We start from the raw sequence: 72,089 nt of genomic DNA on the forward strand, positions 1-72,089 counted from the left end.
CTTAGACCATTCAGAATCGCTGCGGGTACGATGCTTCGTGGCCAGATCGGTAGCACGAGCCATCTAGTTTTGCTGTTCTTCAGTTCGAGTGTCGAAACTGAGAACTTTTTAAATATATTTTTCTTTTCTTTTTTTACATTTTTTTGAGATATTTTTATCCTTTATTCCCACACTTACTACGAACTTTTCCAAATCTTATACTACTAAAATAAAATTTTATGTCAAAATATTTCTATATTCAAGAGAAATTTTAGGAGTCGAGTTCACGCACATGCGCAGAATTCATTCCTATTCAAAACATTGTGCTTTTAGACCAGAATGACACCACGTTAACACTTTTAGTGGATAATCATAATGATAGTTTTAGACCATTCAGACGCACTGCGGGTACGAAGCGTCGTGGCCAGATAGGCAGCACGGGCCATCTAGTTTTTCTGGTCTTCAGTTCGAGTCTCGAAACTGAGAACTTTTTCAATATATTTTTCTTTTCTTTTTTTTAAGTTTTATTTTAGATATTTTTATCCTTTATTCCCACACTTACTACGAACTTTTCCAAATCTTATACTACTAAAATAAGATTTTATGTCAAAATATTTCTATATTCAAGAGAAATTTTAGGAGTCGAGTTCACGCACATGCGCAGAATTCATTCCTATTCAAAACATTGTGCTTTTAGACCAGAATGACAACATGTTAAAACTTTTAATGGAAAATCATAATGGAAGTCTTAGACCATTCAGACGCTCTGTGTGTAAGAAGCATCGTGGCCAGATCGGAAGCACGAGCCACATAGTTTTGCTGGTCTTCAGTTCGAGTCTCGAAACTGAGAACTTTTTTAATTTATTTTTCTTTTCTTTTTTTTTACATTTTTTTTAGATATTTTTATCCTTCATTCCCACACTTACTACGAACTTTTCCAAATCTTATACTACTAAAATAATATTTATTGTCAAAATATTTCTATATTCAAGAGAAATTTTATGTGTCAACTTCACGCCTATTCAAAACATTGTGCTTTTAGAAACGGATGACACCATGTTAAATATTTTTAGTGGATAATCATAATGAGATTCTTAGACCATTCTGACGCTATACGTGTACGAAGCTTCGGTGCCAGATCGGCAGCACGAGCCACCTAGTTTTGCTGGTCTTCAGTTCGAGTCTCGAAACTGAGAACTTTTTCAATATATTTTTCTGTTCTTTTTTTAAAAATTTATTTTAGATATTTTTATCCTTTATTCCCACACTTACTACGAACTTTTCAAAATCTTATACTACTAAAATAAAATTTATTGTCAAAATATTTCTATATTCTGGAAAAATTTTAGGAGTCGAGTTCACGCACATGCGCAGAATTCATTCCTATTCAAAACATTGTGCTTTTAGACCAGATTGACACCGTGTAAAAACTTTTAGTGGAAAATCATAATGGGAATCTTAGACCATTCAGACGCTCCGAGTGTAAGAAGCTTCGTGGCCAGATCGGCAGAACGAGACAGCTAGTTTTGCTGGTCTTGAGTTCGAGTCTCGAAACTGAGAATTTTTATATATATATATATTTTTCTTTTTTTTAACATTTATTTTAGATATTTTTATCCTTTATTCCCACACTTACTACGAACTTTTCCAAATCTTATACTACTAAAAGAATATTTTATGTCAAAATATTTCTATATTCAAGAGCAATTTTAGAAGTCGAGTTCAACGCACATGCGCAGAATTCATTCCTATTCAAAACATTGTGCTTTTAGACAAGATTGTCACCATGTTAAAACTTTTAGTGGAAAATCATAATTGGAATCTTAGACCATTCAGACGCTCCGAGTGTAAGAAGCTTCGTGGCCAGATCGGCAGCACGAGACAACTAGTTTTGAAGGTCATAAGTTCGTGTCGCGAAACTGAGAACTTTTTAAATATATTTTTCTTTTCTTTTTTTTAAATTTTATTTTAGATATTTTTATCCTTTATTCCCACACTTACTACGAAATTTACAAATTTTGTACTACTAAAATAAAATTTATTGACAAAATATTTCTATATTCTAGAGAAATTTTAGGAGTCGAGTTCACGCACATGCGCAGAATTCATTCCTATTCAAAACATTGTGCTTTTAGACCAGATTGACACCATGTTAAAACTTTTAGAGGAAAATCATAATGGGACTCTTAGACCATTTAGTCGCTCTGTGTGTAAGAAGCTTCGTAGCTAGATCGGAAGAAAGAGACACATAGTTTTGCTGGTCTTCAGTTCGAGTCTCGAAACTGAGAACTTTTTTAATATATTTTTCTTTCCTTTTTTTTACATTTAATTTAGATATTCTTATCCTTTATTCCCACACTTACTACGAACTTTTCCAAACCTTATACTACTAAAATAAAATTTTATGTCAAAATATTTCTATATCCAAGAGAAATTTTACGAGTCGAGTTCACGCACATGCGCAGAATTCATTCCTATTCAAAACACTGTGGTTTTAGACCAGATTGACAACATGTTAAAACTTTTAATGGAAAATCATAATGGAAGTCTTTTACCATTCAGACGCTCTGTGTGTAAGAAGCATCGTGGCCAGATCGGAAGCACGAGCGACCTAGTTTTGCTGGTCTTCAGTTCGAGTCTCGAAACTGAGAACTTTTTCAATATATTTTACTTTTCTTTTTTCAAAAATTTATTTTAGATATTTTTATACTTTATTCAAACACTTACTACGAACTTTTCCATATCTTGTACTACTAAAATAAAATTTATTGTTAAAATATTTCTATATTCAAGAGAAATTTTTTGTGTCACTTCACGCCTATTCAAAACATTGTGCTTTTAGACCAGATTGACACCATGTTAAAACATTTAGTTTAAAATCATAATGGGAGTCTTAGACCATTCATACGCGCTGCGGGTGCGAAGCTTCGTGGCTAGATCGGTAGCACGAACCAAATAGTTTTGCTGGTCTTCAGTTCGAGTCTCGAAACTGAGAACTTTTTCAATATATTTTTCTTTTCTTTTTTTAAAAATTTATTTTAGATATTTTTATCCATTATTCCCACACTTACTACGAACTTTTCCAAATCTTATACTACTAAAATAAAATTTATTGTCAAAATATTTCTATATTTTAGAGAAATTTAAGGAGTCCAGTTCACGCACATGTGCAGAATGCATTCCTATTCAAAGCATTGTGCTTTTAGACCAGATTGACACCATGTTAAAACTTTTAGTGGAAAATCATAATAAGAGTCTTAGACCATTCAGACGCTGTGCTAGTACGAAGCTTCGTGGTCAGATCGGCAGCACGAGCCACATAGTTTTGCTGGTCTTCAATTCGAGTCTCGAAACTGAGAACTTTTTAAATATTTTTTTCTTTTCTTTTCTTTTTTTTTTAAATTTATTTTAGATATTTTTATCCATTATTCCCACACTTACTACGAACTTTTCCAAATCTTATACTATTAAAAAAAATTTTTATTGACAAAATATTTCTATATTCAAGAGAAATTTTAGGAGTCAAGTTCACGCACATGCGCAGAATTCATTCCTATTCAAAACATTGTGCTTTTAGACCAGAATGACACCACGTTAAAAGTTTTAGTATATAATCATAATGAGAGTCTTAGACCATTCAGACGCTCTATGGGTACGAAGCTTCGTTGCCAGATCAGCAGAACGAGCCACTTAGTTTTGCTGGCCTTCAGTTTGAGTCTCGAAAATGAGAACTTTTTAAATATATTTTTCTTTTCTTTTTTTTAAAATTTATTTTAGTAATTTTTGTCCATTAATCCCACACTTACTATGAACTATTCCAAATATTATACTTCTAAAATAAAATTAAAGCATAAATTTACGGAAAATACAGAAATGTTGTAACCGAAAAATGTTAACCTAGCCTCATTAGAGTGGGGGAAAAAACTTGGCGACCAACCGGTTCACCAATATTAATGCTCGTTAAAATTTTAATAGTTAAATATTTTATGTAACTCGTATTTTAATAGTTTCTTCATGGATATATTTTAAAGTTACAAATTTTGATAGTCATATAATTCATTCATAATATTATAAATGCCTTCAACTATAACGTAATATGTATCTCCCTAATTTTCTTTTAGCCCCCGTAGAATTTATGCTTTAAATTAAAGTGGAAATGGTTAAATTGCAATTTAAATCAGGAAATTTTTTACTGAAACTATGAATTTTTTTTCTTTTAAAATATGAGTACTAAAAACACAGTCGCTTTGCATTTAAGCTAAACCTTATGCAAAATTAAGAATATCTTTCTTAATTTATGTAATATCTTAAGAAGTTTTCTACAAAATTTTCTCAGATTCATCATGAACAGATCGATTAATTAACATTGTTTAGTTTTAAATGCATCAAACACTAAGAAAATAAACACAATCCTTTGAAATAATCTGTCGAAAACATATTAAACCTTCAAAACGAAGATCGTATCCATTGTCGACAATCAGAACACAATACGCATGCGTGAATTTTCAACGCCAATTATGGTAACGCAAATGCTTGAATTTTCTACGCCAGTTGGGGTAACGCTATGCCGATTAGAAATTTTTAATTTCCTTTAATCTGAGTTATTTTAATTCAAAAGTACTTCAGAATGAATCTGAAAGATCGATTAATTAATAATCTTTAATTTTAAATGCATAAAACATTAAGAAAATGAATAGAATCGTTTGAATTAATCGGCAGGAAAATGTTACGCCTAAGCCTCATTGCTGTTGGGAAAAAATGTTGAAGCCTTACTCATTTGGCGGTGGGGAAAGAAATAATTTGTTTGGCGGGAAAGTTAGTTTTTAATTAAAAGTTAAAATTCTAATTAAAAATTCAAAAAAAGGAACCCCAGGTGCACATTCCCGACCTCCAAGGTATACATGTACCAAATTTGGTAGGTGTAGGTGAAATGGTCTGGCCTGTAGAGCTCAAAATTTTTTCTCAACAATTTTTTCTCAACAAACAACAAACAACTCAAAATTTTTTACGCATCTAAAGCAGAAAGTTTATGCTAATTAGTTTATTACTACGAACCTACTGTCAATGCGAGCATGAAATGTTTTAAAATATAATTATTTCTAAATCTGAAATGAATTTCATCATAATATAACTTTTTAAAAAAATTATATGTGATCCATTTTTAAAAGAACTCGTAGAAAGAAAAGAAGGGGAAAAAAAAAAAATTGAAATCTGCTATCGCAAATTTCAAGTAATCATATGATAACATTATTTGTTTTAAATAAAGTGGTATCGATCCGATAGAAAAACATGTTCTCACATGACTCATATCTCGCAATCACCAACATTTAGGAAAGCGATGGTTTTTGACCATCTTAAAATCAATAAATAAATCTTAAAATCAATAAAATTTTTTCGCGAGGCCAGATTTTTTTCTTGCAAAGCCAGTTTAAACCGGTTTTAAAAAATTACGTAACTATCAGATTACGCATATACGTCGATATTTAGAAAACGACTTTTTTTAATTCTCAAAATCGTTCGAGCTCCAAAAATTTTTGCTAGCCAGAAAAATTGAAAACTAAGAAAAAAAACAAACATATATTATATAGCTTTCGATACTTCTCTCACTGTTCCGCGTTCATTTCACTTTTCTTCTATGCGCTTTTCCGGACGATAACTTCCAACGTCCCTCCCCTTTATTGGCCAGACCGGAGAATCGGGTACATGGCAAACATTCGTGCCATTTTATACCTTTTGTTGGCTATAAGTCACCAAATGTGACAATCATCATTATCATTTTCTAACAACCCTAAAAGCAAAAAACTGGTGCCTCAAAAGCGATAAATCGCCGATTTTCTGCCCGTGCATTTCGAGGCTTCAAACACCCCAAACCAAAACAACATAATTTTCTCACAAGATAAAATGCTAAGTGATAAATTGAAAGTGATAGAAAGACATTGAGTGATAGTGAAAATAATCATGCTGAGTGATAAAAAAACTCTAGATACTTTTTTCTAGATATTAATTTATAAAGGAAAAAAGTTACAAGGATGCAACAGTGCATGTCATTAACATTGATGTCTGAGATGTGGATGCGTTATACCCCAACTTTCAACTAACGGAAGTATCATCTCAACAATCTAATATATCGCGTTCTGTGCTTAGTTCCGTCTCGTAAAGAAAAGAATCGAGCACTTCTTTTGCAAGTCAACTTCCAGTAGAGCAATTAGATTCTTTAATTTATACAGATTTGCAAGTTTGATCGCAAATTAGCTTAAAGCATTTATAAATTTTCGAATTCACATACGAGCAAACGGATACACCAACAAGCATTTCATTCTTTGATAGATTTAATCTAAAAAAAGGGATATAGATTTGTGATTATGATAATAAAACCATAAATCAAATTTCAGTCCAGATTTTTGGGATTTTGAATTCTGTTTAAATGCAATTGGAAAGATAGAGAATAGATATTAGACAATGATTACGAAAGAGCATGCGATTTTTGGCGATTAATCGCCAGGATTTGGTTAGTACAAAGTACCAGAAAATCGAATGTATATACTTTTTTCCCGTCCAATTAAAAATGAAATTTGACATAAAACTTCAATGATAGTTTCAAAATCACATATCATATTTAAAATCTTTTAGTCATCACGTTAAAGTGTAGAAAAAAGTAAAGAAAAGCTTGTGAAAGATGGTTAAGCCCTGCACGGATTTGGTTCTAAATTAAATGCAGGTCTACACTTTAAATTTTAAATTTGGGTACCAAATTTTATCCATCCAGCTTTTTTGTTTGATATTTATCGTGTTAAGATATACTGGAACAATTGAAGGGACAGACCTTCGTTTGAAATGATCTTGTTCAAACTTTGACAGAAATCTTCAAATTTGTTGTAAAAACCATACAACAAATTTCGCTCGGCTAGCTCAAACCATTTTTTAGTTATCGTGTTCACAGACAGACAAGTATACTTCCAGAAACGTGTTTTTCGGATTCAGGCAGTTCTGAAACGTTGAGTTTCAACGAAATCTCGACTTGCAATTTTTTGACGTGTATAATATTTTCTCTTTCTATACTTCGTGTGTAGGAAGTTAAACTAAGTTAAAGGAGGAAAAACCTACTAAAATCCTCGGGCAGTTGATCCTGGCAGACATTTTCAAAGAGTAGAAAACTAGTAAAAGTCCATATCCTAGCAACAAAGTAAACCAAAGGAAAAAGTTCCAGAAGTTTGAGGTTCTTCTTCGAGTCATAAAAATGAATATAACTGAAAAAAAATATTGGATTTTTATTAATAGTTTGGTGCAAATTTAAAAAAAAAATTAAGATCGAGACAGTTACAAAAGAATACAAAAATTGGAAAAATTTGAATAAATTAAAACTAGATATTTATGTAACTTTGATTTAGATATAACATGCCAAAATTTAATAAATTATGATTATTCATATAATAAGGGTTAAAAGAGAGGCTAAATCATTCTTATGCCTATAAAAAAGAGTATTTAATAATATGAGCTTAAATAAAGCATACTGGAGCTAATATTTCTTAAATAGTAAAGCAATGTATCGGTTGATTATAATTAAAATTGCACTTTCAAAAGGCTGTTAATAAAGAACTACTGGTCAGAATGACACAATATTTCATATTGAAAAATTCGTTTTATGAATGAAAAAATTCAAAAGTTTACCGATATATGGGGCTGTATTCTTCACAGTATGTTGAAATCTGTTGCTTTAAAAGATGTGTTAATTTAAAGGTGCAAATTCAGAGACATGATATGCGCAGCTCACATTATTCTTGTGATAAAAATAAGGAACAAGCAGTTTCTGCGTTTCAGAAGATAGTCGTGTCTCTACTATGAATATTTTTACAAGAATGGTGACTATGCGAAAATTACCTTCAAGTAATCCCGGACGTTACGGGATTTTAGAAGCGGTTCCGGTAAAATAACAGCATTCGGTCTGAAGAAGATGATTGATAAAGCTGAAGAGACGGGCTCATTTGAAGTGAAATGTGGCATAGAGAGGAAAGCAATTGCTTCGACATCAGGGGAGGATGTGGCTACACCACTATAGAAAGTGCCAAGTACTGCTCTGGTAATGCGCAGTATATAGGGAATTTTCCAGACTTCAGACATATGTGTGTGCATGATTCGTAAAAATTTGCCAATCTTGCAATACTACCCATTCAAAATTACACATTTTCAGGAGTTACTTCCTATTGATCTGTCAAAACGAGGAGCTATTACTGAAGCCGGTTCTTTTTTTTTTTTTTTGCTTCAAAGGAAATGGACAATGCATAGCCATAAATCATTTTGTAGACAAAAAAGCCCATTTAATTCTCCAAAGTTCTGTCGACATTCACAATTCCAAAACACTGGTAAGAGAGAATATGTTCCAAATGCAACCATCACCTCTTCATTTTCAAAAGGGCACCGTGTGGTGAGAGCTTACGGCAGGCTTTATTATTGATTGCTTAATTTTTGAACAGATTGATATTTTGAATCCTATAACCGGTACAGTCAATAGGATACGTTATGAATCTCTTTTGCGCAACAACTCATTTCAACACTGCAACAGAGTGGATGTGGACATCACAATTTTTATGCTGGGTAGCACTCCCCAGGACATTTCAACACAGCAAAGCAGCTCTTGATTCTTCACTTTGGAAATGACAAAATTATCAGTCGCCATTTTCCAACAGCTTGGCCGTTACGATCAACATACTTGAACCCTGTGGAGTTACCTATAAATGTTGTGTACAGACGTCCGAATGCGGTCTTAGGTGAATTGCAAACATGCATTATGCAACACATTTATATTATCACCACTGAAACACTCCGATATGTTGTGAAACATGCAGTTTTTGCGCTTTCAGCTGGCAGGAGGAAACGGTGGACAGTATACTGAAAATTTCTCAAGCAAATCATCCCCAAACTTCCTTTTCTTGAAGGTTTTACCAGTTTTGATTTAGAAACAGTTAAAAATCGATTTCATTTTTGCTTTTTTTTTTTTTTTTTACAGTTTCTGGTTAGATACAGTTAAAAACAGATTTCAATTTTTTTTTAGCATAGGGACTATTAAAAACCGATTTCATTTTTCTTTTTTACGGTTTTTAGTCTAAAGACAGCTAAAAATCGATTTTTCCCACCTTATCGGGAAGGTGCCACAACGGATAAGGAACAAAGAGTACCTCGACAACATGTCAGGATTTTTAATTAGCACTTTATGACGAATAGAGGGCCTTTCAGGGCCGAATCAGTCAACTTTTGAACTTTATTTTTTATTTTTCAAAGTCAATTTTTATTGTCCTACTTATACTCAGATCTCACTGTAAAAATATCCCAAATTTTATATAGGAAATCTTTATTATAAATTTCCACTCCAAAGGAAAAAAGAAGTTTAATCCATATCTGTTATTATTCGATATGATATAAATGTTATTTTTCAATTTAATATTTCTACTGAATTTAGATAATTTAATATATTTATTGACAAAGTTTAATGTTCAGTATTAATGTTTTTTAATTTAAATTAATTAAAATACTTTCAACTTTTATATTGATATTTTAAAATCCATTTTGAGGAATCCCAAAATAATTTCACTTATAAACGGTTTAAATAAGGCGTATTCAAAAGTATTCAATTCTACAAAAAAAAGCATTCTTAGTTTTGTTAAAACATGCCAAAGCAGTTTTAAATACTTGTATTAGCTTTATTTGATTCCTTCTATAAACGTGAAATTTATAATCACTTTTATACTCAGTTATACTGAAAAATCGATTTTATACTTAGTTTTGACTCCATATGCATGGCTCAATTTATATATTGAATCTTCAAGAAAAAAGGATTTTCAGATTTCATAATATTTACAATAGCTAATTACAAAATATTTATTAAAAGGTTAATTAAAAAATTTCTAAATACGCTTTTATTAGTTTGTTGAAAATTTGAAAATAATTTTAAAATGTGAAGGTGAAAACAAAATCGTGTAATCATGAAGTAGTGAAAACAATACTATAAAGAAACAGAAGCAAAATTAATATTAAAAGAAAAAGAAATTGCAAATTAAAATGAAGAAAGTTTCTGGGTATTCATTACAGATTTAAAAAATTATGTATATGACATATAATCGGTTACGGTTATTATATCTTGTATTCTGATGTTCCTATAAAAAAACAGTACACAGATATAAACGTGCTTTAAATATGTTTTTATTTAGAATAATAAAAAAGTAATTCATAAAAGGATACTTACTACCAGCTATGTAAAATAATGTGAATAAAGGAGGGAATATAAATCTGAGAGAAACGGCTACGATATATTCATGAACAATTGCAGATAGCAGAAAAACTGACAACATAGCAACAGTTCTGCTTTTCAAAATCTAAACAAAAGATAAACGGCGATAAATAATCAAATACCTTTAAAAAGCTAAATATTCTGATGCTTTTAAAAAAGATTTAATACAATTAATTAGATTATATTAAAGATTTAATACAATCTAGAAATTATACAGCGTTATATTTTATGTAGAAAGAAATTAATATTTACTATTGTTTCTTCACTAAATTTTTTTATTAATAGGCTTTTTTTTAATTATGAATTTGGAAACAAATATCCACTTCAATTCTTTTTCAACTTATAATATCTAAGATTTTTGTTAAGTTTATATATAGAATAATATATGTGAATTTCAGCTTAGAACTTATTACTGAATTCTTAAAACGCTTATTAAAGATTTCTTTTCTTTTCTTTGATATAAATATTTAAATACCATCAGTGTCGTGCAGATTAATTCTAGAGGAATTTTTGCCACAAAATACAAACACAAACGTATCATTCAGCTTGTCTTCCAAATGAACTAACGCTGTTCTCGAAACAGAGAACTTATTACATTTATGCATTATGTGGTTCATTTAAATATGCAAATAAATTTGTTACTTACAGCGTACATATCACAATATATGTAGAAGTACAGCCAATCATGTACAAGTATATTCCAAGATCGGTAAAATTTTGTATAGGAAGTACAGTTCCACCAATCCTTTAAATAAAAATACACGAGGTATCATCTTTTCTGGGTACAAGTAACTTTCAGAAATACATTATTTCGTCAGTTCTTTCAGTTATTAGTAGCAGAGTAAAATAGATAAAGACAAGCATCAAAGAAAACAAAATTTAATTTGAAAAAGCAAGGGATGTTCTTTTTCACAGGCATACACGCTTGTAGTTTACTGCCTCAATAAGAAACGTTCTCCTAAAGCAAACGTGCATTCATAAGATTTAACTTCATAGAAATGTTCCGAGCCAAACTTTGAAGATATCACTTTCAATTCCAGGAAAAATGGCACAATACTAAATAGAATCTAGATTTCAAACAGTGTAGTTTTAATAGTCTTACATAAGTTATGTTCATCATGTATAAGAACCTTTTTAATGGAATTCAGCTCCATGACGTCAGAGCTCTATTATGTCCAGTTCATTCATCTTCTAAATGACGCGATTTTCATTTTTTATTCGTCTATAAACTACTCAGCTATTAATTAAAATCCTTCTTCTCAAGCATGAAACAATGAAAGAAAATCATGCGATTACGTACTGGAAGAAACAATGAAACCGATTTCCGTTTCATTCACAGCAATGGAAATATTATTGTCAAATATTCTCCAAAATAGATTTAAAGCCTAATTATATACATATAGATCTAAAAATCTTACAGGAATTAAATTCTGAATCATTGAAAAGATAAAAAAGATAATTGTCTGGACATTAAAACGATGCAAAACAAATATTTTTTTCAGAAGTTACCTCAAAAATCTAAATTATTTTAATTAATTTAAATTTAAATTAAAATTTCATAGAAATCACTCTGAAATGCCCATTCATACTTCTCAAAATCTGAGCAAAATTTAGTAACTCGAGGTCATTTAGAGCGCGCCCACATTCATCCATATCAATAGTAGAGATGGGATTCACATGAGGAATAAACCGAAATGACTAGGATATCACTGTGAAATACGATGTACATTAGAAGGTCCATTACACTAACAGCTCTGTTTTCAGCGAGGAAGCCTTGAGACTTTATTAGAAAATTTCACTTATACAACATACAAAAAACCTTGGAGGGGTATTAAAGAAAGCTTTAATATCTCTAACAATTTGAAGTTAACAAATTATTTTTGAGAAAATCATAAATATAATTATTATAAGATATTTAATTGAAGTTAAATACAACCAACATACTGAACGAAACATCTAATCGCCGAAGGCGGCTAATTGTCAATTAAATGAACACTCCAATCTATTATAATTTTAAAAATTGTAAACATTTATTGTAAATATATCAAAAAAATATTGGAAAAGAAAAGATATCTACATATAACAATTATAAATGAAATTATAAAATTGGTATATATAAAAATAGTCCTTGCAATTAAATTTAATAAAAAAATTCGCTTAAATTTAATAAAGTAAGCTTATTTTTCCAAAGTTCTAACCACCACAACAAAAAATGGAGTTTAATATTTAAGGAAATCAATCAAGTTATTCAGAATTTTATGGGAAAGAAATATACAATAAATATCTGTATTGGATTTCTAGCAATGAAAATTTTAAATTGTTCGCTAATATTAGGATGTATCCATAGAAAACGGTATTTAATCTTATAAAATATCGATGTTTAAAACTAGGACAGCTAATGTAAGTAGGAGTTTTTTTGTTCATCCTCAAAAATTGTATGAAGCTTCCAGAAAGATGGTTCTTTTTTTTTGTTTGTTTATTTCATTTACTGCATTGGAATAAACTCAAAAAGGAAGCAAGTAACTAATTGTTGTCAGCTATATTACTTTTTTGGTGGTGAATCATAGACTAATTACTCCGACCCGTTCGAAGGCATACGGAAAAAAGAATGATTGGACTGCCGTGATAGCAACACTGTCGGGAACTGGGGTTGTTTCCTAAGGGCCATCACCGGCTACGGTACAACCCTTCCCTAAGAAGCCCTTCCCGTCATCGATAGGAAGTAGCCACCCCCACATTTTCGTATACCTACAAGGGTGGCGAGAACCAACCACCATGCCAAACGCTTCTCACTTTCAATTACGAGGTGCTCCCACGTGGGATTTCCTGGTTGTGAAAGCGGGAAATCTCGTTACATTAACAAAACTAATCATGATAAAACTGAATACTGAAATTCAAACAAAGTCATGAGAAATACCTGACTCATCTAACAAGTGAGATTGATTTTTTTTAAAGAATTTTGAAAATTACATTTATCACTCACATAAAACAAACAAAAAAAAACCGTGTTTAAAATCTGCTTAAGAAAAAATCTTAAAAGAAGTCACTCCATCAGCAGTTATTATGAACATTTATAAACATATGAAATCAGCACGCAACTAGAAAGATACTTACTTCATAAAACAATCTGTCGCCAAACCTCAGCATTTCAGCAAAAGCATTCGGCAAACAGTGTAATATGGGATAAAACGTTACGAACGAGATCATACTACCTGCGAAGATTGCAATAGCCATCAAACACACAAAATGAGTGATGGGTATGGGTTCAATGCCCGCCTTGTTGAAGCTATTCGCTAAGAAACAAATGTAGACAATATAGTCACCCAATACAATAAGAAATAATTGCAAAAGATTCCAGGCAACGAAACCCCAGCGAATACCAGATGTTCTGAAAATAAAAGAAAAAGTGAAACACTTTTATAAACTTTTATTTAAACGTGACTTTTCCCTATTTTTAACCAGAGGGAGTAGTCTTTCAAAAATTTTCACTCACAGTCCCTAATAAAGCTGTTAACCCAGAGAGCACCCTGCATGGTATTGACCTATTTTAATTATGATCTATTCAACTTTGTCGTGAATTTACCATTTTTACTGAATGCATCGTGTCATTCTTGGCGAGTTTTTTTGGCGACAAATCTCTGACTTGTGTTAAAAGTATCCGAAAATCGAATTTGTATTTTTGACACGTTTTTCTCAACCGATTCAAACAGAAATTTGCTAAAAACTGCTTTTTGTAGTTACAAATCCCATGCTAAATTAGATATTTTTAAGTCACTGCGTTTATTTGTTTCTGAAAATACAAGCCAACAAGTAGTCAACCTCTTGTTGAATTTCTCTCCAAACTAGATACGTAATTACAATACAGTTGCTAAATTTATGTACTGAGTTTTATACATCTCTCTTCGTTTTGTAGTTATTGTGTTAGCTTGTCCTCAAACAGCCGTACATACAGACTTCCTCAGAACGGACTTTACTGAAAAGTTGACAGATGGCCAGATATTTTTTAATTGTATTAGTAATTTAGAATTTTTCGAACGTATTTTGAAAAAAAATCCGTTCGAAAAAATACACAAATTTTGTGCAAACACTATATACTAAATTTCAACCCTTTAGCTCAAAGCTTATTTGAGTTATATTTGTCACAGACAGACGTAATGCCAAAAATGTGTTTTACAAACTCAGGAAGTTTTCAGTTTAACATATATTCATTTAAATCTCGAGTAAAATTTTTTTTTAACGATTACAATACTTTTTCTACGTGAGGAAATAAAAATGGAACTTTATAATCAATTTTGAACGCATTATAGAGTTTTCAAATTAAGTATACTTATAAATTAGTAAATTATGCAATATTTAATTATTTCAGAATATAATTATCATCTGATGCATTTTTTTTTGCTATAGTATCACTATCTGATAGTGAATTTGAGAAAAAAATTTGTCTCAAAATTCTCTGATGTTTGTGTTAATGAATTATAAAATAAATAAAATTAGAAAATTCATTTTTAGTACATTCATACAAGATCACTTCCGAAATAATTTTTTTACTTAAATTTAGTTTAAATCAAAGTTTTTTTTTTTTTTTAAAAAAAGAAATCAATTTACATCGATGCTTCATAAAAGAACTATTCGCCACTGATGAGATTGAGTAAATAGTTAAAGTTTTAACATCTCATTTGATATGCAGATGAATTTTATTTCAATATCGAATGAATTTATGAATAATTACAATATTTAGAATTTTAAAACATTTATCAAATTAAGGAAATGATTTCTTAATACTATTTCTACTACGATTTCGTGTATTTTTATTTCTTATATTGAATAAATGAAAATGAATGAATGTGTTCATGCTATTTTAAAATCTCATCTATGCAACAGAAAAATTCGCACAAATGGATATATTGTTTGTAAACAACATACCGTTGCATAGCAAGCAATATCGTCCTTTATTTCTGTTTTCCAAATATTAAAACTGGAGGAAATAATTGAATTTTTTGCAATCAGTAGCGAATATGGTATGATTTTTATTACATAGACATAGCATGTAGGTCTCATGTTCATACTAAATATAAAAAAGAAAAAAAAAAATCCCCCACAATCATTCATGCTTGCAAAAAAAAAAAAAAAAAAAAAAAATCAGTTTTTTTTTATTTCATGATGAAATTTGGAAAACAGAGGTATGTGGTTATTATCTTGTCAGTCGCAGTACATTGCACGTAAATTAACGAATGTAATTTTTTTCTATTATAGAGATGATATTTTAAAGCGACAGAAATATGTTAAAGCATTTTTCAAGAATTTGTCTAATTTTATTGATGATATATATATAAACATATGCATAACTGACTTGCAAAATTCGTAAAATATCATAAATGAAAGAATGAATGCAAGGATTTTTCCTTTTTGTACCTTGGATAGCTATCTCTGTAAATTAATGTAGGTGCAAATAAAAAATATATCAGTTTTCCTACTTCTAGACAAGGAGGTGAGTTTGATTCCTCATCATCATCTGAAAAAAAATCGTAAACAGAGATTTTTAATTTTTCAATATGGAAAAAAAAAAGCAGTACATATTTTATAAAAAGTACAGAAAAAAATAGAGATCATTAAGAGCTACCAAAATTATGAAATTTCTTTAGTAATTACTTTCATGCAGGCTTATTTTAACTTCTTAACGTATATAAAATATTAAAAAATGATGAAATTCAAAAAACTGGAATGCATTTTTAACATTTGTCATAATTGCTTGTTACGATTCATCCACGGTACTAAGGATTTTATTACTTTTAACATGATAATCATTGTTGGTTGGAATATTGCCTGCATATTATTTGGTGCAACATGCAAATTTAAAAATTATTCAAAATTTTCATGATCAGGCAAATTATTTCACCCTGAACAATCAGATCTAATATGTTTTTCAGTAGTAAGTTCTCTGAAAGGGATTTATCAAACTTTTAATTCTATTTTTAAATAAAAATTCATTAATAAATCTATTTTTTTCCCAGGCAGCTTTGGCGTATGATAATGCAATAAACTTTTGCAATGCTTTAAATTTCAAAAAGTTGATTTTTCAGTAATACCAATTTTAATTAATGATGCAATTGCGTAAAGTAAAGATGCTTAAAGTATTATCACAATACCAATGTTCGATTCTAGATTTATTTATTGTTTATTAATGGAAGGCTATTTAATAAATCACTATCAATATTTTAAATAAGTCAAAAAATTTTTTAAAAAATTGTCATATTCATAATGCGCACGATTACAGCGGATTTATTCTAGTGAAGCTTTAACGTTTAGTTTAAGTTGAATTTATTTTTGTAGGTGTTTTAAATAAATGCTTTTTCCAGATTTTAACTATGAAAAGAATGTTATGCACAATGACTACACTGAGAAAGGATCTCATTGTTTTGAATCGTAATTAGATGATTAGGAAAACATCAGAGCCACACCCCACACTTTAACACCACACACATTTGAGAATGTCTTGAATATCGACGGCAAGTTTCACATAAATGCTAGCCAACACCCACAGTGAATATTCAGAAAAATCGAGTCTCATATTTCTAATCCTTTCTTCTCAAAGCTGAGATATCACAATAGGATTAACAGTCTTGGGAATTCTTATAATCATCTTATTTGTAGTATTAAAATTTTCAGTGGGACACATTTTTGCTACTGAAATACTAAATAGTGTAATATTCGAACGCAATTAAGATTTGCGCACTGGGAAAGCAACTGAATGAATCATCGTCATCCTTGTAACCTGTAGTAAGTGAAATATTTTATCAAGATTTGACATTAAATATCAGCTAATGGTGTTTCAAATTTGATGTTGTTTGGGAGAATTCTACACTTAGATCGTGTTCTGTATTATATTAGGTAAAGATTCTAAGCTATCTGACAAAAATGTAAAAACGAGTAGATGAAATTAAACTAAGCAGATTTTTATCGAAAAACGCAGGTAGAAATGTGTAGCTAGTGTTACACATACACAAAGTAGAAATGACTGATTAAAAAGTGAAATCAAAAGAGACATTGGTAATTCAATTCTTAATGATAGGTACTGTTAAAAGCAAGCATCAACAATATCAGAAGATTTATATTGCTTTGAATGAATTGATTCTACTAGAGATCTTGAGCATTTCAAGTATACTTCCGGCAGCAACTGACATATTAGAAACTGGATTATCAATCTTGGATTAGACTGCGGTAGCCTGAGGAAAGGTTTAAGATCTGGATTCGTGGCAAGGAATTCCAGATTCTGTGCAAGTGGACTTAGTCACGTTGAATATGACATCGAGAACCGAACATCCTCTGAATAATATGGTGACATTTAGAGCAGGTAAGTACCAAATCTTTCAAGTATTCTGCATCCCAAATAACCCACGTGATGCTCCTGTCAATACTCCTTCGTACAGTGGTTGGCAGGGTGGCCGGCCTTGTACACAAGAGGACCTCGTGATGCATTTAAAGAAAAAGTCAATATAACTTATTCAAACTAAATATAACCAAACCTTATGTTATAAAAACTGAAATTTGAATTAATATTGCGAGAGCTATAGATTAGGAGAGGGCCACATTTTTTGCCAGTCTGTGCTTTATTCTGATTTTCTTTTAAATCTTTTGATGTTAATGATGGTTGCACACGATAATTTATACATAAATTACAGTTGTATAGCTATTTTTTTATATCGTATATGCAATCTAACTTTATTAAAATTGTCATTCTAACGATAAACACCAGAAACAAAAATTTTCTTAATTTTTAACGGCATTGTATAATTTTATGGCTTTATCAGGATTGAATCACGAAAAATACGAATCAATTGAGATTTCACAATACCTTGATGGAGCTTATACTTTAAAACTCTGTTAATGTTTTCTCGAACAAATGCATAACTCTTCATAAAAAGTCTAAACTGAAATGGAAGAAATACAAAACATATGTCAATATAGATATAAAGCGAAATAAAATATATATAAGTAAAAATTGATACAAAAAATGCTAATATTTTTCCTTTACAATTTAATATCAATGACAATGAATGAAACGATGAAAATGAAATTTGCAGTTAAAATATAAAAAAGATATTTCAAGACTATGAAAGATTGAATAATTTGAAAATCATAATTGTCTTAACTATATTTTTACTTGCCAAAATGCTTTATATCCAGGCATCAGTATGTTATACTAAGCAATAGATTTGTCTTATCAATCAATATCTGCTATCAACGCTGTAGTCTATGTTGCTCTGTATTTTACGTTGTCATTATTGGCTTATCTTCATCAGATAGTTCCAAAATGTTGAATATTTCTTACTATACATCAAAGGATATAAACCATTTTTAATTGGACGTCAATAAATATTATGAGAATTAAAAATTTAGAGAGCATAAGGAAAATAAAGTTCGTTTTCTTTAGATGTATAAAACATTTTTAAATGAATAAATGCATTATAAAAATGCAGATGATATTATTAGCTTGTATTAAAAAACTGTGATGACTACGAATAATCTATCACTATATGTTCCAAAAAGACTTGTTTTGGATTAATTTGCATAACTTATCCGCTCTATTTCCAATTTTTTTTTTTCGTCGTTCATGATTCTGCAAATTTTTTATCTAATTCGATTGCACAGACTTTCTCTTTTATTGAGCTAACGAAAATGAGAATTCGTTTTAAATTAAGAAAATATAAAACATTTTTCAACTCACTGGAATATAATTCCTTTCATCAAATGCTCTGTTTTGAAAACTATCTCTGCCAAAAGCATCTATTGTATTTCCAATACAATCTTTATTTTTATAAGACTTAGCATTCTTTTATAAATCTATGCTTTGTCGTATATCATGTGCTGCCTAACCACAGAATTTAGACCAATAAAAATGAAATGCCAACTGCTTTTACTTTCATTTTTCAACAGCTAAACAATACTGATGAAATCTTATATTTTTTCTTTTGGTTAAATTATTCTTTGCTTGTAGGCGAGAATTGGCCTTTGTCAAAAGTTTTGGCTCTATAATTTGCTTCCCACATAGAAAACATAACTTTAAATCAAAGTCTTTGAAAAGCACTTTTTTGATAGATATTACAGCTTGCATGCATTTGACTCATATTGTTTCTTCTTCTATAACTTCTTACTTATGAAAGCATTTCCTTATTGAGTCTGTGCATTTTCAATCTTTTTTTATCTATCAATTGATAATCTATTAATAAAGTCATTAATACCTTGTTTATCAGGAGGTACATATTCACAGACACTAAGGAAATACTGATAATCTGGAAGCAAATCATCGAAAACTTCAGTGATGAGCATATGGTCACGTATATTTCCCGTAGATTGCTTTAGTTTTACGTTCTAATTTCATTTAAACTGGGAATACATTCCGTCATTTGTTTTCCATCGCAAGTAGCATTAAAAATCTTTTTGTAACATACACATCTTTTGTAACATACACATCTTTTTGTAACATAACATCTTTTTGTAACATAACATCTTTTTGTAACATACATCAGCACAAATCCAAAGTGAGTATTCACTTTGGATTTGTGCTGATACAAAAAACATATTACTTTAGCAATATTACAGGTCCATTTTCATTCCAGCTAGCTGTGATATCTTATGAATTTAAATAACTTTTCTTGCATTCAGTTAGCTGTTTTATGTCTTCCTCTAAATCGTCATTTATTGCTGGAGCAATTTTTTTAAATATTCTAAAATAGTTCTTCGCTCTGTAAAATTACTTTTACTTGGAATTTCCATAAATTTCAGTTCTGAGCTCCTTTGGAAAGCAATAATTCAGTACTATTACTTGATTCAATCTCAATATTGTTGTTTCAATCTTTAGTTCAATTATCTACTAAACCTAACGTTTTATTCCTCTGTTTAATTTCAACAAATTTATTTATAACTATAGCAGATATATGGTACCTGAAACCATTATCTGTTAAACGTTTAACCATTTTACTAGATAAGCGATTTTTACTGGATTTCAGATTTGTAAAAAAAAACTACTTTCTTATAACCATAAATAATTAACTTGAAAAAGAAATTTATAATCTACAAACTATATACATAAATGTTTTTTTTTCTGATCTTGATATTTAAACTGGTCCCATGTAATAATTAATGACCCTTAGAATTGAATATTGAACACTTGTAGTTTAGTTACCACATTATATTGCCTATTATGTATACTATCAGCGAAATAAAAATAAATAATGCCTCCGAAGGCATAATTCAATTACTATCAAGTATCATATCAAGATACCACTGAGCTAAATAATACAGAAGCGAAAAAAAGTATTCTTTAAAACCACATAAAAATATGAAAAGAACTCGTATGCAATAATAATTCATTTACTCTCAATTGTTATTTTTATTGAATGGCAACACGTGGAACTCAAATATTGCGCGAAATGCTAATGCATAAGCCTGGTGTTTAATTAATAATTAAGTCCCGTAGGTCAACTTGGAAAAAAAGTTTATTCAGTAAAATAAATAAATAGAAAACACACTAAAATTAGAAAAGTTGCACAGATCAATTTTCAGTTACAAACTTCAAGTTACGATAATTAGAAATGTACTGAACTCTAGAATGATACAAAAATTATAGCTCTCCAATTGCAAACAAAATTATGATGATTCCTAAAATTTCCCAACTATTAATTCTAATTTATCATTTAGAATCAAGTTAATAAAAATTAATTCGAATTTTAAAATAGCTTTAAAAAAATTTCCATTTGGGATAATCCATCTGTGACCCATATTTCATCTCGATATATAAAACGATCCAAGAGTGTAAAGTGACGATTAAAACGAGCAGAAAGATAAACCAGATCTTTTATATATTTAGAATATCATCCCTAAATGGTTTTGCAATTTATTAATTAATAGATTTCTGATGTTTCACCGAATGAGAGAAGTATTAATTATAACATAACGTAAATGTAAGAGAAATAAAGACAACATTAAATTCTTATTTAACTCTTAACTTGTATACTCTATTAACTCATATTTATGTATACTTGGTTTATAAAAAAAGAATACAATACTGACCTGTTCCATTACTAACGCGCAAGATGATGCGGGTGGTATATTGCAGTCTATGATTATTTTTGGTGGAATTATCAGCAAAGCCGCTTCATACAAAACGAATAAAGTGCAAAACATCAAATCATAAAGGCCTATAAAGAGATTAAAATATACATTAATTTCATATCTATTCATACTAATCCATTGTTTTTGCTTTATACGAAATGAATAAAGTTCAAAATATCAAATCATAAAGGCCTATAAAGAGATTAATGTATCCATTACTTTCATATCCATTCATACTTATCCATTGCTTTTGCTTTATACGAAATGAATAAAGTGCAAAGCATCAAATCATAAAGGCCTATAAAAAGATTCAAATATCCATTACTTTCATATCTACTCATGTTTATCCATTGTTTTTGTTTCATACGAAATGAATAAAGTGCAAAATATTGAATCACAAAATCTATAAAGAGATTAAAGTATCCATCGTTATACATACAGAGTTCTAAATATTGAGCGATCATAAATTCTTTAATTCAGAAACGTTCTTTAATTTAATTTAAAATTAATTCTTTAATTTAAACGTAAGCCACTTTATACCAATTTTCCAGAAAAATGAAAAATAAAAATGGAAAAACTTTAATTCGTTGTTTGAGGATTTATATTCATATTAACCAGAATAAATTATAAAAAGTGTATTCTTAATAAATTTACCTAGTTATGACTTGATGTAAAATCAGATTTTGTATATAAAATTGTTGTAACTGGAAAATCGTCTTTTTTAAATTTCATTCCTTTGGTACTGAAAAGCAGAATTATAAAACACCTTTCAGGATTGAATAAAGGATGAGTAAATTATAGTACTGGTGTAAACTTGATATCTTCTTTGCGAAGAAATTGCGAGTTATTTCCTTTATATCAAATAATGAGTTTAAGAAAGTTAGATATGCGCTACATTGGTGATACGTAAAATATCCAATGGCTATTCAGTCTCAAATCTAGTGTTATGGGGCACGCATATCAGACATTATTCCTCCAAGGATCTTGTAGCGAATGCCTATCATCTTTCCATATGAATCTGTAAACTACAGTCTCCGTCGAGGCTGTGTGTGACGTAATGGCGCGCTGCACATCATCCGGGTATTGACACGCACAATGCTTCTAAAAAGCTATTCTCTCCGTTTTCTTCGGAATGTTCGCGCACTCGCCTCGGTGAAGCTTGTAGTGAATCAAAATTATTTGTTTCATTTCTTAAGTTTAAAAGTAAATAAAATTATTTTTCTAACATGTTGCAATAATTGGAGTCAACCACAACTGCACGTAACCCTAATTACGACATCCTCAAAGCTTATTCATTTTTGGTCTTAAAAGAAATTTTTTAGGGGGGGGGGGGTTATGGTCATTTCCATTCACATGACAACTGAGAAATTTAAAGTCACACACCAGCGTTCTTTTTTTAAATCTTTTAAATGAATTACTATTTTAACTGAATCCTTTAACGACGTATCATGCATTAAATACAGAATTTACGTTCTTTAATTCTGTATACGCTTATTTAAAATTAATAAAAATATTAATTTAAAAAACAAAAATCAATTAAATTCTCTTAAGAATATGAGATGCTCTTTTCTTTTTTAAGCAATAGCAATAGAAGTAAAAAATAAAACGTAGCATTTAATTAAAAGCTAAAATAAATTTATGGTTAAATACAGATTTAAAAATGAGAAATTCCCTAAGATAAAAGAGTTTGACAAAATATTAAAAAAAAATAATCTGCAATGTTATGTTTTTGCATTCAAATTTTAAATCCTTTCAATAAAAGCGTAATCAAATTGCATAAGTACATAACCAATAACTGAGATTTTCAGCTTTTGTCAAAATAACGACCCGTTTTGAAACTATATTGGAGCTCTTTTAGGATTCAACTTTCAATTTAGAACGCGATTAAAAAATGCAGGTGAAAAGTGAACCACCATATCCTCTTCAAACCTCCGTCCAAATCTAGCAGGAGTGGACGGAGGTTTGCCATACAACAGCCCAGCGGTCAATCGAATCTCTATCCAGCAACCTTTTCAATCTTTAAGCCAAATATGACTCTTGCGCCAAATAAACTACAGAAAAACAACAACAATCAATCTTTAAACTGAACTCTTGGCAATAAACGACGATTCGGTATGAAGGAAATATTGGAATGTAATTTAGTTAGTTTTTTCACAGTTTTTTTTTTTTTTTTAAATTTCAAACAAAAAAAATTATTTTTGTCATGGAAAGTTCACACATAACAACAACAAAAAAAAAAAAAAAAAAAAAAATACACGAAAAAATCCAAGTAGAATTTAAAGGATTAAAAAAAATCCAATTAGAATTTTAGGGAATTAAAAAAAAATTCAAATAGAATAGGGAACGCTTAAGAGAGAAATACAGCGCATCGTGGCATACAAATCCTGTAAAGATGAATGAAGTAGCATAAGTATATTTGCTGAATCAAGTCCTAAAAATGATTTATTCAAATCATCATTTTTGGAAAGATGTACTTGAAGTCGGAGTCTGAATTTTATAGTGCTAACATGGTCTTTTGTATTTCTTTATACACAAAGCGAGAATAACTGGAAGGACTAAGTTTTAGCTAAGGTATTTGAGATCATTTTAAAGACCTGAATCTCATAACTAAAAATAAATATCTTAAGAGTTTTCTAAAGTCTTATTTGATTAGTTAAAAATTACTTCCAAAAGCAAAATATAAAATGTAAATCACAGTTCAAAGAAGTTAGTGCGTTTTAAGATCAAAAATATGACACCAAAGTATCTGGAAATTTAAATTTCATATTTCATAAAAATTATGTCTAAATGTTCCGAGCAGAAAACACATTCAGCTCTCGATTCTACCAGTTTCACAAGCATATGAAAAATTCTATCATCATATGAAGCCTTTGTCTTTTGTGCACAACGTTCTCTTTCGTTATAGAAATTTTAAATATAAGATCTTAATCACAAAATAATTAAATTATATATTTTCTAAGGAACTATATAACAATCAGTTTTTCCATTTGCAACTTAACACTAAACTTTGAATTTGAAAGTCATAAAATATGCTGATTTTTTCCTTTTAAATGTAACATGCTTTGAAAAATGATCAAAGATCTAGCAAAGCAACACTGACTTCAAAATTAAATATGTTTATTTCAAAATGTTTTTGAACATTTTGGAAAATATTTCTTTTTAGAAAGCTTAAAAATATAAAATAATAACGAAAATACAAATTAACTTTTTATAAAGAGGATGAATAGTATCACTTGAATCATATGAATATTATCTTACTATCATCATATCTTTCACTTGAGACAACACAAATCATTTCATTTCTACTTTATCCCATATTTTTCTGGACTATTCATTATTTCAATGGCATATTTATTTAAGATACCCAAAAATACTTAATACTTACCCTTCTTCTTCGCAAATGCTCTAGAAGAAGCCCAGAATCGAAAGACAGGATGTAAAAAGAAAACAATCGATAAGTTGATGCCAATCCATACGGCAGTAACAATGTGAAACTGACCAAATGACCATGAAACCAATGCTAAATCTCTTTTTAACCTAAAATTTAAATCACAATAAAATAAAATAACGAATAGAATGCCACAATTATTCATAAAATCATAATTTAAATTTAAAAAAAAAACTTTATTTGAGTTGGATTATGGACTTAAAAAATATTTACGCAACCTGATCGAATATATCCCTTAGTTTTTTAAGTATCAACTATTTTTTAAACATATTTTTTTATTAAGGTAGTTGGGTCGACCTAAAAGTCTCAATGGGAGTAAAGGTTTATATAAAAGAACAAATGAAAAATTAAAACATAGTTCAATTTAGCTTTGTTCGAATAATGTTACTATAAGAAATTATTTGGAACAGATTTCTCAATTTTTAGCAAATAAAAGAACAAATGAAAAATTAAAAAATAGTTCAATTTAGTTTTGTTTGCATAATGTTACTACAAAAGATTATTTGGAACAGATTTCTCAATTTTGAACCATGATCAAATGAATAAAAAGTAGCAAAATATGTAATTTTAAAGGTAGAAATATGTTTAACTATAAACAATTTACTAACATATTTTTAAAATAAGATTAAATTTAATTATAATTATAAAAACTGCACCTGACTGGAACACAAATAGCTTCTTGAATCGGAATAGCACAGAAAATAGTTATAATGCAGTTATAATAAATAGTATTCCTCAAAAGCTAGACTGAGAAGAAGGCAAAACACGAACACACTATTTCAATTAAAAATTTCAAATGTTTATCCAGAGAACATAAAAAAATGTGGCTATGTGATTTTAGAACATAATTCGAGAAAGAAATAAAAAAAATGATACAGAACATATGACATTGTATTAATGTAATATGTTTTATAAAAAGTTAATTATGTATATTATTGTGCTTAAATATAAATAATCAACAATAAAATCTGCGTTCAGTGAATTTATTTCGTCAACTCTGTACAGTTAAAATGTTTAGATTATCCAAATATCATAATAAAATTCACATAAAAATTTGCGTCACAAAAGTGTAAAAATCCATCACATATATGAAGACATAAAATAAAGTATATGTCATAAAGAGTGAAGAAATATGAGCGAATAGAAATTTTCATAAAATCAGTAAAAATAAAAAAGGGATTATTCCAAATATTTTAAATAAATGGAAGCAGAGTAATAAAAAAGAAGAAAAAACGATTAAAATTCAATTTATAAGAATTTATCGTCCAATTAATAATAGAAAAAATATTGTCAATAAACGAATAAAATAATGCAAATGATAATTTGCCCTGAACAAAAGGGAGGAAAATATGGATATCATGCTGTATTGTTTACTTTAAATTGTTAATCAGTGAATACCTTTCAAAATTGAATTAGGTTTATAACAATATTAAAATTTTTCCATGCGGATTATCATCATTAGGCTTTATATGATATTTAAAAGTAAAAACCTTTATTATAAATTGATCAGTGATCCAGTTTAAATTTGTGCATATCATAAATGATCAACTGGCGCATTTCTATATTCTGCGGCATGATTCAGATCACATTGTTTACTGATTTTTAACCCTACTTTGCATGGTTTTTTTTTGTGAAATAAATCAGGATAATTCCTGCTCTAGATTAAAGGAAATCTTCAATGTCCCTCTCTTCTAAATTCCTCCACTCATTATCGTATTTATTAGAAAAAAAGAAAAGAAAAGAAAAAGAAATCAGATGTGTTATAAAAAATATTCAAGAAATAGAAAGTTTCTTCCAACCACAACAAGCAGCGAAATGGCAAGTTCAAACCTCCTATAATGATTGTGACATTTAAATTCTTTGACAGCTACGTTCCTTATTACGCAATAGGTGCGAAAAAGTCAATAAATTTACAGTACACCTGTTTTGAGTTCATTTTTTGTTCACTAGATGTTATGATGGAAATTTCTATCATCATGCAAAGATGGGTTAAGTAATGGTATGCTTACGTATTGTGATTAATAAACAAGTCTATGGTAGACGATTAAAATAAAAGAATTGTATGCTTATATATACATTTTTTTCAAATGAAGATTACAGCATAGTAATTTCTAGAAACTGAATGCAAACGGAATCTAAGAAAGAAAAGAAAAAAATATCTGGTACTTACCGTTCAACATTAAAGTAATAGAAGATAGCGATGTGCAGGTACAGGAATACAAAAAAAGCAAGAATTAAGTTGTATAAAGAGCGTACATTAGGACTTCTCCAAAGATTTCTGAATAGAAACGGAAAATCAATAATAATAATAAAAATAACTTTTTAAAATGCTTAATGTTTTAAATTTTTAACATTTAAACATAAAATCAGATAGAGATTCTTAAGAATTTCTTGATACATTTTATTAGAAATCAAAATTATTTAAAATTACATATTTTGATCAATAAAAGAATATTGTTTAAAAAAAACCATGTTAACATTTCAGGTGGTATCAACATGCTAGCAATTTTATTTCTTCGTATGCGCAAGTATAGACATTTTTATTAAAAATTAAACAGCATTAAGATTCGCAAAAAATTCGCCATATTAGATATCGTCAAATTTAACAATGAACCGAATAAAACTATTCTTTGGAGCTACTTTTATTAATATATTTAAACTCAGAATAGCTTTCATTTAATTTTTTTTACTCTTCCTATTAATCTTTCATTCATAATTAAAATTATCGTGTAATAAGGTAATTATTTTTCTGAAATTATTTACAACGCAAAGGGAGTTTGAATTTGTGAAGCCACATATTTCGCATTTTCCCACACATTTAAATTCAACTCAAATTTAGTTGAATTGATTGATAAAATAAGAAATTAAGTTTCGAAGTATTAAAATATTGCATTTTTTCGAAGTACTCAGGAATTAAAATTTTCTAATTTCCAGCATATCAGAATGCGTGTTAAAAAGGAATAACAATCGTCAGTCCTTCTTAACATGAAATAAATCAAATTTAAATTGAATAAAAATTCGTTTTTGAAATTATTTCTGCAGACATTTTCTTATTTGTAAAATAGCATATGTTTTATCGTGTACTATAAATGAGAATTAAGAAAATAATATAAACACAACGAAACTGCATGCATCCATAGAATATAAATTATGATTTTGCAGGAATTTCGTAAAAGAAAAAAGTCCCTGTTTTGAAACCTGACTCAAGTCTTCTATACTCTATTATGAAGTCAGCATAACTGAGCGATATTCACAAATTTTTTTGAAATATCTATTGACATACAAGTTAAATGAAAAACATTGCAAATATTTTCGATTATCGAGTTAAGTGACTTCGAAATGACCTCAGGTTTAGTGAAAAATGGAAAAAAAAATTGCAAAGAAATCAGAATACAATTTAACGATAAAATAAAATTTATTATTTTGAAGCATATCGTAACATACGAGAATAGGAAAACTGTCCACAACTTGTAGGGCATCTCAAAATTCTTCTATGTATTCGAAGAATATTCGGGAATAATTATTCAGAAATGTAAAAAAAGATCTATTATTCTCTAGAAACATAAATTAGCAATAAACAACATTTAAAATGAAAGATTGAACCAAGCTACCATTAAAAAGATTTGAACCATGGTTAATCACATCGAGTTCAATATTCAACTAAGCCAAGATGGCTGGTGACTTATATACAAATCTAGGAATAATGAACTTTCATTTGAAATAATATATATATATATATATATTAAGTGGTTGTAGTCAAGGAACTATTCTTTGGTTTTCCTCGTAATTTTAAATATTTTGAAACAATAGTATTTATTAAACTTAAAAGTTATAAGAATTAATGATACTTTAGCAAAAATATTTAATGGCATGGCATCTAAAATAAAACATCATTTTCATGGTTATCTGAATGGAGTGAAATATATTTAAATTAAAGTAATAATCTTATGACTTACGTTAAAGTTGAATTTCTTAAAACAAATTCTTTTCTTCGTAATTCCCTCGGAGCTTCAGAACCTCTGAAAAATATTTTAGATGAATAAATGTGGATGGAAAACTGCAGGCAGAATATGGCGTCGTTCCCTGGTTATGAAAATTCATTCAGCAAAAAAATATATTTAAACAAACCGCATGTTACAAATAGTAAATGTTTCTCAAAGAAAATGTAAACTTGTGATAAATATTAGAACATGTTTTAAAATCAAGCTACCTTATATTAATTGGATTTTACCACACATGCAACAGCTTTAAAAATATTGCAGTATTCTGTTTGTATGACGGATTTGAATGTTTGAGGTACTTTTTGGTTTTGAAATGATACCGATTCCCTTTACAGTATTATAATCATCGTCAAATAAGGCAAAAGAGAACAATAGTGTATTTCACATACAGTATATTAATAAGAGATATAATTACTGTTTTGAGACATAGGGAAAAACCTTATCTGTGATTGAAAGATTTGATGCTGTAGAATTAATATGTATTGAATTTTTTAAATAATTTTGTTGTCACCCTCTAACTCATTTATTTTGCCAAAAATATACTAATTGAAATCATGTATTGTTTTTCTAAAAAATTTAATGCAGAAAATGTTAAGAAAAATTGACTTTTAATACTATTTACATTATGAATCTGACAGCAAGGCATTTAATTATATATTAAATGTCTATTAAAGTTTTAAAATTTAAGTTTGATCAGATTTTAAACACTTACCTTAAGCTGAAATTAATCAGGGATAAAATATTTCATAACAAGATAGAAATAGTATACAATTATAAATATTCATAGTTGTTAGTTGTCATTATCAATAATTTCTTTACAGTTTTACAAGAAAATATCTCTACATTTCTTACATCCTTAAACTAAAAATAATAGTAAATATTCCTTAAAGTTCATTAAATTGCATCATTTAGGTGCATCATTATAAATATACCCACATTAAATCTATCGAGTCAGAAAATTACAGCGAGAAATTTGGGTCACAATGATAAGGACTGTTATTGCTTTCGACTGACCCTTGAGAGGGTGGAGTTCGCTGAAGACACGGAACTATAATACTAGAACGTTTTTGAGACACTTTGTATACTAAAAAGATATTGAGAGGAAAAGCACGAAGGACATAAAAATTCACTAGGAAAAGCGATATAATGGAAATAAAAATGCAAACAAAATATGATTAATGTAAAATTTATTTATTAATGGAAGACTAATAATAAACTAATACATACAAAAGATTTCTAGATTAACATTGTCTATTTCGTTCTTTGCATTTTAGAGGCATTTTTCTTCACTATTAATGAACTAAAAAAAATCTGGCATATTTCAATATATTAAATCAAAAAGAAAATTAAAGAAAATATCTAAGCGCTGCTTCGATATTCTAAGTCACTAAAACATACATAATATTATATTATAACAAAATAATTTAGCAAAAAATACTCCACTTTCTGATTACATGTTAAAATAAATATCCGCTTTTTTAAGAAATAACACCTTTTATGTGTTCTGAAAATCTTTCAAAATTCAAATGTATAGAAACAGTTTTGATTTTCTTTGAGATTAAATTGTTTTGCATAAATATAAAAATAATTTTCTGTTTTAAGAGCCATAAAAAAAACTAAAAATAATAAAGATGCTTACTTGGGTAAAGATAGCTTATTCATAAAATCGTTTTGAGGTTTTTTATGTTTTAATTCAAGTTCCGTGATTATTCTATCAGGGTCTTTCTCGAACTTGGCATCAACATCATTCAAAATATCAATACTCGGATCCTAATGAAGCAATGCATATATTAAGGATATTTAAATGAAAAAAAAATCACTTTAAGTTTCATTTAATAAATTAAATTAACAGAATCTCTCTCTTTCTCTCTCTCTATATATATAACGCTAACGTGTCATAGAAATCACTCTTATTACTTATCATCGAATGGCAACAGTCTAATGTAAACAAAGCGACATGCAATTGTTTCAGACTACTTTATTGAACGTTTGTACAGCTGCACTTAATTCAAAACTTCGCATTTTAACGGAGCTGCAATTTTCAATTTATGGAGTTCAAATAATTAATAGAAAAACAAAATAGTATTAGAATTTTTGGGTTTGCTGTGTCATTATATACGGTGTACAATCCCAGGAAAAAACATATAAAAGAAGTCAAGACGTTATAAACCAATTGAATTGAGTGCGAAAGCAGGCTGAACCTCCGCTTGATTGATGGTTGCTATATCTCGCTTATGAAAACTGATGCTCATATCTTCTAGAAGTATTCCATGTTTTTTTTTGTGTGTGTGTGTGTGTGTGTTACTAAATTTTTTTTAAAAATTACCTTTATAATGATGTCAGTTTCACTTGCGTACATTTTTTCGATATTTTTAAAAATTTACTTTGATTTCAGTCGCATGCGTCCACCAATATTATAATCGATTCCTTTCCGATTCTATTTCAAAGTATGTACATTTCTTTTAATATTCGTGCCAGAAATTTTTAATAGGCAGATTCAATTTAAATAATCTTTTCAGGCGTATCGAATAACACATTGAAATTTTTAAAAAATAGATTCCCAATTAAGATAGAATTAAAAGACGATAAATAAAAATTAAATCCATAAAAGTAAATAGAAAGAAAGCCTTTCTTGATGGTTTATGCTGGTTTCTGTCAATTTAACCCTTTCTAGGGCAGTGGGAAATATGCTTCTCACCAAATTTATCAATCTTTGTATGAATTTATGTAGGTTGGCATAAGTTCTGACAATTTTTTTAGTAAGTCAGAAACTTAGATACTTCAGTTCTTTATCTCAGACAAAATGATGCGTCTTGATTTGTTACTTAATTATTGATAACCAAATTAATTAATTAATCAAATTAAATTTATCTAATAAGCTACATGAATCCCTTTTCTTATTCTAATTTCAAGCCTAAAAATATTTTAACATAATATGACTAAAAAAATGGCCATTTAAAGAGTTAAAGGAACTCTATTTCCTCAACACTTTTTATAAATACAAACTTTTACTTGTAAATAAAAGGAGATGTGAATGAGACAATTAAAGAATTATCCTATCTATATTTCCAAGATCCGAACTACAAGAGACACCATTCCTTAAAGGCATTATAATGGAACAGAAGAGACAGTGGCAGCGAACAGTAATGGCACACATTTATTGAGATTAAGCCGATGAGGATTAAAAAATAAACGCAAATCACAAATCTGGATTTATCTCTTTCATACCAATGAGAAACCAACCAAGAAAATACTCTCCAGTTTGACTCGATGCCTTTCGCATTCATTCAGCAAATGCAAGTAAAAAGAAGTTGCAAAAGAATTTCTAATCCATGCATATTCTGCAAATAAGACGCTTGGCGAAATTACACCAGTTTTTTCAAAAGAATATGAAACATCTCTATGGTACATTGAAAGATTCGAACAATAAAAACAGCATAGAAAGATTTCATGAAAAATTCAGTGAATTTTTTAACAATATAAAAAGGCCTTGAGAAACTAGCGCATTGTTGAAATATTCAATGCTATTTGAAAGGAATTTATGCTGCAGGATATTATTTTACATATTTATTGATCATTATAATGGAATATTATGTAAACAAAACTGAACTTATGCTACTTGCATGCCATCCAGTTTGTTGAAAGCACCAAAACTACTAACAAGATATGTAAAGAATCCGAAAAATGTCTGTTGCCTAAAATTACTCTCCACCGATTGTTTCCGTATTTCCGAAACGGAAATTTTCAGATAAAACTTTTAATTCGAGTCATTCCACCTCAAACAGAAAAAAAAATATTTTTAAAGAATAAATTTGAAAATTTTTAATCAATTAGAAAACACTCATGAAATATTCCTCAGTCCAGAAAGTATAGTAATTAATTGATTCATTTACCTGCAGCATTTGCCTTAGTTCCCAAAGCTCTATATCTCGAGCCTTCTTTCTGATCTCCACCCTGTTAGACATGATCCTCAACCCTCTTCTCTTGAACACCAACCCTGAATGTGATAAACTTCATACAGAGCGATCGACATAAAAGCAAATACAAGAAGTGCACAACAGGTGCGAGCTCGACGGCAGTAAGCAAACAATTTTAGACAGAATACGTGTCCGGTTAAAATCCTTTTCACGACGAAACAATCGTCTGCTCTTAAATAGCAAATATCTGTGTTCAGTTTTACATTTATTCCTTTCAGTAATTATAATAAAGCTAAGGTCCTGTGTTTTGATTTTATTTGCATTAAAAATTTATAAGGCATATTTTTGAAACTTGAGCAACTTATTATTCAATGAAAAAAGATTTTGAATAGATGATAACGGCAATTACAAATATCACTGCATTCCCAGATTTTCAAAACTTTAAATTTTAATATTAAAATACCTCTTTAAATAAGCAATTTCAAAACAATCACATTGTTCTTATCTGGATATAAATGCCTTTTTGGCAATTTGAAAGTTTATGAAGGCAATTAAGATGCGACGTTATTTCCAAACACTTTTCTGAACAAACTAAAATTAAATCAACGCCAAGGAAGAGAGATACAAATTTAACTACATGATTGAAGAAACAGAACAATACTTAAAGATGCAAATCAACGTTCCCATTTAGTTTTTTGATTTAAAAAAAAATTAGATTCTATGTGTGTGGGGGGGCTATCTATCAAACAATACGTTTCGTAGTCTTTCGATCGGTATAATGTTATTAAAAGAAGATACCATCACCTTCATCTCTTTCTTTCTTAAAAAAAAAAAAAAAAAAAAAGTTTTGATTACTTATTCATTTGCAAGCCAGCTTGCTTTTATGAATGTATGAAGCTACACTGAGGAAGTTTTTTCTACTCACCAACAAATCCTCTAAAGTTTTAGTATTTTTCTACGATGGAGAACAAAGAGAATGAATTATTGATTACAATTTATGAAAGCAAAACACAAAATTTGTGTTCTTATAAAGCTTACCATGTAATGCAATGCAATTTTGCTTTTTAAATGGAATAAATATATAAAATTTCTTTTAACATTGGGGATAATAATTTAGAAATCACTATATTATTATATTCTTATTCATAAGAACACAAAATTCTTTTCATAAATGCATAAAATTATAAATAATGGCGCTCATACCGATTTCGGGACATTCGGATAATTTTAATTTAATCCATGTAAATTTCTATTCTAAGCTTTACAAGAGACTTAAATTTTTATGCTAATATATATATATATATGTAATGATATCTAGTTAAAACATGATTTCTTAATTTTATCTTAATTCAGCCCACATTATTTTTCTTCCGAAACATTCTCTTGCATCCTGATTTAATTCTTACTTTTTGCTTTGTTTATTGAATTATAACACATTCGAAGTAAAACTGCCGATTCCATAACAACGAAGGGATAAAAAATTTTATATTCTTTTCAACATTATCCTTCCCATGTCTGCACGTGTCCAAAAAATCCCTATCAAAATGTCATAGTAAAATCATTGAACAGAAACATTTTGCTCTTATGTCGCGATGTAGATAGACGAAATTCTATCACATTTTCGATGTTCATAATACGACTCTCGTGGTATAATAAATCAAAGTTAAAATTTCAAATATATATATTCTTATAATTAAATGAACGTAAATTGATATGTAGGAACCTGACCAAATGATAATTTTGTCTTAACATTTTAGCTTTTGAAGTTTCAAAATAGTTACATACATATAAATATTTCAAAATTCGAAGTGAATACGGTACTGAAAATTAAATCGACCCCTCCCCCCCCCCACCAACGATCAAGACAGAACATAAAAATGAATGCAACATCAGAAATTGCCTTTTTACATATATATACCTAGCCACTGTCTCTATCGACTCTGCTTCAATTAACGAATAAATAATTAAATAATCGAGGAGAATTCAGCTGGAAGTAATGGAAGACATTTTCCATTCGATCACTTCAGGTTATCTAGCATTTAGATGGTAATAAAAGAGAAAATGCATGGATTCCCAACGGATGACTAATACCTCGTATTGGATATTAACTTCGAACCTCTATTACATCTAACTTTAAATAAAATTATTATCGAAATGCAGTTTCAATGGTCCTTTAAACTGTCCATAAAGAGAAATTGTTCAATTCTCCAAGTTTTTAATTAATTGAATTACCAGCTTATCGAGAAAAATCCACATAGTATTCCAAAAAGTATTCCACAAAATCCAAAAAGTATTACAATTTAAATTAAAGTTCTAAATTATTCCTTTTTTTTCCCACCTTGCAATTTTATTTGGAACGTATATTATCCTTTAATGGAAATTTCGCGCGGCAAGGAAAAGTAATGCACACCATTTCGAATTTCTGCCAACTCTTAACATTCCAGCGGGAGTGCGTACATATAACAGAATTTATAATAAAGTATAATTTCATTTAACTTTCAACATTAGGGCAGTAAGAAATCACAAATGCGACTATTCTTCCTGCTTTTAATTGAAGTTTGGAATTTCAGAATTAAAAAAAAAATTATGTTTATATCACATATACACACAATCCTTGAATCAAGTTCGTGCTCAAGTAGTGCGGTTATTTTTTTAAAAATTTACTTACAATCAATTGCCATATTATTCTAAAAGATCTGCGATTACTGCCAAGTGATTTTATAGATGGTATATTTTGAATTTTATGTTTTGAGCATTCGAAACGTGTTTACTTGAATTGCAACTATGCAATGAATTGAATACTGAAACCCAATCTTGGCTTTTTATTCATATCTAAATTTTAATCGTTTTCTTATTCCCATAACCGTTATTTTGCTAATGAGAAGATTTAAAATTTACCAAACCCGAAATTTTTTTAAAAAAAATTCTCCTTTTAATGATTTTTACTACAAAAGTCTACATCCCGTTACTAGACCGTTGGTCATTTACGATATATGGATTATATTTGAAATTTCAATTATTTTCAGATCATTTTATTACATTGTTTCCGTTCTTTTTAATAAACCATTTATAATTAATGAACTTAACCTTTTTACGACCATGATCAAACCAGTTAAATTTTATAAGTGTATCGGCCAAGCGGTCAGTTTTACCAGTATTTCCGATGATATCGTAATTATTTTTTCAAATTTACAAACTATTTAAAAATTCAAGAAACTGAAATTGGATAGTATTCAGTAAACTGACCATTATTTACGGGATATTATATAATTCAATAGTAATTAATTGAAGGTTGAAATTCGCATTTTTTTTTTCTGCACTTGTTTTACGCTTGTCACGCGTCTTATTCAACATTAGCGCGAATTTCTATCCAAGTTTCATTTATTCTAAAGATTTAAAAATCGACTGCAGAAAACAGTTCCGGTTTTTCTGCTACGTACTGAGCAGCCTCTATGGTTGACAACGATTCGAAAATTGGTCAACATTCATGGTGTTCTATAACATCATTTTTTCGACTTTCATTTAAAGTAACGTTGCCCGATATTTAGAGATCTTTGTGCATTATTGCTTTTAAAACTTAACCAGGAATTTTCGCAAAATAACAAAATTAAAGTCTGAAAACTATCCTATTCGAGATCAAGGAGCAATCTTCCGGGGCTTACGCGTCAAGTTTCTGTCATCAAGTCCAATCAATTACATGTTTTAAAAAAATACAGGGATGTGAACAATGAACTCGTCGTACACCAGAGAACATGCTTTAAAAGAGATAACGGACAATTACTCATTTTACGGTATTTAAATATAAATCCACTACTTAAATCTATTTTAAATAACCATTTAAACTAATTAAAAAGGCCCGCTTTTATCGTCGCGGTGAGCTCAAATTATTTGTATAATGATTTTAATAAGACTAAGCATTTGGGCCTTTTATACTCCTTCCCTGTGACTTTGGGGAGCTCTATTTAAAAAATTTAAAGAAAATGTTTTGTTTTGAAAAAGAGATTTCACGAAATTTCTTTGCAAGAGGAGAGTCCTAGTTAAAACTAAACGTCTAAATTCAGCATGAATACCACAGATTTATAATTCTAGTCGCTTTGACGCAGATAAAATTTTAAATTTCCACGAGAGAGGTTCAACGTCCACCGGTTTGTACTTTCAGAAGCATGTAAAAGAGCCAATTCAAAAATGCAACCTTTTAAATATATTAAATTTTGGTACGTTTTAATTTTAACTGCAATTTTGATTTCAAGCGTTTGGGAAAAAGGCGTATATATAAACAAATGCACCATTATTAAAAGTTTGCGAGAAAGTGTTTTAGAGATAGTTTCTATTCTATTTTTTCATTTAACAAATTCAAGTTTCCATCATCAGCGCAAATTCCTGTCTAAGCTACCTTTACTTTAGTGATTTGAAAGATGATAGTTTTTAGAATAGAGTTTTGACATCGATGATATGAAAACATTGTGTGGTTGACCATTTTCGTTCAAGCTAGGAATTTTGTGAAATTAAAATTTAAAAAAAAACCATTCGGAAGTACCTGGTATAAAATATTAAATGCAATAATGCTCAAATAGAGAAGTGAAAATATTAATCGTACTATAGTGATAATAATTATCATTTATGCAGTTTAAACCAACTCAATTTACTATGTTTAAATAGAATCCCACTACTCCAATCTCATTTAAATGACAATTTAAAATAAGAATATAAGGCTTGATTTTGATAAATATTTAAATTTTTCTAAACCTAAGATAAAACATATGTATATATACTCCCTATATAAGATGGCAAATTTGTCTTAAAAGTCAACAAACTAATTTCTTTAAATAGAAAGAAGGTAATTCGCTTGAAACAGGAAGTAGAAACTACAACTACAAATTTAGAATAATACCAGATTTCCATAATTGAAGGAGCTAAAGCGCAAATAAAAGAACACAACACAGACCCACTGACCACACAGCAGTCGCATGCCAGCTCATAAAACGGCGTCTGGATGCGAGTGATGCGGGTTTATGGGTGCCTTTTGGCGGCTTTCTATCTCCTTTTCTTTTGTAGGAGAAAGATGAAGTTATATATTATTTTTTCTTTCGTCACTTACTAATAATAGATAAAATTTAAATTACAAAATAATGTGGAAGCTCCTGCATGTTTTTATAAAAAGATATTCTTGCATATTGTGAAAGTCCAATGTCTATATCTGTGATAAGTCCTAATGATTTAAAGAATGAAGAAATCCAACACAAAAGATATTTCAACATAGTCTCATTCCGAAGAACAAGCAAAGGAAAAAGTCCAAGAAAGTGGAGAAGAAAGTGTGTTTAAGTCTTCTGAGAAAAAAAAAAATGTCCATTGTTCATGGATCAGTAACAAATTCAGCAGATTGTCCTTTCAAATGTCAACAGGTGTCCTTGATTAATACACTATCAATTCAGTCACTTGTAAAAGGTCCTTCATTGAGAGGAGTTTCAGACCTGCACTCCTGTCCGGTATGACCAGCAAAAGTTTCTTCAGCCCAGTTGAATGTTCTTCACTCTCGCTGAATGGTAACTCCAATTGTATGGATAAAGGACGAAAAATATTAATAACAATGCATATAAAAAGATATCAAAAATATATTAAAACGACAAATAATGGACTAAAAGACCGCATTAGATTGGTTAACACAGATTATTCGTATGTCAAAATAAAGTTAAGTATTAATTTCAGACGTTGAAATCATTAACAAGATATTGAAACTTAAATGTTTTAATTGTTTTTATGAAGTGAAAGTTTCTCAACACGATAAGGTTGGCCAAATACCAGCTCGCGATCTATCTATATGCTACGCGAGTATGGTTTAGATTTTTGTTAATTACTTTCTTTAAAAATATTTACCTCATAAAACAGGAATACGTCTCACGAACGATAATTCTACAATGGTATTTCAGTAGCGGATGCTGTCGACAAGAAACAAGCCATAAACAAACTAAACTTTCAAATCATTAATATATCGAGACAGAAACCGCCCAACGGAATTATCTGCCTTTGTGGGAAAATAAGCGTGTTCACCGATTGATACTTATTTAAAAATGGAGACTTTACTCACGCTATATTTTGATTTGTTACAATGAGACTATTGTTGTCCGATTTGTACGGGAAATAACACATTATTTATGATTTTTCTGGAAGTAACTGGGAAGTAATTGATTTAAATCTTTGAAGATACCATAACCATTTTCTTAAATAAAAATCAATCTATTTTGAAAAAGTTTCTAATCAGTTTGAACCAGACATCAAAAATTTAAAGAGTCGTACTTACGTTTGAATTCCCCTAAAAATCCAATGTTAATTACTTACACAACTTCTGTTTTTTATAATTGATATCCTATGCGAAAGTTATTTTCCTGTGCAGTTTAATTCCTTTCACAACTACGATAAATGCTTTCAAATTAATAACCCTAAATATAATCCATCATATAGCAATGCAATGATACACAATTTTTAATTGCATTATTACGGTAAACCGACAGCTAGCGAGTTCATTGAATAAAGTAGATTTGTGAAAATTCTATCAGGGCAAGTTGTTTGCTCATAGTGAATAAAATTATTTTAAATAGAAACAATCACCGAGTCCTTTCGATTTCGAGCTACCACATACAGCACATAATTATTCTTCGGTGATAAGTACACAATAAAAATTATATTTAAAATTTTAAAAAATGAAATAATTATTTACGGAAGTTAAAATGATTTTCCCCAAAACGACAGAAGCAAATTATAGTACAAAAACCTTAGCGCAAGGCTTTAAAAAAATTAGCTAGAATTTTTATTTAATTCTTTCTCCAATTTTAATAATTTAAGAAGCATTTAGCATATTTAATTATACTTTTATATATATTTAAATATGTTTATTTCTTCAACTGTAGAAATAAGATGCATTTCTTTTCTGTTCGCGTGCATTATGATTGCTACATTTTTTTTTTTAAATTATAAATTTTATACAAAAGAAGAATTGAACTTCGAACACTATCGAGCTACTACTATTCGAACTAGAAGGAATCTTTAAGTAGAAATTAATAAATAATATTCTTTCATTTCAAATATGAACTGTATTTTTTATAGAGAATACAATGCGATCTTTTAAAATATACAGCTTAATTTTTAACACAATATATTTAAAGTTATTTTTAAAACTCTTGGGAAATTGATTACTTTTAAAATTTGATATAGTATTTCCATCAATTTTTGTGAGATAAAAACTATAAAGGAGAGAAAATAAAAGATTTCTAAGCAGATTTTATGAATTTATTCATCGGCATTTATTTTAATTAACAGCGATTGAGATTCGAAGAAATATATCTCCAACATTCAGATATTATAGATAAAAAAATTGCCCATTAAAATAGAATTCAAAATTTTCTTACACATTTTGCAAACTAAATTTATGCAAAAGACTTCAAAATGAGTGATATTTTCTAATTTACTTAACGTTAGATTGAGTATTAAAGATATAGATATATATTAATGATATAGATATGAAATGTGTATCTTCAATAGAATAAAAACTTTTCTTCTAAATTTTTATGCCACAATACTTAAGCACTAGCCATGGCTCAGAGAGTAATAAACCTATGCAAGAAGTGCATTCTCCAGTTCGTTCCACCTTTTAATCCAATTTTACTGAAGAAGATTGTGAAAACATTTGACCTGTAATAACACTTTAATATAGCATCGCATTCCTTACCACACTGTAACAATAAAAGTGGGAATTTATTATAATTCTTAAATTAAATTTGACAAATTAACCATTTGCATTTATAAAAGTAACTTGATGCATAAATATACATCTATTTGTTAACCTCTGCGAAAAATAAACACAATTGTTTTAATAGAATATCCTCGAAAAATTAATTCTACATCATTTTACTACTCTTGAATATTCAAACAATCAAAATTGAAATATATATACAGTTGGTAAAAAAAGTTCCCGTGTGGAAGACAAAAATAAAAATAAATTAGCATAATTTCTAAACTTTGTTTTTTATCTTTGTAAACTACTTATATATGGTTAATATGAGTCTTTAAAAGGGAGTTTCATAATAAATTTATATTTTTACAAAACGCAGCAAGTTTTTTTTTTTGCAAGTTTTAAGATAACTGATGAAGTAACATGCAAAAAAAAAGTTTCCGCACGCAATATGAAAATTCTTCCTGACGTGTTCTATAACTGACTAGCAGTAAATATTCGAAATTTGATGGCTTGTCAGAGTGAAGAATACGACATAACAGTTGTTTAATTACAATTTGTAGAAGATCGTCTTAAAATGGAAGTTCAGAAATCCATTTGAGAGTTAGTGATTCGGTTGTTAAAAAGATAGGTTATTTATGAAAAAAATCAGAGAAATCATTAACAAACCAAAGTCTACAGTGCAGTATATTATTAAAAGATACCGTGAGCAGTAAATATTTAAAAGCAAGAGATCGATCTAGAAGACCTGTGTAGTCAATTTGCTTGCATAAAAGAAATAGCATGTGCAAGGGGCAATGTAATTCCGCCGATTAATGCACCTCAACTTGCAACTGATTTAATTGTTGATTACAACATTAAAGTCGCAGCACAAATGGTGAGAAATGTGATTGAAAAAAGGATTATAATGGGTGTGCGGCCCGTAAGAAGTCTGTTATAAATCTCAGCAACAGAAAAAAGTGTCTCGAATTTACAAAGAAGCATATAAGCAAGCTTCTATATTTTTGGGAATCAGTCCTTTTTAGTAATGAATCAAAATTCAATATCCGTGGGTCAGATGGTCGAGATATGGTCAGGAGGAACCAAAGCATCATATGTTAATTAGGAATTTATATGGAATTGTGAAGCATGGTGATGGCGGGAACATGGTATGGGGGTGTATGAGTGCTGCTGGTGTCAGATATTTGTTTTACGGAGATAACAAATATCTGACACAAAGACTTGTGGGGGTAATGTCACAACGTTTAAGAGAAGTGATAAAGCTCAAAGGAAGGCGTACCGATCATTAAATGCAAGTTGGCTAGCACAAAAAAGATCTTAAATGTACTATGCAAATACCGTACGGAAACTTTTTTTGTTCCTTATTAGTGGCATTTTCTGATTCTTTCAATTTACGTATTTAATTTTCTCCGTAGTTTTTCCTTTATAAAATTCATAAATGATAAATAAAATTGTGTTAAACCAATTTTCAAATTTTCATTTTCATAACAAAATACTTAGTGTCAAAAATTAAACTTTCATTAATAGTCATAACTGCGTACGGAAACATTTTTAACCTCTGTATATATGAAACGTCAAAATGATGCAACGGTTTGATTTGTGCCAGAGAAGAGCCATCAGATTGCAAAGGTTCAAAAAGCCTTAATCTATAAAAAATTAAATACAAATTATTTCACGTTTAATCTTTTGCCTCACAAGTATAACTATATTTGTTAATCACTCTGATACATAGGAAAATTTAAGTCTAGTTTACATACATTTCAAATAGAAAAAAGACGAACGTAGTTTGTCATCCCATGTTAAACATTCCAGTTTGAAGCGACAGGTGGAATACACATAAAAACGAATTTTGCCCAAAAATATCTTTTTAAAAATATTTTCTCGTATTCATAATTACAAAACACTAGGCACTTAAAAATATGCTTTCACGAAAAGTGATTTTGCAAATAGTGAAAAGTGATTTTACAAAAAATATTGCTTAGTCCTAGCATCAAACATATTCTCAAAAAGAAATAAAAAAGATACTGAATTCAAATAATTTTAGATTTCAGTTTCATAGAGCCCTACAATAATTACAAGACTGAAAATAGAGTTTCACTGCTGGATTTTGAATCAGAAATGGTCATATTCCTTTTAACCCTCTGACTGCGTAATTTTTTAAAATTACTATTTATTACTATTGCAAATAAGTTTAAATAATTTAAGTTTTAAATAAAGTGAATTGATACTTTATGTTACACGGTCTGTAATCTTAAAAATAAACACTCTAAACTTCCAAAAGCACGGGACGCAATTGAAAATGGACTGACTCTCAGTCCTCTGGAATCACGGGATAAGCAACTGGAGGGTTAAAATCAGATTTTGAAACATGGCATTTAATTATTGGTAGTTATAGGCAAGGTAAAAAGGTTTTTAAAAAAAATGATGAAAGGAAACAACTTTTAAAGTTAGCAATTAAGATTACAAAAATAGATATTTTTTCTTTCGATAAAAGGCCGTTTTTGGGAGAACTATGGTGTAAATTTAAACATTTACACAAAGATACAAAACTGCAGTAGCCAAAAACAAAGAAGAATGGGACTGTTCCTTTCTTATCCACGTGCTCTGTAATCTAATAATATATTAATCTCCCTTTATAAAATTACTGACCTTCGGTAACACCGCGATTCGCACGAGCACCTAGATTCTTATTTTCAGCAACTAGATGAGATTTTCTGCTTCATGGTACAGTAAAGAAAAACATCGGACATCTTTTTTTCTAACCGATTAAAATCCAGACTCTACAAAAAACAATTTTAGTCACAAGGTCACATACCAAATTTCATTTAATTATAAACCTCTGCTTTTGGGAGTCGTCCCATTTACCTGCATGTGAATGTACTGATCGATTGACGGTCAAAGCTTTGACAGATTTGGTTCAAATTTTGATACTAATTTATGCTTCAGATACAAAATCTGCATATTAAAATTTATCTATCGCTTTGTGTTTAGTTATTTTGTTCACCTGCATTAGGACAGTATAGATAAATTAACATCCAGTTTTAAAGCAATACCAGGATTATTTTGGAACGGCCCTCGTCATTTTGAACCTCGGTCAGAAGACGACACCTGAGATGAAGACAGAAATTACGACGACATCTACTCTCTCCAAACTTCCGCACCACTCCAGTGGGAGAACGTTTAGTTCTGACGGATTTAACGTGCACCAGGCTCACTTACACGATGGTTCTTCGGTGGAATCGGCCTGAAACCTTCCGGTTCCGAAGCCGTGACATTACCACCTTTGCATTCAGACAGACAACCAGCCAGAATTTCTGCGTCGATGTAGAGCAAAGTTCGGTAGAATTTTTTAAAAATTCGTATTAAGATCACACATAAAATTTAAACCATTAAAAACGCTTTTGTGTTATCGTGTTCGGTGACCGGCAGCAGAGAGACGCCAGATAGACGTCATTCCAACGTTGGAGGGAGGGGTGAGGGGAAGGAAATCTCATGTTCGATTTTCTTTGCATATATCATATACGAGAACGTAAAAATGGAACAGCTGTATACTGGAGTATTTACTATCGCTTCTTTACAAAAACTAGGATTATTTTTAAATTAATAAGTTGTTTAATTAAGTGGATTAACATAAAAAGTATTTCGAAATTTTCTATTATGCTCAACAATTTATTTCGTACAATCCAGCAACATGAAATAAGAAAATAAGAATAAGAAAAAAATAGGATATTATAATTCTTCACGTTTTGCTACTATTGCTCGCTTCTAATTGGGCAAACAAGCAAGCTTATTTTGTATTAATTTCATGATTGAAAATTAGTTAGAAATCTACAAATTTGGTTTAAAGATCTCACACCGAATTTAAGTACATTATAAATGGAATAAGAATTTTAATCGACTTGTATCTTTTCTATGCTTACGTTTTGACAATTTTTGCTAAGATCCATATTTTGATTTACAAATATACTTTCAACTACGTAGCTTTCAACTTATAAAAGCAACTTTAAATAATAAACATCAAAAGGTTTTAATTTAAATTTCTTAATCTTAGAAGTTATTACATTACGAAACGCAAAACTAAATACTCTATTGAATTGTTAAAAATTCGAACATTAAAATTTATTACTTCATATTTCGACCAACCCGATTCCGAAAGAGGAATTTATAGAATTAAATATGTCAGTCTGATTCAAAAATGGAAGCAGCATATGGCTTTCACAGACATTACAGATCACTTAAATTTCGATCAAATCGGTCAAAATTAAATGCAATTGTGAAAGTGCAATTATCCTGCAAGTATCCTGTAAGGATTTACTGGACAAAATTCTTAGCACCGAATTTAGGAAATATAAGACATTGTATTAGAGAGAGAGAAAGAAAAATTTAAGTAAAAGTAGTCATTTTACTTGAAACATTTTTGGATTTTCAATATACAGTCAAAAGGTAAATGGTAATTTGTAATACTTTAATGACTTGTATGACATATGATTACACTGGTAAATTCATTACACGCTTTACTTTAAATTACTTACACGCTTACTGAAGAATTTAGTTTTTCGATGGGCGAACCCCACGTGTCAGGTATGTTTACTACAGCCGCAATCTTGAGATGTTTTATTACCAGTTTTTTTTTATAGTTTCTTATAATTACATATTTAGCTTTAGACGAAATTCCTATCAAAGAAAAATCAGTCCCAGAAATAAAAGAAAAGTCTTAGATGGCCATAGCATCACCCGTCAAAATATTTATCAAAATTTTCACGTCACCGAAAATATCTATACAAATAATTTATCAGAATAAAACAGGAGAATGCGTAAGATGGAATTAAGATATCTGAACTACAGGAAATAAAAGACGAAATCGTACTGTCTGACGCCCCAAGAAGAAACATCTAAAAATTATTAAAAGCTTTCGTTCAAACCATTGTAAGGATGAAAAAAGAATGAAGAGATTACAATTCTTTAAAATACCTGGAATTTATGGGCTTAGATATTACAGAACAGAAATGCTATTATTTAATTTTTATTTCTTTGAGAAATTAAAGAAACATGTATGATTATTTCAATATCTACAATATCACAACTTCTGTAACAAAGGTACAAATCGAAACCTACAGAACTTCAATTATAACTGCAATGTGTTTTAAAAGTGCCAGTTTTTACCATAATAATTGGCATTGCAAATGCAATTCCCGCTGCATCAAATTCAATAGCAGGCATTCCACCATTCATTGACAAATTAAAGAAAAACAACAGAAAAGCATTTGTAAAAAGAAAAGCCAGTTAGTTTCGTGGTGGGTATAAACGCACTTATCATTCCACTAGAAAATACACATCCTCCTTGATAAACAAGAAAATTTGAGAATTTTGCTATTTTCCATATCAAAATATCACAAAACAAAAGACCAAGGTTGGAAATCAAACAGAAAGCTGAAAACTCGTAACCAGACGAAAGGAGTTTACTGGATATCAAATATAATAAAAAATATTTGGAAGTATTTAAAAAATGCAATCATAATGAAAAAACAAATAAAGAAAAACTGCTCGATACTCTGATTACGCAATTTTTTAAAATCAATATTTAGATGCGTTCTTCGCAAATAAGTTAAAAAAAATTTCAAACAAAGTGACTTGATACTATATATTACACGATAATAATATGACATAATAAAAATCGAATCGTAAAAAGACACACTAAACTGCGAAAAACGCGGGATGCAACAACAACAATGGACTGATTGCTAACCCGCGGAAATATCGGGATAAGCAGTTGGAGGGTTAATTCACTAATGGAATAGTTCTTATAACTTTATACCTATCGTTAACTACTAGACCTGCTACGACTGGCCTCTCAGAAGCAATAGGAAATCCCCGAAAACTTACAATTTCAGAAAAATTATTTTCGTCTCCCTCTTCTATTCCTGAAGATGAAGCTCTCTTACCCCTCCTGCTTCATCAGAGCCTGTAATTCAGTTAACGATCCAGTTCATTTCTCCCACCACAAGTATAGCAAAAGCCCATGCCATCTGGAAGTGCAAAGCTTCCCACAATCAGCCCTCACAAGAGATACTTTTTCCGCAAGTAGATGCTCTTTAAAAGTCATCTAAGTGTAAAAAGATGAGCTGAAATTAATGTAAATTACCTACCCGCAGTTACCATTGCACTCTTACAAAACGTAGGTTCAGAACTGCTTCTTAATGAGTCTTCGTAATTGCTCTCCTGCAAATCAGTGTTTTCAGAAATCTGTATATATTTTGATATTTATGCACAATGTAATCTTGAAATCAAGCAATTTACTTCTGATTTTTCCTACACATTACAGGGCATTGAATTATTCCCCAATATATATTAATATAACTATGAAAATATTTGCTAAATCAGATCATTGTTACGTAAGCATATTGCTCCGCCTCTTACTTGTAACGCCCTCAAGCGGTATATGTGAAAAACAATCAGATTTCTAAATTGATAGATGTAGCAGCAACGCCGAAAGGCAAAGCTCAAAGGAACTCCCGAAAGAGGAGAAACAAAATCTTTAAAATTCTAAAAAGGTCCGTCATTGTTGAACCTCTCCATTCTGGCCCTAGCGACCCGGAGACGGATTAGCGAAAATATGGATAAAAATAAAGCTGAAACAGCCAAAGAGTTAAATAGCATACGTGGAAGAATAAAAGCCAAATTAACAAGTATTAAGAGGTTTGTTAAAAGTAGTTCAACGGTTGAAGAAGAAAAATTTATATTCAGCTGCCAGAAATAAATGAATTAGAAATTTATTCAAGGATTATTTAGAAATCAACGAAGAAGAAACACTAATCCAGAAGTGCGATCAAGAATTGTTGGATATCAAAGAAGAAAGAAACGAAATAGTGGTAAATTTGAAATGCTTATTCTCTCATTATAAAGTTAAGGAAAATGTAATGCATAATAAAAATGATCAAAATTCAAATTTGAAAGCTTATATCGATCATATTGAATTAAAATCGAAACTTCCGGAAATTCCCTTACCACTATTTTACGGAAAAAAAAATGGAAGAATTCAATAATTTCAAAAATCAATTCATGTGTCTAATAAACGATAATACCGAATTAACGAATGATTAAAAGTTATTTTATTTAAAAGATGCCCTCCGAGGTGAAGCTAAATTTATAGAAACAAGTGACGATGCATTTGAGTCACTATTTGCTGGTCTCAAAGAACGCTTTGAAAATAAGCGAGCAATTGTAGCATATTTTGAATGTGAATATCAACAACTAGAAAAATTAAATTTTGAGTCTGCAAAAGGCTTACAAAATATCAGATACAATAAACAAAAGTCAGAGCTTTAAAAAGTTTGAATATAGAATGCAATAACTTAAATGCTCTATTAGTAAATATAACATTAGAAAGACTTGACAAGAAATGTCCATACAATCAAAACAAATACCTTCATTGAAGGAGCTCTTGCAATTTTTAGAATCAAGAGCGAAAGTACTCGATCAATTAGGGTAAACCCCTACAAATAACAAATTCCACATAGAATTTCAAGGCGCAATATAAATAAGCCAAAAAACTTTCTCCTTAATTTTAATTAACTAAGTAATGTAAAACCATGTATTTTATGTAAAATTGAACATCTTTTGCAAAGATGACCTGAATTTTTAAAATTGAGTGCTTCTAAAAGAATTGAACTTTTAGAAAAATATAACATTTGTAAGAACTGTTTGAAATTGCATAAGCCACCCTGCAAATCCACATTCATCTGCCGAAGCTGTCGAAAATCGGGCCATAATTCTTTGATCCATTTCGATACCAAACCCAGAAGTACGCTCCTTCCAGGCGGCGAGGAGCAACTTAATGTAAGCAATGAAACATCTGGCTCGTCAAGGTCGCCACAAAAAACAAACAAATTTACCCCAATCATCCCTCATAACAGGTGGTTTTAATTAGAAATATCACTGAGCATTTCATGCATTAACCCACTGTTATGTCATGGTATGTAAGAGCGCCACCTATAACAAATATGATCTTGGACATTGAAATGCTGTAATCCGTTGGGAGCAGTTGCACAAAATAAAGCCTTAATAACTATAACATCATCCGTATTTTCTTCTACTATACATCCGATAACACGCCCGCATTTTTAAAAAACTGTAGTGCCGTTAAAGATGTTATCAACCCCCCTCCCCTCCCCCAATAAGAATTATAAACCTTGGGCAAGACCGTCAAGATTACGAGAACTCAAGACTTCTATTTTTAGAATCCCATAAGCGTTTTGCACTTAACAGCGCACAGAAAAAAAAATCGGTTATGCCATTTTTCCATCTGATCAAAAAAGAAATTAACAATTTTAAGTAGCAAAATGACATAATCAAATTCATTTATCTCAGTTTTGCATTTGGATTGTCGCGGTTACATGTATGCGATTATACAGACTGACAGATGGCCATCTGCTTGAAGAATTTGCTTCAGAATCCGATATTAATCTGCACTACAAGGTGAGTCATCTATCAAATTATAACTCATTTCGTTTAGTTACCACGTTCATTTCTAATTGGACAAAAAAAGCAAGGTTTCCCTTTATGAATTTCATTATTCAAAATGATAGAAACCTACAAATTAGGTTTAAATATACCGAATTTTAAGTACATTATACAATTTTTGGTAAGATTCATATTTTTAATTAACAAATATTACTTTCAACTACGTAGTTTGCTGATAAAAGCAAGTCTGAAAGCTTTTAATATTCATTATTTGATTAAATTTTCTTAATTTTGAAGTCAATCCCTTATATTAAATGCAAAAGTAAATATACTATTGCATTGCTAGAAATTCAAACCTCAAAATTGATTGCTTTATATTTCAAAACAATCCAATTTCGAAATAGGCATTTATAGAATTAAATATGTCAATCTGTTTCAAAGATGAGAACTGGCATTCACAGAAACTGGTGTTTCACAGGAATTGCAGACCAACCAAAATTTCGATCCAATCGATCTAAATTAAATGCATTTTGAAGGTTTACTTATCTTCATTATAGGACAAAGGGCCATGCTAAGGAAATCTAAGCGCCATACTAAGGAAACATAAGAGACTGTATATGAAATAGATAAATGAAATTTACTAAAACAAGTCATTTTACTAGGAAATATATTTCCAATATAAAGTCAAGAGGTAAATGATAATTTGGAAAACTTTAATGTCTTGTGTGATTTCTTGTGATTGCACAGGTAATTTCATTTTCACGATTTATTGAATTTATTTTTCGATGGGCGTGCCCTAAGTGTCATGTTTACTAAAGCCGCAATCTTCAGGGGATTTTTTTTATTACTAGTTTTATTTTTTTTTTATTTATTTTTTTACAGTTTATATATTTAGCTTTAGATGAAATTCCTATCAAAGAAAACTCAGTCTCAGAAATAAACTTAATGTCTCAGACGACCATAACATCACGAACCAAAATATTTTTCGGAATCTTCAGGTCACCGAATATATTTATACAAATTTCATCAGAATAAAACATGAAAACGCATAAGATAGTATTAAGATGACTGAAAAACAGGAAATAAAGAAAAGACGAATTCATACTGTCTGGTACCCCAGAAGAAACATCGCTGACAATTACTAAATTCTTTCTTTCAAACTATTGTAAAGATGAAATGAGAATGAAGGGATTACAATTATTTAAAATACTAAGAACTTTTTCGACTTAGAAATTATTGACAAGAATGCTATTATACAATCCTTGGAAAATTAAAAGAAAATGTACGATTATCCCAATATCAAAACTTCAGTATCAAAAGCACTAATCGAAACCTACAGAATTCCAACTATAGTTAGAACGTGTTTTAACCGTATCAGGTTTTACCATACCAATTAGTATTGCAAATGCAATTCGCGTTGTATAAAATTCAAGGCAGACATTCTATCACCGACAAATTAAGGAAAAACACCTGAACATTAGCAAAGAGAAAGGCCATCTGGTTTTGTGAGATAAACGCTCATAACAATCCACTAAATAGCATACAACCTTCCTGATAAGAAAATAGAAGAGAATTTTATTCATTTTCCATATCAAAAAGTAACAGACCACATTTAGAATTTAAACTGGGTAAGCTAAACAACTCATATTCAGACGAAAATAGCTTAGTTGATGTCAAAAGATATTTAAAAAAAACTAATTGGAGGTATTTAAAGAAATCCATACCCCACCCCCCAAATGGATTCTCAGGTCTCAAAAGCAATCACAATTTAACAAATAATGAGAATAAAAAAATCGGATTAATGCATTAATGAAAGAGTTCTCATAACTTCACACCTATCGTTAATTACTAGACCCGTTGTGATTAGCAGTTCAGAAACAATGAAAAATTCCTGGAAACTTCCAAAATTTCAGAAAAATTACTTTCAATTCAATCGTACATTCCTGAAGATTAAGCTCTCACAGTGACTGAGTATTCACCTTTCCACTTACCCCTCCAGTTTCATCAGAGCCTGCAGTTCAGTTGAAGATTCACAGGTATAGTAAAAGTCCATGCTAACCACGAATTACATAGTTTTTAACAGTCGGCTCCTTGACAGAAGATACCCTATCTCGAAGCTGGTGCTCCTTAAACTCTGAATGAAAAAAGAAGCCAAGATGACCTGAAAGTAATGCAATCTATCCCCCTACTCTTAAAAAACGCAGGTTCCGAGTTGTTTCTTAAACGAGTATTTGTAATTGCACTGCACAAATAGCGTTTTCAGAAATATGCTTATATTATATGTAAATATTAAAATATCTTTTCATCAGGCATCGTTTAATTTATTGGAATTTTTCATTCATAAACATATTAAATTGAAAATATTTGCTAAAAAGACCACAAGCGCCACAATATCTTGCGACAGCACCGGCTAAATTACCTAGGACTGGAAGTTATCCGCTTAAGTATTGTTGCATTTTATTCCAAAAAATTATCTTTGGTTTCACGAAAAACGGCAAAAGATATAGAAACTATTAAGAATAAAAGGCATCGTGCCAGATTGGCATTAATTCACAACATATATCATTGGATTAGTCTGAATCTGTGGGAAAAATGTGAGCAGAATTCACAGATTAGAAAATGAGTAGTCTGGTTTTGATTCAACATTTGCATATAGACACGAGTCGAGTTCAGAAAAGAAAATTTGTCTGATTGTAGGATTAGATTCTTAAAATCTATAGAAATTTGTTGCTTATTTTAATATGCAAGCATTAATGAGTACTATGAATGGCGATAATACCGCCAATTGCAGTTTTGAGTAGTTTAGAATAAATATTAAATCATTCAATAGCAAATAAAATCACTAGTTAGACTTCAAAACTATATGCTTCAATGATTCAAGAAAATGAAACTGTTTTTAATATTCAAAAATTCAATTATATTTCTTGCCTTTTAACTAATGAAACAATTATATTAAAACATATTCTGAATTTCTGATAAAAAAACAAAAACAATTCCTTTAAGATAAGAAAGCTATCACAGTCCTTAGTTAAAACTACCATTGGTAAACCGGATATTATTCAATTTATTGCATCCAATTTCCGTATCATTGACGATGAGAGGTGAAATAATGCAGGTTTTAAATCCCTTAACAAAAAGCCACCAACAGATAACCTCAGTTAATTTATATTTTATTATAAAATTTCAACTCTGAAATCCATCGCTCAAAGCCTTTGCCAATTGCCGATAAAAAGTTTACTTCATTTGAAGAAAAAAAAAATCTGGAAATCCTCAATAAAAAAGGCTTTTATCTTTAAGCTTGTGGCAGTAACCGTATTGCAAATACAAAATTTCTAAATCTGCTAAATTCATTCTTACACATTTGTCCAGTGGAGAGCAGCTGTAAAATCCATAAAGTTCCATCTCATGCGCGATAATCGTGAAATATATTTGATTTTTGAGAAATTCATCATCTTCACCATAGAAACAGAATCTTGTACCAAGCCTATATTTTTCATTGCTTTGAGTGACAACTCCAATAACTTTGTCTCACCTCTGCTAACGTCCTTATCGGATAGGTTCTTATCAGTCCTCTCAATGATTATATTCATTTCAATGTTTCGAGTTCTTGCTGGCAAGACTTACTGAAAAAGGTTTCATGATTTCAGGGAATCCAGGAATGCCTTGCCTATATATCATTCGTGCAATCGCGGAAAAAGTGTACAATGTAGACGTAAAAAATTCAACTGAATAACGCTGCGGTTATCAAAGATATTGCTTAGAATTAAAAAACGAGCAGGCAAAGTTATTGAGTCTAATCCTAAAGATTATGGATTAATTTACGTAATAACAATTTGGATGGCTAAGACTGATTGTGAAACTAATCCATCTCCCCCTTCAATAATCCAATTCTTGAGAAGATAAATTTTATACAGAGATGTTCCGCATTTCTAAGTTTATTCATTTAGAAAGTGATGTCACTAGCTTACTCACAATTCTTTTTGGTTTATTTAGATTTCTTCCCATATGACTATCGCAAGTTATCTCTCATCTCACTTCTGCCAGACAAGTTATATTTTGCTCATAAACGAGTCTTTGTATCCGTACTCCCACGAGAAGTAATTTTCAGACATTTATACATATTATATGCAAATACTAAAATATAATCTTTAAATAGTTCATCGTTTTATTTTTTGGATTTTCCCACAACTAACGGCTTCTAAAAGATTCCAGACATGGTGAAGTTGTGATCCGATTTAACAAATATTTTCAATTACTATAACAACGCGAAAAAATAAACAATATGTGCTTATAAGAATGATGTAAAAATTCTGCTTATTATTACGTAAATAATAAGCAGAATTTACTGATTTACCATATATTAAAGTATAAAATTCAAAGCTTCAATATCCATATCAAGTTTAGTTGCAAAAATTGGAACTGAAAATATTATGGCAATATTTTATTTAATAGGGCAGTTTACGGAAATTTAAAAGATTATATTTTTGAAACTTATTTACCTGTACATATATTGACTAAAACTATGTTTTAAAAAAATTGTTTACTTCAGGACAAGTATTTTTACAATTGAAGCGTGCACCCATTTCTAAATTAACCATTGAGGACATCCAGTAAATTCTTCTAGAAAAGATTTCTAATCCATAACTGAAAACTTTGAAAATAATACGAAAGAGGAAAGAGTAAATATACGAAGAATTATTTTTTCCCTGACGAATCATGCTTTTCTGTTTTATATAAAGAAGCACAAATTGTGCAAGGTTTTCGAATTGATAAAATTCAATTTGAACTAATTTTATAGATTATATTTATTTTATGTAAAATAAAAATCAACTACCAGTATGCTGGGGTCACTTATGCCTTTAAAAAAATTAATGAAAACTGATTTCTCCCGTATCTTCTGCTCCTATTTTTAAAAACTTAATCTTAAGAGAAATCTGAAGTTTCCATTATAGATATTCTTTCACTTTAATATTAAATCCAGAAAAATAATCTAGCACAATTTTATATATAGTATATATATATATATATATAATCTAGTATAATTATATATAATTACGCTTTTCTGTATTATATAATTTCAACAAACTTTGATCAAAATGGCAATATAACCACATATGGAGGTAGAGATGACAAAACGGGAGATTTTAGCTTCTTAGATTAGCACTGATACAAAAAAAAAGTACCAAAGTTACCAAAAAGTCTCAATTTTTTTTTAAAACTTAACAAATACGGCCTTAAAAATGAATATTTCAAAAAATTATCTAAATACTGTTTTTTTTTATTAGACAGACTTCTAATACAAAAGGATATAAACATTCAATAAATCAGAAATATTTCTGTTCAGGCAACAAGAATCGAAACCGAACAGCCATTGAGAAAAAGCAAAAACACCGAGACAACGAAGACGAACTTTTGATGGAAATGGAGAGATGGGTACTTTTGATGGAAATGGAGAGATGGGTACTTTTGATGGAAATGGAGAGATCAATTGGTCTCGCTCCACGCTAGGTCTGATCTGATTACAGCTTTAATACCTCAATTCTAAGGGATAAAGAATTGCTTTTTTTTATTTTGATAAATAAATTAATTGTGGCAATCCATTCTATTTTGCCTCCACCTTATTTTGTCTTTTTGTTGATTCATTTTCTGTCTTATATTTTCACTGCTTTCTTCCCATTTTCTTAGCTTATCTTAAGTCTCAAGCATGTAAAAAAAAAGCACAGAACTCGAACCCCTAGACTTGAAAGTAAGCAAATGAAATAAAAGAAAACACAACCGGTAAAAATTATTTAAGGGGATGCTGCAGCTCTGCTGCTCTAAGAGACGTCCTTGATCCCGGATCAACAAGTTAATGCATCGTATTCATTAATACATACCGACATAATTTACAAACTGCATGCTTTTGCTTATATAGACGGTTTGGACAGTTTACCAAATCAATATCAATGATATATTAGGATTCCGCATAATAAAAATCTTATTGAACTAGTTAAATACATTTGATGTGTATAACCGTCAATACAAATCATTTTGGCACGGTCGAAATGTAATTTTTTTCTAATAAAATCATATTTTTGCATTACGTTCGACATGTATATGCGTCATTGCTTGGCTTGGCTTGACTTGACTTGAGGGACTTTAAATTCCGCAGTTAACTAGTTAAGCTAGTATTTTAACTTTAAGAAAACTCTTGCATTCACTAAAAGATCTAAAGGAAACCTATTCAGAAATTCATTTACACTTGAGACGAAACAATCATTTAAAAAAAAAGTCGAACAAAAATCTGCAGCTTTCTTTTGAATTACGATACAAGCACCACTACCGTTAACTACACTTTGGTTACCAACTATTAGATGGAATTTCACCCAAATTAAAATTGTATATTCACTTCGCTAGCACATTCACACTCGAGATGAAACAAAAATCATTTGTAAAAAGTCTGCAGCCTTATTTTTCCAAGTTATTGGCAGAACGAACCGAAATGCACATGGGACAGATAAAAATCCACAAATCTTCAGTTACGTTTAACCAAACGAACTGCAAACAGTTGAAACATTAAAAGACTTTTTAAAAATTCTGTTCTGTTAAATTGTCAACCTCTAAAATTCTATTATAGATTTAAAATTTCGCATATTTTCTGACTTTACAATAAATTTGTTCACAAACTACTGAAGTGTAGATTGCATCTACTCAGTTTCCAACAATTCTAAATGTTAAAACCTTAATCTCCTCAGTAATGTATTCTATTTTCAAATTCTTTTTATTTATTTCAGATTACAATTTTTGCTCATAAATAAATTATATGTACAAATTGTCCAATATGTCAATTCCTTCGTGATTTGGCTGTATTCTGCCAACAGTTTTTCAGACCAACAGAAACCAAACATTTTTCTATACATGTTTCTTTTTCAATGTTTTTAACCTGAAAATTCCTTGATTAAACGGAAAAAAACCAACTATAGCCTCTCAATGGAATAGTATCATCAGAATCTTAATTATCAATCCCAAATATTTCAGATACGACTTTTGAAAAATTTTTTTATCAAAGAATTTAGATTCCTGGATAATTCAAATTCATTAAATCTATTAAAATGCGAGCCATATTATACGAAAAACGGTGTTAAATTCTATTAAAATAGATTTTCTATTATATTTTCTTGCATTGGTTTATTACACTTTGCAATAAATTTATATTATTTAGAGTTTGATATAGGATACTTCCATCGAATTTCGACAACTTATAACAAAAATCGTTCAAAAAATTAAATGGAGTAACAAGTATTATCTCCAGCTTCAAAGTCTTTTGAAAATTCTTTGGAAGCTGTGGTAATACAGCTGGATTCACTCCTCAACCCCCACTTATCCCCTTATTAATCGAAAGTACAAAGAAGAGACAAGAAATTGACACTGATACTGCATCAGTATCCATTCTTTTACATTTGCGGAACAGTCCGGGTAATACCAAGTCTCAAACTGGTTTTCTCTTCCTTCTTAGAAAAACACATTTCGACTACATTTGTAAGGACTTTTACAGAATCCAACGAAAAATCAAGTACTTTTCTGGAACCCAAAATAGACCATAATGAAATAAAAGGAATTTAAGTATCTTGAGAAATACAGATTTAAATTAAGGTTTGAAATGCGCTAAAAATTCTTGAACACTTATAAATTAAGCACATACGAATGTAAAATGGGCATTATAACTAACAGTAAAATTTATTACGTTACTATGAACTGTATCTGCGGATACACCGGCGTCTATTAAAGCAAAACACATTGTAGGTCGTATATTTACTCTGTCTATGTATTTACATTTAATACGTCGTTTCAAAGATTGTATTTACATTTAATACGTCGTTTCAAAAATACACGATAAAAAATCCAACTAAAACAGCTGTATAACAAAAGCAAATAAAAAAAAAAATTACCGACAACACTAGAAAACCGCGCGATTGATAAACGTAATAAAACTTAATACCTCAAATGAAAATAAAGGCAATATAAAATGTGCAACATTTAAAAAAAATCTGATTAGAGAAATGGTCTTTTAGAAAGGAAATTTATGTCACTATAAAGCTTAAATTTTAAGATTTTAGAAAATTTTCTACAAAGACTTCTTCAACATTTATGGTGGGAAAATTAAAATTTTTTTACCCTTATATCACCTCCTCCCCTTTATAGGGTCGTAGAAACCTTTTGACAGAATAAAAAGTCCTCTCAGCTGCTAAGGAATACGTATACTAAATTTCGTTTTAATCCTTATAGTGGTGTTGCGATTCAAACATACGTCTTGTTACAGCCAGGCTGTTACCATAGAGCTAAGCCGTATAAACAATATTTGTCGTGACTAATTGTTATGCCACTCACTATCCAGCTTCACAAGCAGCCAATTCTCGAAACCTGAACACAGTCTTATGTCCGGTCCGACCCATTCCTTCCCCTTCTCCTCTCTAGGGGCACACCATGTCGGAAAAATCATGTACCAACAGTCACTCTCCGGTTCACTCACATATTCACAATAGTACAAATATTAGAATTGTTTAACTACTTGCAAATCATTACATTAAACAATTAAAAGTTTCCGCACACTTTGACGCTTCACTTTTCCTGCCGATGCGTTCATTACTAATATAAAAGAATGCATGCCATTCTTGTAAAAAGGAAAATTCAAGCCTTGTTAAATATGAGGGATAATTTTTTGTCTACATGGAATTTGATATTCCAATTCATTTCACATATCGGGAATCGAATGGATGTTGAGGCATTGCATTAACCTGCTCAGAGTTCAAATCTCATTCAGAATTTCAATCCGCAGACAATTGAAATATTTCAAAAAATAATTTGAATAATACACCGTTAAATTTTTAACTTCGTTTACTGATGCTTCATTTATTGCAATATAAATTATATATTTATAAATATGCTTTATCTTTCAATATTCATAATCTCATACAATTCAGTACAATTTATTTGGAGATTAAAGCTTAAAATATATCAATTTTTAACAAATACGCCTTTATTATGCTTGCTTCGGGCAGAATTTAAAAAAAAAAAATTAGTTCGCTACAATGCCAGTCATTTTCAGAATATTGAATTCAGAATCTTTCAATTGAACGTTTTATAGAAATTGCCTTATTCACCCCGATTTTGAAACTATAAGAAAAGTACTCTGTTATGCTTGGCATATGTGCAATTAAACTATTCATTTAATACAAACACATTTTTAAATATTCGAATCATTTACTTTTAATTTAATATAATAGTACATTAAATTAAAAAGAATCCTTAAATTTTGCACGCTTAAACATGCTATACAAAAGAAAACGAAAATTTTGGAATTTCGAAAGTTCATATTGAATACTTCAATTTTTTTTATGAAGATGTATATAAATAGTGCGCACAAGAAAACAAAACAATTCATATAAGTTAGAAGTCATGATCAGTTTTCTGCTCAACGGAGTGAGCCCGAATAATTTTTATCACTTTCTTGCCGATACCATAAATACTTTCGCGACCGAATCTAACGACAAATCATGAAAAAAATACGATTTAACGCGTATCATTACAGTCGCAACATTTGGCAGAGATAGACTGAAACACAGAGACAAAGGAAGATCAAAAGAAAGATCATTTGACAGTGGTGGCATTAGCACATGTCACAAATTGGATTATTCAGTTTATTATTGTTTTGAGAATAAACTAGAAAGGCTTTCCCCAAGCGTTTTCGAATACAGTCTATTAAAAAAAGTGACAGAGAACAACCGAGAGTTCCAGGTCTCAATTTTTTCATATTAGAAGTAATACCATAGAAATGTTTTATTTTTCAGTTCATAATATAGTGAAAAACCGTGTATGCATTTTGAACTTTTTTCTCTCCACAAGTTTGAAAGCAAAATTTGACACCTATATAACTAAATTAATAAATATCATATAAGTCGTTGCCTTTTTGATTTATCGCACTGGTGTACGTACGTAAGTATAGATCAATAAACTACCGAACCTTGAAGAAATTTAGTACAAATTCACAATAGAGATCTACTTTACATACTAAATTTATGCACAACATTTTATCCCTCTAGCTCTTTTGTTTAGGTAGCGTTTTACCTTATATTCGAACAATCGGATAGACAAACCTCTAAACGTCTTTCATCAAAATTTGATACGAATCAATAAATGTAATGCTAAATGCAAAAGCCAATCTTCATCAATCTTGCTCAAAACATTTTTGAGTGAGGTTCACAGCCATACATAATTCTGATTTGAAGATGGTGAAAATCTGGCGATTCATCAAAATTTCGAGTTCAAAAAATGACAATTACAACACTTTCTCTTTGAATATATATTTGACAAAAAAGTTTAAAATAAGCTTAGAAGTTCTTGAAGAAAATCCAATTTTCTATGGCCAAACATTGCACAACAAAATGTACATGGCCGAATTTCAAGAGTGATTCGGAAAATCTTCCCAAAAAATTCGAGAAAGAAAGCGTATAAACATTTTTTCCGAATATTTTTTGGTCCAGATATGAAATATGGGTCAACGAATTCATCATACTAACATTTAGGACACTTTATTATACTTCCTTATTTCTAGAGGATTGGGGTGACTCGCCTAAAATTAGTGATAAAAGGGAACTATTTAATATTTCTTTTAAACAATCAAATAATCTTTACGTTGATTTAAGTTATTTTTATTATTATCATTCATCATTAATTTGCTTCTGTCATCCCTCATAACATTTATTGTAATCTTTATAGTTTTGTTTATTTCTATTTAAAAAGCCTGAAAAATCTTTCTGAATAGCAATATTCAGCCTTTGACTATTAAATAACAGAATCCGAAAATGAAATGACAGAATAAAGGTTCTCGCAGATTAGAAAGAAAAAAGAAGTTAGCCTAAATATTCAAATAATTTCCTTCACGTAGTTTTAAATATTTAGATTCAATATTTAATTGCAATAAATCTATTTATTAATCATTCTTTTTCAATTATCTTCATTTCCTTAACGGTATTCCTGATTTATCCGCATCGATAAATGGTTTCGGCAAGGGGATCATTGTTAATAATTTCTACGTCATTCCTTTCACAAACTAAATAAAAAGCTTTGCTTCAAGGTGAAAAATTTGAAGTCTACTTTTAAAACAATATTCAAATATTCAATTCGAAATATTCAATATGGTATTTTACTCATACGTAGAACTCAAGACAGATGCGTAGAACTGAAAACTGCAATCCGAAGAGTACGAAAATGAAAACATCCAATAGGTTTCTAATAACATTTTTTCGATTACAATGTTTATTTAAAACGAAAGATTTAGGTCTTAAAATTAAAAATTTATTCCGTTAAGTTATTTTCAAAAATATTAAAGAATGTTTTACAGTAGTCTAAAACGTTAATTCTTTTCAATGAAGATAGTATAAGAAATCATTTATAACTTCTATCTTCAAGTTGAAATACACTGATAAATCCACTAAACTTTGATCTCGGAGGAATAATTTTCCATCAAAAATATATTAACTGTTTTTTTAATCACGATAACTCAATTATTTAAATGCAAAATGCTTCCTATTGCGCAATTTCTACTGATAATTTATTTTAACATCAAATCATTAATTTCTTCAATTATTACACAAGAATTCAGGAGTAATTTAGCAAATCTTACGAAATGCACGAATTTTTCTTTGAAACATCTATTCCCGACATTAAAAATAAATCTTAGCGTTTCCGAATTTCTTTGTCTTCTATTAATATGATTACAAGTGAACGGAAAAGAAATTAAATTCATTCAGTTGCAAAATGATTTAATCAGAAATATTAGTTTCCAATAACAGCCTCGCCATCTTTACAACAGAGCTGTCATTGGAAATTTTGACGCTGTTCAAAGATATTAGCATTACAGACGTCATTTAAATTGAACTCTCAAAACGTTAATTCAATTGATAACCATCTGAACATTCAAGACAATAATCCATTCAAATGAGCAGCACTGTTAATTCGGTTATGAATTGTAGATTATCTGTAGCAAGTAATATTTATATAACTAACGCTCCAGTGAATACTTTAATTACAAACTGCCTTCAATACTAAAGAAATCAAAATTTAAACAATTTTTAGGTATCTTAAATATATTTAAGATATCTATCCTAACATACTGAAAAACCACAATTGTTTGGGTTAGAGGGAAGGAGCAGGATGAAAATGATTTCGGGATCACATTCCCGAACTACTATTCGTTTAATATTTCAACGAATGTACAACGTAAATCGCAACAGCCAGCCAATGCAGAGAAAACGCAGTTTTCAAACTTTTGACTGCTTATATATTAGTAAAAAAATATTATAAGGGTTATTATTTTGTAACATAAAAACTGTCTTTCTACAAAATATTTGTTATCATCTTCAGCTCTGTATTTTTGCGTACTACATCCTTCTATTTGCAGTAATAATAGCACAAAAATTTTTTCTGAAACGTTTCTTTAAAATATCTATAGCACAGACGATTTTAAAAACTATCAATAGGTTTTTAGCCCCTAAGTTTGAAATATTTATTATATTAGTCCAGCAAATTTTAATCATGGATGCTCAAATATAGAACAAACTTTTAAGATCATTTTGCGAGAACTGAATAATTTTCATTCATAACAAAACTTGAAAATATGTCAGTTTTCCTGATATCAATTATTAATTCCCTCTACTTTTAAAGTTCTCTTAAATGATGGATAATGTATTTTGGCAACAGCTCTTTGTACATATTCTTGTTTTATCAACGATAAAAACACATTTCATTTGCTCGTAAAATATTTCTTTTTGCATTTATTCGCTCGAATTTGAGCAAATAACTTGTGTTCTTTTACGGTCATCGTTAAATCAGTACTTTAAAACAAACAAGAAACAGTATCAACAGTTATGTATTAACGTGAGACATTAACAAAATATATTAGAAAAGCCTTTATATTTCCTGGAGAAGTACCTATAAATATCCATAGCTTCCGCTAAACGTTCTTAAAAGTCAATATCGATCAAAAAATTAGAAATAAAATTGACATAGTTAATATAGTTAAACTAAAGGAATATTAATTACTAGAGAAACGATAAAATTCTATGAAATAATTACTTCTAGATTATATGCTCCGCTACAATTGAAAAAAATAATTGGTTTGATTAATCTGGTTTAATCATAATATTACTGTTTGCATCTTTAAACAAGTTTCTGTTTTTTTGTTTGAAAACGTGTCTCTAACAAAAAGCTGAAGTCATATTTTATTTAAATAACTTGAAAGTTTCACACAAATATAAAATTAAAAGAGAAAGGGATCTATTTTTAAATAAAAATAGATCCCTATTTTTAAAGTTATTAAATAAAAAAAATTTAAAGAATGGTGATCGTGAAAAAAAAATCAATTTTCCAAAACAAACCCCCACTTTTTGGGGAATATATTTTTTTCGAAGTTAATTTAGATAGTGAGAATAGTATCCTAAATTCAAATAAGTACATTGGAATTCTTTAAAAAAATTTGGTGATTAAATATTGTAAATTAAAAATTTTAATTCCAAGTGTTTGAACATGTTTAATATTTAAGGTTCTGAACAATTTACATGTAATGACTACAAAAAACGACAATTTTTTTAGAATATGTAAAGTCCTTTTTAAATAGGAATCTTTGGTGAATGGAAACCATATTAGTTCAATTTTTCGCATCTGTATAAGAAAAAAGTAAAGTTAAAGTTTGAATTTTAAAATGCAACAAGAATATTTTCTGGCATAATTTGCTCTGAAGTTATTATAGAAAGCACACTCAATTTTGGTGTTTTTTTTTTTTCTCATAGCTAGAAGCTGAAATTGCCATTGATTATCTTTTTCAATTACTGACGAAAGCTTTCTTTTCCCTGCTTCCGTGTCAGAGATTGAAGTACGTTTACGTTTCAGAACGTTAAATTATTTAATTTGCATTAAAAATGTTAACATTTATATACAAAATAAAATAATTTATAAAAATAGTGGTAATCAAAATAATCAAAAGTTGCCCAGAAATGTATCTACAAATATCCTTACATCAATATTCTCTGCGACTGAGTTTCTCAACAATAATAATTGAAAGAAAATATAGGCAAAAATAATGATACTTGTGAGATTAAAAAAGTAACATTTCATTATGCAATTTACAGTTAATTTCTTCCGAAATTCTGTGGCAAAAAAGAGGCAAAATCTAAATTAATACCCTGAAGCGGTTGCTATCAGCGTTCATTGTTTCATTTTACTTGCAAGGTTTCAAATTATTTTTCTTGAATCCCTGTGAGTGATTGACTTATGTTTGCTTTTAAGCATTGCTAAATCACTAGATGCAAACAAATGAAAACTTAATGAAATGATATGCATTAAAACAAAATTTTAAAATGGTAAAATAATTTGAATTTAATTTTTTTTAAATACAGAAATAATGTGCAAAATATAATTGATCTCGTTAAAGTAGTTACATTTTTAATTTTAAAAAAAATACCGAAATAGTTTTTATAAAGTTCGATCCGAAATTATTGCAGAAAAAAAAAAGTAAAAATTTCATTTAATTTCTAATTTAACATTTAATTAACTTCTGAACTTTAAAAAATGCAGTATTCTTTCTCCTGTTTTGAGGAACAAATGTGTAAAGTTTGGTGAAAATTGGTTTAATCGTTTAGACAGACACACACCTTAGATTAAGACTGTCGACTCTTTCAGCTGCCAAACATCGCGGTCGTCAAGTTAATCGCTTAGTAACCGGAGAAAAGATTTCGGTCTTGAATGACTTTTCCAAATTTACAACTTAAATTTTAATTTACGTTTAAATAATTTATACTAATAATAAATGAAATAAGTATAATTTAAATTAATGATAGCAATTTAAAATAATTCCAATCATTTGATTCTGATACGCATACAGTGTCCATACTCAGCTATTTCAACTATCTATGATATGTTAAAGTAGCCGTAGCAGCCACGCCTCCAGCTACGTTTATTTGTTCTGTTTTTGCATGTACGTAATATGTATAATTTCACGTCGTAAAATTTTTAAAATCGCATACTCAATCCTTTAAGATGCTTTAGAGTCCTCAATATTAATTTCATTAGCAATTAATATTAAAGATTTTGGATAAACATTTACACTGAGTCTTTCATTTGTCTTATGTAAAGCTTCCTTGGACTTCCCACTGTAGAACTCTTAAATACGTATTTCAATGTAAAAAGAAAAGGACCTTTCTAATTTAGAAGTTAAGACGCGTAACAATACATACAAATCTCTAAATATTAAATGCAACTTAAATAGAATTCCGATAATTACAAAATTCAAATAAGTAAACAATTTTATGGAGCAAGGACCAACGCGCACTCAGCGGAATGCCAACACGAAACATGAAATTAATGTTTTTGTTTTTAAATAGCTGCGTTTATTCATAAATTTTTTTGTGGGAATATTCTGATTTCGCAGAAATTCCTTTATTTACATGCACACCTATATTGATTTAGGAAGAATGGTATTCAATTCTTTTAACTTAACTAAATATTCACATTCTAGTGTTTGAATCTTGACCTCTGATATTGGTTAACAGCGAGGGAAAATGCCTCAACCGAAAATATCCCCAAGTTAAAAAGAGGCCGAAACTATAGTTTGTTAAAGCTAGAAAAGAATGTCCGTTACAGGTTTCTAAAATGGAAGACGTGTAAGAAATGTGAAACCGTTGCAATAAAATATAAAGTTAATGAGACGCAATATAACAAAAATTTATCGAGTGAAGTTCTTATTCATTGGGCTAAATTTAAAAAAAAAAACAATCATGTAAAGGAATATGTCAAATAGGACATTAAAATTTTCAAAACACTAAAATATGGAGCAAAAATGATGCAAACAATAAAAGAAAAATTCGGACAATTTTGAACAACAGTATTTAAAGATAGACTGCATTTTCGAAGAAACCAAAAGGCAGAAGAAAAAATAATTTTAAACATTGGCAAAAAGTACGTATGAGAGATGCGATTTATAAACAGTTAAAAGGACTCAATACCCCCAAAATTCTTTCCAGAATTTTCAACATACTTTTCAAATGTTGTAATTGATGTTAATTGTGCAGATATTAAAATTTCTAAAATAGTTTCCAGATTCAAAAGTTACAAATTTAAATATTTTGAATTAAAAAAAATATTTACCCTTTTTTTAAAAATGCTTCTACGATTTTCAATATTTTTTCCCCAAATTTTTTCAAAGGGGCCTCACAATGTATTTAACAGAATTAGGGAGGAGATTTTTAATATCTATATTAGTTTTGGAGATAAGAAAAATTGCTCAAAATATTCTGAAATTTTTTGGGAAAAAAATTCTAATCAAATTTTTTACAAACCTATCTCCAATTCTATTAAGCATGCATTTAACAGCGAACAGAAAAATTCCTGAAATTGCAATAAAATGTGATTGACTTAACATTTTGCAACAGATAGAATTTTAGAAGAAAACAAAGATAAACAGCTTTAAAATTTTCAACACAATAAAAAAACGTAAGTCAACTGGTTTTTTTTTTCATCAGAGCAATAACGTGACATTTTTAAGTTCTAAGATATCAATTTCGTTAGTATATATTATATTTTTAAGGACCATTATCGTATATAGGGATTATTAGAAAAAAAAATCACTTTTTTTTATTAGATAAAAATTTTTACGTCAAAATATTTATTAAATTATCTGCAGTTCTATTTATCAAATATCTTAATACACTGCGAAAACTCTAGACCATTTGATTAAAATTCAAATAAAAGTTCTGAATTTTAAAGAAATTCAATCGAAAAGAGCATTAAGACTATAAACAATGATTTAACCGTTACTGTATCAAACAACTGACCTGCTTTTTATTTCATGGAAAAAATTAAGCGGCTTGGCTACTTGTACATGAAATATGTTTGATGTAAACACTGAAAGTGGTCGTGGCACAGGATATCACGTTAGACAAAATAATTCCATACCTCACTAAATACTTGCCCAACGGTTTTGAAATTTTCAAATTAAGTTGTTGTTGTTGTTGCTAATCTCCATGGTCTGACGTAGTCAGACCAAATCCAAAAATCCGTTGACAAGAAGAAAGTCAAAAACGAGGAAGGGAGAAGAATAAATTTCTCCCCAATGAAGTCCTAAACAGTCCAGAATATGTTCAGCAGAGGCCTGATGCTGGCAGCATTTCGGGCAAAGAGGGTAAAATTTTTTACCCTGAGAAAAGAAAAGACATTTAAGGTGGCCACTGGCAAGGCGCGACAGGCAAGTGTTGGTTTTTCTATCACAAGGAAGATTTAAGGACTGCCCCGGCTTATTGGCTCTATACCAATCATGAGTAGGGGGAACCATCCAATTCTTCTTATTTAGGAATTTCGCCTGAGAGAACAGTTCTAAGTGTGTGAGCTCAGCAGAAGAGGAAGTCGCTAGGCTGCTTCCTTTCTTTGCAAGCCTATCTGCTATTTCGTTACCAAGTAGATCCACATGAGATGGGATCCACTGGAAATGAATATCATGTTGAAATGAAATGAGCTTCAACTTCTGAAGAATAGACACACTTGCTTTATCTCCAACATAGGTCCAATTGTTAAGGTGTTCCATTGAGCTGCGGCTATCAGTAAGAATCCAAAGGTTCTTATAATTATTTTCGTGTAAAATTTTCTTAAGTCCCTCATCGATTGCTAAAAGTTCGTTTCTAAAAACGGAACAAAAGTCTGGATTTCGCTGACATAGAGCAAAACTAGACTGAGGAGTTACAGTATAGATGCCACTACTTGCAGAATTGTCGATTTTGCTGCCGTCAGTATACAATTTAATGTCACATTTAGGGATTTTATTAATGACTTCCAAGGCCAATTGTCTAAGGTATTCTGACGCATTTTCCTTTTTATTAATGGGAACAGGAAGGTTGAAATGAAAGTGAACCCTGGTAAGTTCTTCAGTAGGATTCATACAGGAGTAAAGAGAATGTGGCTCTACATTTTTAGGAATTATATTCTGAGACAAGACTTGACTAAAGGGACTGTTTTTCTTGAGTCTCTGGAGGTTAGTCCAATTTCTTAGGTATTTTGAGGTGTTGTTTTGAATGCCATAACTGGAAAGTTTATTGTAATATTTGATAAGGTTGGCATGCCTTATAACATGGAGAGGTTTATGGTCGGCTTCATAAAGGACAATGTCTGAGGGGCAACTTCGTTTCAGACCAGTTATTATACGAGCTGCACTCAGCTGAACCTGTTCAAGTTTCTTCAAGTTGGAAACGAAGGCACAGCAATAAATTGGGAATCCATATTCAAGTAAAGGTCTGATGATAGCTAGATAGGTAGTTCTAAGGGTAGTCGAATTAATAAGTTAAAGGTTCAAAGGCCATTTTTCACTCAAAATTGGAAAAATCGATATATTCATCGACTTTCCGAAATCCACAGGGTACCGAGTCCCCTTAATTAGGCTTATTATTTTAAAGAAAAAAGGAAGTGTTCTAAGTTACGTGTAAATTAATACTGATAACTGCTTAAAGTAGAGAAATAGTTGTATAGAAGTAAATTTTATGTCACTGAATTTTTAAAATTTTGAATTGCAATAGGTTGTGAAAATTTTTGTATTATGTCTAATAATTATGACGTTATAAGGTAAAATTATATTTTCATCTCAACCACGGCCCGAAATTTCAATAACGCAGTAAATGCCTCTCATCCTAAGGAGTTTCTGTTTTATGGCAAAATATCTTTGGCTAATCCTCGCCACACTCGAGATATTAAGGAATGTAAATGTGTGAAATTTGGCTCCTTTCTGTATTATATATAAATTATTCTGCATATTCTTTTACGAGAAACTAATATTTAATTCGATTCCAAGGAACTTGCACGTTTGCTCAAAGGAATTGGACAACTAGAGCAAAGTACAATTAAGGTGGCCTATTTTTTTTTTTTTAACCCGGAATTCTACCAATACCTTCAGGTAATATTTCCTCTTTTGAATTTTTGTTTGAGATTTTTAATGTTCGTATGAAATCTAAATGTTAAAATGTTTATGAAAATGCTTCACTTTCTTTGCCTTCTTCAGACCATCTGTCTACGCATTCCATAAAACCCGTTTCTTACTATTTCCTTTCAATTATTGAAGATTGTAATGTTTGTATTTAGTAAATTCTGAGCTATTATCAATTATTAGAATGTATTAAAATTTAAAACTTAATGATTTTTAGATATTTATTTACATTATTTACCGCCTTTAAAGATATTTAATTATTTTAGTTTAATTCTAGTTAAAATTTAATTTTTAAAGTATTAGGAGAGTGGGCATTTATTTTTTCATAAATATTAAAACTTACGATTTACAAATAATTATACTTCACTTGATAAGTTTCTCAAGTTTCGTTAAAATTGTTTATCAAGGACTGAACCCTGACAACCCGATTGTTGACAGCGCTGATGACCACGCTATTTCGAAGCCTTAAGATGAAAACATTCCAAAATATATAAGCAATGCCAGATGCCCATTTCCTTGAAATGGACCGACTATTGCACTTGGAACATTTTAATGAACGAATCTAAATGTATATTATTATAATACTCATTTTCCACTATATTATATAAAAGATTTTTAAACAGTGTAAACATATTTTATCAGATGCTTGGCCGAATAGAAGAAGAAAATCTTGAGCTTCGATTTACTCCATCCTGGGAGGCATAATTTATGTACAAGAATAAATGGTAAATACATCAGTCTATATCACGGCCCAAGAACAGAAGAGCAAAAGATACCGAAATGTTTCCTTCAGTGATTTTTACATTGACATTTTAATAGAGATTTCTTTGACACGTGTCGATTTAGGACTGGGAAATTTAGGTATCTTTAAAAGAAATTTCTAAACATTAAGGATTTTTTTCCCTTCTCTCTGAGCGTGAGAAAATGCAGAAATGAGCATTTCTCAAGAGTGCGTGTAGCATTAATTGAATACAAAGTAAGAATTGGATCAGGAAATAAGCGAACATTTTAGAATGAAGTTAATATGGGTTAAATTAAGATAAAAATTTGGAAATTAAGATTTAAATTAGATTTTAAAGCACCATTATTATATATAATTCCAATCCATATTTCTACTTGAGAATATTAATTTAAGCCGTCTTAACAATTTTGGGCACCAATCAAGATAGCAATGAGAAATGAATGAAAAAAAACATAATAGAATAGAGAAAGAAAGTATCTTGATCAAGGCTTATATATCTTGCAAATCGTTGTCTTTTCAAATTAAAATGACATAATTTATTTTCTCCACTATCTAAGATATAAATTTTATTTGCTATATTACAGAAAGTGTTCTATAAATTATTTAATAATAATATTGAACAATATTTTTAATACATAGAATATAATAAAACAAACACCTGGCATTTTACATAACACTAATAAACTTGCACGATTCAAAAATATGCCATTTAACATATAGTATGAAAAAGTATCATTAAAACAAATTCCATATTCGTTAAATATATATAATAAGTATATAATTACATAAACATTCTACGAATACATAAAATAATACATATACATAAAATATTCTATAAATATAAGTAATAAATAATAATAAGTAAAAAATATGATTACATAAAATATTCTACAATATTTGTACAATCAATTTCAGAATCAATACAGTGAATTTTTAGGCGCTCTTGCATCACTGGCACTCCTTGTTACATACTTATTAATCTAATGCATAAGCTTAACCTGGCATTAATGAATTTTCTTTATCAGTCTTCAACTTTTAAAATAAATGCGAAAACTTTCAAATTTAAAGCTTCTTAGACACAATTACTCTCAAAGAATTTTATGATTACCTCATGATTTTTGAAATTTTATGAAATTATGATTAACAGAAACACGTGCAGATTTCAATACTTACCTAAAGCCGTGGAAATTTAAATATTAAAGCAAAATGTACCAATTAATTCACCTGTAAGCATTACTTACATTCAAAAGAAAGCATTCATTAAATATCAAAATTGCAATACAGAGATTGAATATGAAATCGCATTATTAAATATAAACATGCAAATGTGAATTTTTTTTACACAGTTATCGAACTGCACATGCGTAAGTAAAAGGAATTCTTCCTCTAATCAATGTGACGATCGTACCGGTGTCGCTCTGGTGTTGTTCTCATTTCGTTGGAGCGATTCATTCGATGAGATAGTCCTCGAGAAGGAACAAACCGATCTCGCAGTGTTGACCAAGCAAGAACTTTTGTTCCTGCAACACGTTTTATTGGTGGGAAGGGGTGAAAACGGATATTGCACAAAGGCGTAAAGGATTTGAAACCGTATTTTTAATGACAACGATTTATTTGTAATCATTCGTTCAGATAACATCCTGCTTTAGTGATTATCATTCATATGAAAAATGAACACCCATCAGCGGCACGAGTATAGTAGCGAGTGACAAGTGTAGAAGAAAATCAATGGGGAGGCACAACAGGTGTCAAGCAGAGAGGGTTCCAAATAGGAAGTTTTAACCCTATGCCCCGGAAAAGTAATTCGATGCATTATTATTCACTAAATGCAGGGACTTGTAAGTTATTCAAAAAAAATTAATTTGAGTTGAGTTTTCCAGAAAAATTTATCTACATCATTTTACTACCCTGTAGGTATTGCTAATAATTAAAATTAAAATAAAATGCCTAAATGATACACTGTCTTGAATAGTGATTGAGAGAAGAAATACGATTTTAGTTTAGTTATTATTACGCCCAGTTTTAAAACACCATTAGGGCTATTTTGATTCGGACATCGTAATTTTGAACCACGATCAGATGACGAAAGCGACACTTGAGCTGGCACCTCACTCTTCAATACTTCCACACCACACCAGAGGGAGGACTTTGGCTTCGTCGAATTTAATCTGTACCATACTCCCTCACACAACTGTTCTTCGGGGACATCGGATCTCGAACCTGAAACCCTCCGGTTCCGAAACCGAGACCTTACCACCAGGCCACCACGGTCCGAAGACATTGGACCGAAGTGCAAAGATTTAAATTTTTAAACAGTTGTAAATTCGGCGTTGGATTTTGGTGTGGGCACTTCTATATATTTCAGGATTGGGGAGGGGGACAGTTTCAACTTCTTAAAAAAAATTCTGGAGCTGAGTGCGTTTCAGTTCTGAAAATCTATTTTCAACAATATATAACTTCCTTGACTTTTACGTAACCTCCCATTCTCCATATGAAACTTAACAATGCCGCTGACGGTATTGAAAGATATTAAATTTTGCGGGATGTTTGGCGATTCCCAAATAGAAACAATCTGCAAAATTTTACAGATGTTCGGGGACGAAACGATGGTTTATACGTAGATAAACGAATGATGCCAACATCTTCAGTCTCACATTAGTGGAGAGAGAAGCTAGTTCTAGTAGGACTCCAATATTCAGGTTTGAGATCGTTACTGATCCAGTTTGGTTTCTATTGATGCAGAATCGATGAGTCGGTATCAGAAAACTTGGATACGAAAAATGAGCATTTGATCTAAAAATTCTCTTTTCATATAGGGTCAGCGTCAATTAATACATCTATCACGATAACGCACCCATTTATCTCCTCCCCCCCATTTTATAAGTGTTTGGTCTAAACCAATATCCATACTTTGTCAAGATCCTTAGTCATACGATATGAATCTTTCCACAAAGCATGAAAAATAATCAGTTGATTTATTTATGAATAAAATTTGGGTATTATTTGAACAGTGGTTATAATTTCTTCAGTAAACATCTGAATCCTAAGCTAAATCGTTGAGAAAAATGCATTTAACTTTTTTTATCTAAGAGATTACAAAGATACTTTTCAAATTTTTACTTAAAACTGTTTTCAAAGTTTAGCCATTTCTCTACAATTAATTTTGATTCGTTAAATAATTCAGCAATAATTTCCTCCAGATCATCCTGCTGAGATCTAAAATTGTGCGTAAGTTATAACTATTTCTAGCATGTATCTTTTGGTACTTTAAGGATTACACCATGATTTTGTATGTAAAGTTACAGTTTCATTAGATGGAGAAACGATGAATTGATAACAATAAAATTGGGGACGAGGGGTTAGCATTTGATCCGTAAATTCTCTTTTGAGATAGGTCATACACTAAAACTAAAAATATAACACCA

The 72,089-nt window shown here is 29.8% G+C and overlaps 1 protein-coding gene across 1 annotated transcript; it reads right to left on the reverse strand.

Annotated features, from left to right (window-relative positions):
• Positions 1-7,053: 7,053 nt before the first annotated feature.
• On the reverse strand, positions 7,054-32,835 carry LOC129961994 (sterol O-acyltransferase 1-like). Its single transcript, XM_056075651.1, has 12 exons — positions 32,716-32,835; positions 30,462-30,592; positions 28,778-28,840; positions 26,992-27,099; positions 24,759-24,910; positions 21,332-21,459; positions 18,114-18,189; positions 15,674-15,773; positions 13,376-13,649; positions 10,908-11,006; positions 10,217-10,346; positions 7,054-7,226 (listed from the first exon to the last, which is right to left on the reverse strand). Exons 1-12 carry the CDS (start codon positions 32,785-32,787, stop codon positions 7,054-7,056), a joined length of 1,506 nt encoding a protein of 501 aa, XP_055931626.1. The 5' UTR covers positions 32,788-32,835.
• Positions 32,836-72,089: the final 39,254 nt, after the last annotated feature.

The sequence above is a fragment of the Argiope bruennichi genome, chromosome 1, assembly GCF_947563725.1.
Source record: "Argiope bruennichi chromosome 1, qqArgBrue1.1, whole genome shotgun sequence".
NCBI lineage: Eukaryota > Metazoa > Arthropoda > Arachnida > Araneae > Araneidae > Argiope > Argiope bruennichi.

What these genes read in the sequence shown, in the direction of transcription:
- LOC129961994 (XM_056075651.1), bottom strand. Translation starts at nt 32,787, where the DNA reads ATGTCTAACAGGGTGGAGATCAGAAAGAAGGCTCGAGATATAGAGCTT. An exon ending in AATAAGCTATCTTTACCCAA is followed by an intron (nt 28,841 to 30,461) that starts GTAAGCATCTTT and finishes AATATTTTTCAG; the next exon opens with AGGTTCTGAAGCTCCGAGGG. An exon ending in ATTATTTTACATAGCTGGTA is followed by an intron (nt 7,227 to 10,216) that starts GTAAGTATCCTT and finishes ATTTTTTTTCAG; the next exon opens with TTATATTCATTTTTATGACT.